The 68,797-nt window shown below is 49.5% G+C and overlaps 5 protein-coding genes and 1 long non-coding RNA gene across 7 annotated transcripts; 2 read left to right on the top strand and 4 right to left on the bottom strand.

The window, feature by feature from the left end:
- Positions 1 to 26,266: 26,266 nt before the first annotated feature.
- LOC150049503 (neutrophil defensin 3-like) lies at positions 26,267 to 29,419 on the bottom strand. The gene is made up of 3 exons (XM_090353828.1): positions 29,358 to 29,419; positions 27,984 to 28,195; positions 26,267 to 26,474 (listed from the first exon to the last, which is right to left on the bottom strand). Exons 2-3 carry the CDS (start codon positions 28,159 to 28,161, stop codon positions 26,365 to 26,367), a joined length of 288 nt encoding a protein of 95 aa, XP_090209954.1. The 5' UTR covers positions 28,162 to 28,195; positions 29,358 to 29,419; the 3' UTR covers positions 26,267 to 26,364.
- Positions 29,420 to 38,020: 8,601 nt separating this feature from the next.
- LOC150049502 (alpha-defensin 23-like) lies at positions 38,021 to 39,038 on the top strand. Its single transcript, XM_090353827.1, has 2 exons — positions 38,021 to 38,300; positions 38,819 to 39,038. Exons 1-2 carry the CDS (start codon positions 38,132 to 38,134, stop codon positions 38,929 to 38,931), a joined length of 282 nt encoding a protein of 93 aa, XP_090209953.1. The 5' UTR covers positions 38,021 to 38,131; the 3' UTR covers positions 38,932 to 39,038.
- A 3,868-nt stretch (positions 39,039 to 42,906) lies between these two features.
- Positions 42,907 to 44,573, top strand: LOC150049501 (uncharacterized). Its single transcript, XR_016539003.1, has 3 exons — positions 42,907 to 42,939; positions 43,970 to 44,038; positions 44,352 to 44,573. It is a non-coding gene; the product is annotated as an uncharacterized LOC150049501 (long non-coding RNA).
- A 5,473-nt stretch (positions 44,574 to 50,046) lies between these two features.
- On the bottom strand, positions 50,047 to 55,195 carry LOC150049500 (beta-defensin 33-like). 2 transcript variants are annotated; one of them, XM_090353826.1, is made up of 4 exons: positions 55,166 to 55,195; positions 54,787 to 54,853; positions 52,403 to 52,550; positions 50,047 to 50,231 (listed from the first exon to the last, which is right to left on the bottom strand). In XM_090353826.1, exons 3-4 carry the CDS (start codon positions 52,461 to 52,463, stop codon positions 50,092 to 50,094), a joined length of 201 nt encoding a protein of 66 aa, XP_090209952.1. In that variant the 5' UTR covers positions 52,464 to 52,550; positions 54,787 to 54,853; positions 55,166 to 55,195; the 3' UTR covers positions 50,047 to 50,091. The 2 variants fall into 2 exon arrangements, with proteins under 2 accessions (XP_090209952.1, XP_090209951.1); XM_090353825.1 differs by lacking the exon at positions 54,787 to 54,853.
- A 1,996-nt stretch (positions 55,196 to 57,191) lies between these two features.
- On the bottom strand, positions 57,192 to 59,332 carry LOC150049499 (beta-defensin 3-like). The gene is made up of 2 exons (XM_090353738.1): positions 59,275 to 59,332; positions 57,192 to 57,331 (listed from the first exon to the last, which is right to left on the bottom strand). The coding sequence occupies exons 1-2, from the start codon at positions 59,330 to 59,332 to the stop codon at positions 57,192 to 57,194; spliced, it is 198 nt and encodes a 65-aa protein (XP_090209864.1).
- Positions 59,333 to 64,897: 5,565 nt separating this feature from the next.
- LOC150049498 (beta-defensin 103A-like) lies at positions 64,898 to 65,890 on the bottom strand. Its single transcript, XM_090353824.1, has 2 exons — positions 65,833 to 65,890; positions 64,898 to 65,043 (listed from the first exon to the last, which is right to left on the bottom strand). Exons 1-2 carry the CDS (start codon positions 65,888 to 65,890, stop codon positions 64,898 to 64,900), a joined length of 204 nt encoding a protein of 67 aa, XP_090209950.1.
- Between the last annotated feature and the right edge of the window lie 2,907 nt (positions 65,891 to 68,797).

Here is a 68,797-nt window from a genome sequence, read left to right as displayed (position 1 = left end):
AGTCTGGCCTATTAACCCAGGCTTCTCAGCCCACTCTATTTTACTGCAGATGGCGTCATCTCACTTGTCATGGTGCATGTATTCAATTCGTTTCTAACTCCACTCTGGAGGTGATGGGCTGAGCCCAGGGTGTGGCCATTGAGGATGGTGCTTTTTTATATTGTGTGTCCAAGTTCAGTTCAATGATCTTTTTCCACCCCAAAGTCTAGTTCTCATTTTCAGATTCTACTGGTCCATGCCTGCTGGGTCCTTGCCCTGGAGGACTGGATAGTCACTGGAGGAAGGACATTTCCCACCCTGAGCTCAGCCTCCCTGGAGGCTGACCAATGACCTGGTCACGCAAGGCCGCATTCTTATGGATAAGCTGGATTGACCTAAAGGAAAGTTCTGGAAATTGATGGTCTTTCTGAACTACAGTCTTTGTCTGCTCTTAAAGCCAGAGACACTAACCAGGACCATTTGATGGCCACTGAAAAATACGTGGACAGAGGGAAAATGGGGACAGGCCAGGCTTCTCATTTGACCTGAGGAGTGACACATGGCTTCTCATGGCAGCTCATAAGCCCTCAAGGGGAGATCTCCAGTCAACAGACAAACGAGGACACACACGTTAGATCAGCAGAGCATCAAGGCTGGGAGGAGATGAGGTCCAGCCGTGTGCTTCCCATTCCTGTCCTCCATCTCTGTCCTTCTGTCACTCACATACCTACAAACACCAACGTCCAAACCCTGACCCTGTCCACCAAGCAGAGCCACGCCATGCTCCAGCTCCTCTCAATGCCAGCACACTCCTGCTGCCCCAGGAACGCTCAGGACCCCAGGATCCAATTCCTTCTCATTGGTCCTTCCTTTCCAGGTCTTTGCGATGCAGCAGTGTTGCCTTTGATGTGACAGAAATCTCTGCTGTCCATTCCTGTTCCTAAAGAATGCAATGCACCGCCCCTTACTCTGACAGTTTTGTAGTGCCCAAAGTTCTAGGACTCCACAGCAAATTTTTCTTCTTCTTTTTCCTTTTTTTTTTGTACTCGTGGGGCTTGAACTCAGGGTCTGAGCACTGTCCTTGGGCTTTCTCAAGGCTAGAACTCTATCTCTTGAATCACGGCACCACTTGTGGATTTTCCATGTATGTGGTACTGAGGAATCCAGCCTGAGTCTTGTCCATGGTTGCAAGCACTCTAACACGAGGCCAAACTCCTAGCCCTAAATTTTCCATTTACTACTTCACACCCAGTGACACACACTAGAATAGAATGTGTTTGCCATTCTGTTACATGCAGGAGTCAGCCCCAGAATGGAGAGGGACTGAAGCACACAGCTTGGCCCTTCTTCCCCAGGCACTTGTCCTGGGCTACCTGCTGGACTAAGAAGTGCAGGTTGTCAGAAGGCAAATGCAGTGCCCGGTGTTCTAAACCAAGCTTCCATGGGCATGTAAATGCCAGAACAAAGACACCTCTCCATACTTCCCTTTCATGTATCCAACTATGTAAATATTACATCTGTAACCATCCATGTGTCTGTCTGTCATCTATTGATGTTAAATTATTATCTCTTTCTACAATCTATTTACCTATTCATCTATACCTTTATTATCTATCTTATCAAGCGCATTATTTATTCAGCCTTCTTTATTATCTATCTATATGTTTATCTGTATGTCTCTATTATCTGTATCTGTCTCTATCATCTATTGATTTCTGTTCTCTCTCTGTCTCTGTCTCTGTCTCTCTGTCTCTGTCTCTGTCTCTGTCTCTGTCTCTGTCTCTCTCTCTCTCTCTCTCTCTCTCTCTCTCTCTCTCTCTCTCTCTCTCTCTCTCTCTCTCTCCTATCCTTATAAACATATTTTATGAAAGCATGGCTTCTACTTCTGCTCTGCCCATCATGGAACCCCTCTACCAGCAGGGAGGGCCTCCCCACTGTCTGCTTAGCAGGATTTCAGGGTTGCAATTGGAACAGTCACTGCTGTGTACAACTAATTTTCTCTCCTTTCCACAGAGGCCTTCTACTGACTCTGCATTGGGAGTCATCCTAGGATGTTTCCACTCCTGACTTCTGGCCTTTGGGAGAGGGTGTGTGAATTCCCTGCCTCTTTGTTCCTGCTCTGCAGACCACCTACAGAAAATGGAAATAAGCAGGCAGCAGCTAGATGCAATGGCAGAAGGAGTTTACACTAAGGATTTTCTCCGTGGAGGAAGAGACAAGCATATTCTATGTGAGGGAGGCAGGTAATAGGAGTCTGGGGATCATAGATTGACAGTACTGTCAATAACTTGCTTCTCATTCTTAAGCGCAGAGCTAAGCTTCGTTTCCATCTTGGAGATGGCCACGCAGTTAATACCAGTGGACTCCATATATGTCTTTCAAACAAAGTCTGTTGAGGTGAACCTGGGCTCTGTCCCAGCCCTAGGCTGCTGGCTGGGTGACATGGGCACAAGCTTGAAGCATCACACTGAGAATTAAGTTGGTGAAAGTGGTAGAAGGAGCTGGCATCCTGCACCACACTGTAATCTACAATGGAGAAGGACGCTGTTTGGGTAGGGTATGTTCCAGCTGCCAGAGGTGGCCGGCCTGTTCCATATTCCAAGGATGTTTCTGTTAATCTAGTCTTTTCTCTAACCTCTCCTTCTGTGCTATAAGTGGTGACTGTCCATAGCCTAAGTGCAGCAATAAAGAAGTTAAAATAGCTTGACTGCCCTGAGTTTGCAAAGGAGATGAGAGATCATTGGAAATAGTAACGTGGGGGACAGTTTGGCTGTGGAAACAGGAAATGAGTGAGATAAAGAAGAAACAAAGGAAAGCAGAGACTGCATCCAGATTGTCCTCCACTTCGGAAGTACTGAAACCAGACCTAGGCATTGACCCTAAAGGCCAAACCCATCTTCTCAACCAGCCGTCATGAACTTAGAAAAACAGTCACCCCAGCTCCATGCGGTTTTCTTCATCTCCATGTTCCAGGTGCCTGTGTGCCAGATCAAATGATCACTGACCTGGACATAGAAAGCCACATGCAGAGGTGCCTGGGACACAGAGGCTCTTAGGGAAGACAGTGTGTAAGTAAGCATGGGTGAGATGCAGCATACGGTAAAATAACAAATTGAATGAAAGCCACTTTTACTATTACCCAGTAATAAAAACTAATTTTTACTAATCAAGCAGCAGGCACAGGTGCAGCTGGGGGCACCTGGACCAATATGGAAGATGGAGAACTGCTCCATTAACTCCAGAACAAGTTGGAGCTCTGTCCCAGCCACCTCCTGCTGCCGGGACACCCTGCACCCCTTGGTGCAGGGGACAGCCAAGGACCCCGCCCAGACTCGTGCACGGTCAAAGCGAGCTGTGGTTCCATAGGACCCCGGGACACCTGCAGGTGGTGGGGACAGCCAAGGACCCCACCCAGACTCGTGCGCGGTCAAAGCGAGCTGCGGTTCCATAGGACCCCACAGGGTCTGCTGGAGTTGAGGGGACGCCTCTGTGTGGCCTCTGCAGGTTCCATGCCCCTTTCAATGTGTCATTAGTGTGCCTGACCTGAGGTGGTGTGTTCACCCCCTCCAGGGTCCCCTCAGACACTCCCTCCACATTCACTTTTCCCATGGCCCTCCTGGGTTACACTTGTGCACCCCGCCTGCTGTGGACACCTGGGGGTGAGACTGTGACATCAGTCCAGGACACCATGCCCCTGACGGGACTCAAAACCCTGATGCTTCCCAGCAGTCGTTGTCTGTGTGGATCTATTAGGCCAGACCTGGAGGCAAGCTCTGGAGTCACCCTGGAAACCAGGAAGTCTTTCCACTCCACTTCAACAAGATCACAGTAGAACACACATGAGTTCACACAGCCACTGGGCGCTTATGGCTCATGCCGCTAATCCTAGATACACAGGAGGCTGAGAGCTCAGGATCTGGGTTCAAAGGCAGCTCCAGTACTAAAGTCTGTAAGTCTCTTATCTCTAATTAATCAAGCAAAAACTGGATGTGGTGCTGTGGCTCAAGCTGTAGAGTGTTAGCCTTGAGCTGAAGAGTTCAGAGACAGTACCCAGGCCCAGAGTTCAAGCCCCATGACAACTAAAAAATAGAATTCACACAAGATGTGAACATTTGTGCAGATAGGGAGCAAGGAAGCTCATCAGGATTTGTATGAACTCACACAGGCACGCGGTAAACGGATGCACCATAATCTGTGAGTGAGACTCCCAAACCAACAAAAGCAAGGAGGAAAGGGGAATCCCAGAGTGCCCTCTCCCCTTCCCTGCCCTCCTCCAATGCCCGGATACGCCAGCACTGACCGGGAGGCCCTGTCTCCTGAATGGTCAGGACCCTCGCATTAGTCTTCAGCTGATGAGTGAGAACAGAGCTGCCACACAGGGCTCTTCCTCAGCCTTCAGGGCTCCCAGGGCCTCTGAAGACCCCAGGCATTCGCACTGCTCCCTGTCCCTGTGGTTCTCCATCCAAGTCCTCATGTTGCCCAGCCATAGCCAAGTACCTAGCAGTGCCACTGAAATGAAGTTTGTCCTGCCAAAGATGCTGGCTGTATTGTCAGGAGCTTTGCGGTGTGTCCACAGTGAAGATGCCTAAGCCCTGCCATGCTGATCGAGTGTCCCCACTGCAGTCCCTGTCACGTGGGACCTGCTCCTGCTAGCTGGCACCTTGGTGGCCGTCCCAGACCGGCAGGGGGCACTGTGGTCCTGAGGGATCCCGGATGCTACCCCATGGGGTTAGGGTCAGTGCAGTGTGTGGACTGGGCAGAGGAGAAGCATGGGGCCTAAACTCCCTGGTGCACTCTGCACCTGCCATCTTCCTGTCACTGCGAGTCCACTCCACAAATACCCAGAAGTGACAACATGTGTGGTGGGTTGTGGGTCAGATGGGGAAACAGAATGGGGGAGCAAGGGGAGTAAATGTAGACATCATAGTGCATGTGTTTTGTGTAAAAAGTGACTTACACAGCTTGAGGGTAGACACAAGAAAGGGAAGAATAAGAGAGGAGGCCACCCAGGAAGAGCCCTCATGAAATGACCTGACAGGTTCTTTACCCTGATGGCCATGGACTCCTCCCCTGGAGGTACCCCACGGGCACCCAGAATGGGCAGGGAGGGCCTCGAGCTGGCCATCTTCCTCTGCACGTTCTCATGGCACTGCAGGGCCTGCCTGACAAGAGCTCAAGGTCTCTGGGCATTTGGGGAAGGGGGAGAGGTTCCAGAAGGGAAGTCACTTCTTCCCCCATCAAGGTGCCAGGTGGGCCCCCAGAGACCAGAGTGTGGGCATGCATGTGCCCTGCGCAGGCTGCAGGAAGTGAGGCTGGGGGAGGAAGTCTGCAGGGCTGACCTGGAGAGGGGCATGTGGTCCCTAGGGCAGCTGGGGGGTCCTCCCCCCCCCCGCCAGCCCATCTCCACACACTCATCCGGCCCCCATTCGCTAACCCACGAGATTGTTTGGGTTCCAGACTCAGCAGTCTGCACCACCTTACAGCTTCTGTACCCCTTCCTGTGCGGAGTCCACGTTTACCCTAGACTCTCCAGTCGTGGAGCAGGAGTGTGTCTCCCAGGTCTCCCTGAACACACCACACACAGCCAAGAGACACAGCAGAGAGATCTTGCTGCTGGGAGTTTATTGGAGATAGTTAGAGAAGAAAATGGGAGAGCAGGAGACAGGGGTACAGATGTTCTCTTCCAGCCCTGAAGTAAATGGTGATGTCTTCACGCTTCTGATCTTCCGAATTTGCGGCAGCAGAGTTTGAATCTTATAGGTGGTATTCCACAGTACCCCATTTGCGTTTCAGTGATTTTGTTGCAGTTGCCAGTTGTGCAGCGACACTGACTGCGCCCGGCTATACCTGGAGACATGAAAGGCACCCAACAATCAAGCACAGGGACCCACACGTGAGAGGAGTGCCTGCAAGGCTCGGTGCTTGTAGTCTTGGGGGCTGTGTTACAACCACCAGGACCACAACCAGCCTCTGTCCACAGCCACATGTCCACACTGCATGAGTGGCTCACTGGAAAGAGGTTCTCAGCTGCCTTGACTCTCTGTGCCCTGCCCATCCTTGGTGTGAGAGCAAACCTGCCCTGACCATCTTCCCCGGTAGCCCAAGTAACTTTCCTCTCTAGAAATGTGCTCTGTGGGTCTTGGACCAGAAAGAAATGGTCTGTTTCCCACACCAGAATGTACCGGAATGGAGACATTCCTTAGCCTGGAGCCTTCAGAGGGAATAAAATTGTCCAGGTGAATTTACTTTTGAATTTCCCATTTGTGGATGAGAGAGTGAACATAGCCATGCAAGGCATGCAGACTTTCCGACCATTCTGGCGTCTGCCCCACATCCTGGCTCCCCAGGCTCTGAGCCCCTAACAGGCTGGCGACACCTCTCACCTGCACGTTGCAGAGCAGAGCTTCCATCCCCCCAAAAGGTGACAGCCATTTCCTCCTTTGCTTCCTCTGGCTGCATCTGGTTTTGGGCGTCCTCAGCTGCTTCTGGTGGCCCTTCACTGAGGGCCTGGGTGCCCAGCAGGAGAAGGGCAGCGAGCAGAGCCAGTGTCCTCATGGTGGGGAGATACTGGTGCAGGACAGCAGGAGCTGAGGAGGGAGGAGGAGAGCTGCATTTATAGGTCTGAGGGGAGCAGCTCAGCCCGGCCTGCTGGCCTGGCTCTGGTGCGGCACCTTTCATGGGGAGGAAGAGAGAGCCAGGCCCTCAGATCCCCTCATGTTCTCCTGAGCTCCTGCCCCCACTCCACGTCCCTGTCCTGTTTGTTTCCTGCCGCTGTCTGTGCTCCTTTGAAGCTGCCTCTGATGATAAGAATACCTCTGTCTTCTCCTGCTGACCATCTGCTTCCACAATATTCCAAAAGATACATATACGTTTTACACACATTGCACAGGTGAAGAAACTGAGAAGGTCCCGTGTGGTTAGTATTGTAGAACAGTTGAAAAGCTCTGGTGTTAGGTCTGGACTTAGTGATGATAGAATTTGCAGGGAACCCTCCTGGCCTGGACTTGTCTCTCTTTGTGATAACTGACAGACTAGATTTTCCTGGGTGGAATTGTGAAAGACGAGCAGCAGATGCTGCTGCAGAAATGTGCTCGAGCTCTCCTGGAATACCAGGAAGTAGAAAGGTGACTGTTGGGATGGAGGGTCAGGTGGAGGGCTCAGGAATGGAGGGTGGACGGGGGAGCAAAACGTGCTTACAGTGAGAATTACTATGTAATGTGAGCTGAGGGACCGGAGGGCGACATGAGGAGAGAAAAAGTGTGGGGAGCCGGAGCGGCGGCCATTACAAGACGGCGCCTCTTCCCTGCCTCGCTCCTTGTAAACAACTTCTTAGTTCTCCTTATTTGGTATGTGAGTGCGGAGCCTTTGCTCGTTCCACTGAGTCTGCGCGTATGACGTCAGAGGCCTGACCAATCCCGAGTTTTAAAATGGCCCTGGCAACAGAGCAGCCAATGGCAAAAGCCCCGCGTTCCTTGATTGTATATAAGCAGCTGCATTTCCCTGCCCCGGGCCCCTCTGCTTCAGCTCTCCCTTCAATCAAGTGGCTCTTCAATAAAGCGTGATACGAGAAGGATCCTCGGGTGGTGTCCGTTCTTCCCTGCTGGTCAGGGGTGCCGGGCGCCGCAAAAAAGGAAGGCGTGCTATTGGCAAAAGCATTTTATTGATTGTCTAATTTATGGAATTGCAACACCTTTGCACAACCACATAACAAGCAAAAGAAAAACAAGGAGGAGGAGAAGAAGAAGAAGTTGAAAAATGACAAGGAGGTACTGGCACACAGGTAGCCATTCATGGCAATATAATAAAATAATAGTCCTGAAACTTAGGTAAAGTAATATGGCTCAGTGAGCATAACATAACAGCACTGCTTATATCCCCCAGCATAAGTCCCTATCATTTAATACATATGTATGTATGTATACATGTATGTTTATATGTATGTACCTAAGTCTGCCTATCTATCTATCTATCTATCTATCTATCTATCTATCTATCTATCTATCTGTGCATCTGTGTATCTGTATATCTGTCAGTAATGTCTCTATCCATCTGTCTATCTATCCAGCTATTTATCTCTATCTACCTATGTATTTGACTGTAATGTCTTTCTCTATCAATCTCTCTGTTATCAATGTATGTATGGATGGATGTATGGATGTATGGATGGATGTATCATTCTATCTATGAATCCCTTTGCTTGTTTTCCTGACTCAATCATCTCTACCGAATTGTCATGATCTATCATTTTTCTGTGTACCTCTTAGTCTCTACTTATCTATCTTATCAATATCTATTATTAACTCAATTGTCTTTCTTTTATTTTACTACTTATGGGTCAGGTGGCTTAAACTCTGCATCTGGGTTCTGCCTCTGAGCTCTTCAGCTCCAGGATGCCACCCTACCCCTGGAGACACAGCCCCCTTCCCATATTCTAGTGCTTAATTAGAGAGAAGAGTCTCAGGATGGATTAGAACCTCCATCCTCAGATCTGAGACTCCTGAGTAGCTAGGATTACAGGCTTGTGCCAGCTGGCCTGGCTCAATTGGCATTATTGTCTCTCTGTCTCTCTGTATGTCTGTGTGTCTGTCTATCCATGTGTCTGACAAAGTCTCTAGCAATGTCTCACTCTATCTGTCATGGACAAATGTTTCAACTGTCTTTGTAAAGATCCTCCACGGAAAAGTTGCTGCTACTCCAGGTCTGTCTTTCACAGGACTCTTCTTCCCAGTAGGGAGGGCTTCCAGAGGCTGCTTAGCAGGATTTTCAGGGTTGCAATTGCAGCAGTGACTGCTGTGTGCAACGACTTCTCCCTGTCTCCCACAGAGTCCTTCCAGCTAGTGTTCACTTGAGTCGACCTGCGATGTTTCCACTCCCGACTCTTGAGGGTTGGGAGAGAGGTGTGGAGGTGTGTGAGTTCCCTGCCTCTTTTTCCTGCTCCCTGGACCACCTGGAGAAGGATGGAAGTGAGCGGGCAGCAGCTAGATGCAGCACTATAACCCCTTTTCAAAAGCAAGCATGTTGTATGTGAGGAAGGAAGATCACAGGAATCAGAGGCTCCTCCATCAACAGGACTCTCACTGCCTGCTTCTCATTCGAAAGCACAGAGCTAGTGTGTTTCCATCTTGGAAACAGAGGGACCTTGTGTAGTTCTCTCAAGTGGACATCACTCATGGAACCCAAAGACAAGTGTGCTAAGGTGAATGTGGGGCCTGGGGCCTGCCCCAGAGTGCTGGGTGGGTGACCTGGGGACGCCCTGAAGCCTCACACGGAGATGTAATTTGGTTAAGTTGGTAGAAGGATCTGGAGTCCTGCACTGCACTGTGATCTGCAATGGAGGAGGAAGCTGTGTGGATGGGGTGTGTTCCAGCTCCAGAGATGGCCGGCCTGTTCCACAGAGGACATCACATTGATCTAGTCCCCCCAACCTGTCCTCCTACACAGAAGGGGTGGCGCTCCATTCCCCAGATGCAGCAGCAACGAAGCCTCAAATAGCTTCTTATCCTGAGGTTACAGAGGGGATGAGACCTCACCGTAAACAGTCACCTGAGGGAAAGTCTGTGAGCAGGATGGCAGCTTTGGAGGCAGGAAAAGAGTGGGATAAAGGGCAGAGCAGAGAGACTTCATCCCGATGCTCCTCCTCCTCAGAAGTACTGAGAGGGGGTAAGAGCCACACCAAAATGCAAACTCATTTTCTGGGCTTCCTATCGACTAACGTAGCATGAAGAGTCGCCCACCTTCCATTCTATGGATCTTCCTCCCTGGGTGGCAGGCAGCTGTGTGTCGGTTACAATGGTCTCTGGTCTGGATATGGAAAGCCACACACACAGATGTGCCTAGGGCCCAGGGGCCCTTCAGGAATACAGTTGACAGAATGGGTAGTTGAGATGCATCTTCCAATAAAGTGACAGGTTGAACGAAAACCACTGAAAACAACAAAGAGTAAATTGAGAGCAGAGGTAGGGGTAGCTGGAGGCACAAGCTTCCTGGGAACACAGGGACCAATATGGGAGAGGGGTTGGAGCTCTGTGGTCACCAGAGCTTGCCTGAGCTCTGTGCTGCCCCAACAGCCTGTGGGGAGGGGAGCATCAAATGCCATCCCTGAGACTCAGTGTCAAAGCCTCCTGCCATTACGCGACCCCATGGCTTACTCTGGAGTCGAGGGAACCGGTCAGTGTGGCCTTTACAGCCTTCATGTCGACTACAATTTGGTATTAATGTGCCTAACATCTGGGTTTCTCATCCAATGTTCCTCGACATTCACTCTTCCCATGGCCCTCCTAGGCTATAACTGTGCACCCCGCTGCCCACACGTCCTGTGCGTGAGACTAGGACACCACTCCACGGACACGCTGCCCCTGATAGGGCTCCAAACCCCAGTCTGTCCCATGGTGGTCAAAACTCCGTGGATCAACTACACCTGACCTACCGGTCTGCTCTGGAGTTACCCCGTAAACCAGGAGGATTTCCTGTCCACTCTGAAAGGAACAGATTGGCACACAAGGAATTTCCATGACCTTGGTGACGATGTGTAAAGGTGGAGAAGACGGAGGCTCATCAAGATTTCTAAGAAGGATCATAGGCCCTAAAAAATGGATGCACCATGAGCTGTGAGTGAGACTCCCGTATGAGCAAAAGCAAGGAGGAAAGGGGAATCCCAGAGTGCCCTCTCCCCTTCCCTGCCCTCCTCCAATGCCCGGATACGCCAGCACTGACCGGGAGCCCCTCTCTCCTGAATGGTCAGGACCCTCGCATTAGTCTTCAGCTGATGAGTGAGAACAGAGCTGCCACACAGGGCTCTTCCTCAGCCTTCAGGGCTCCCAGGGCCTCTGAAGACCCCAGGCATTCGCACTGCTCCCTGTCCCTGTGGTTCTCCATCCTTGCCCCTGTGCCCGCCCAGCCCTAGCCAAGTACCTAGCAGTGCCACTGAAATGAAGCCTGTCCTGCCAAAGGCGCTGGCTGTATTGCCACGAGCTTCGCGGTGTGTCCACAGTGAAGCTGCCTAAGCCCTGCCATACTGATCGAGTGTCCCCACTGCAGTCCCTGTCACGTGGGACCTGCTCCTGCTAGCTGGCATCACAGTGGCCAGCCCAGGCCAGCAGGGGTCACTGTGGTCCTGAAGGATCCTGGGTCCTTCCCCATGGGGTCAGGGTGAGTGCAGTGTGTGGCCTGGGCAGAGGAGAAGCATGGGGCCTAATCTCCCATGGTGCACTCTGCACCTGCCATCTTCCTGTCACTCTAGTGACGGAGGCCACCCTGGAAGAGCCCTCATGAAATGACCTGACAGGTTCTTTACCCTGATGGCCATGGACTCCTCCCCTGGAGATACCCACGGTCACCCAGAATGGGCAGGGAGGCCCTCGAGCTGGCCATCTTCCTCTGCACGTTCTCATGGCACTGCAGGGCCTGCCTCACAAGAGCTCAAGGTCACTGCACATTTGGGGAAGGGGGGAGGTTACACAGAAGATGCCAGGTGGACCTCGAGAGTGTGGGCATGCTGTGCCCTGTGCAGGCTGCCGGAAGTGAGGCTGGGGAGGAAGGCTGCAGGGCTGAGCTGGGGCGGGGCGTGCTGTCCCCAGGGCAGCTGGAGGGTCCTGCCCCCCACCAGCCCATCTTCACACACTCATCCTCCCTCCAGTGGCTAATATAGGAGATGTTTGTGGTTCCAGAGACTCAGCATACTGCACTACACTTGCAGCTTCTGTACCCCTTCCTGTGTGGAGTCCAGGTTTACCCTTAGACTCTCCAGTCGTGGAGCAGGAGTGTGTCTCCCAGGTCTCCTAGAGGATTCTCCCTGAACAAAACACACACAGCCAAGAGACACAGCAGAGAGATCTTGCTGCTGGGTTTTATGGGCGATAAAGAAGGAAACCTGAGATCACATAACTGGGGTACAGAAGTTCTCTTCAGTTTAGAAGTTAATGGTGATGCCTTCTAGTCTCTGTTCTCCAGTGTTTTCCACAACAGAGGTTGAAAGAATGAGGTGGAACTGAGCATCTCCCAGAGTAGTTTTCATCTCGGTAACAGAGGCCAGTTGTGCAGCGGCAGTTCCTGGGAATACTGAGCAGACCTTGAGAGACAGAAATCATCCAATGTTCAGGTGGTTGGTAAGACACAAACAGATGAAAACAATTTTCTCAAAGTTTGGTTTATAGACATTGCCAGCCTCTGTCCATGAGTGGCTCACTGGAAGGATGTTTTCAGCTGCCTTGACTCTCTGTGCCCTGCCCATCCTTGGTGTGAGAGCAAACCTGCCCTGACCATCTTCCCCGGTAGCCCAAGTAACTTTCCTCTCTAGAAATGTGCTCTGTGGGTCTTGGACCAGGAAGAAATGGTCTGTTTCCCATAGCAGAATGTACCAGAATGGAGACATTCCTTAGCCTGGAGCCTTCAGAGGGAATAAAGTTGTCCAGGTGAATTTACTTTTGAATTTCCCATTTGTGGATGAGAGAGTGAACATAGCCATGCAAGGCATGCAGACTTTCCGAACATTCTGGCGTCTGCCCCACATCCTGGCTCCCCAGGCTCTGAGCCCCTAACAGGCTGGCGACACCTCTCACCTGCACGTTGCAGAGCAGAGCTTCCATCCCCCCAAAAGGTGACAGCCATTTCCTCCTTTGCTTCCTCTGGCTGCATCTGGTTTTGGGCGTCCTCAGCTGCTTCTGGTGGCCCTTCACTGAGGGCCTGGGTGCCCAGCAGGAGAAGGGCAGCGAGCAGAGCCAGTGTCCTCATGGTGGGGAGATACTGGTGCAGGACGGCAGGAGCTGAGGAGGGAGGAGGAGAGCTGCATTTATAGGTCTGAGGGGAGCAGCTCAGCCCGGCCCGCTGGCCTGGCTCTGGTGCGGCACCTTTCATGGGGAGGAAGACAGAGCCAGGCCCTCAGATCCCTTCATGTTCTCCTGAGCTCCTGCCCCCACTCCACGTCCCTGTCCTGTTTGTTTCCTGCCGCTGTCTGTGCTCCTTTGAAGCTGCCTCTGATGATAAGAATACCGCTGTCTTCTCCTGCTGACCATCTGCTTCCACAATATTCCAAAAGATACATATACGTTTTACACACATTGCACAGGTGAAGAAACTGAGAAGGTCCCGTGTGGTTAGTATTGTAGAATAGTTGAAAAACTTTGGTGTTAGGTCTGGACTTAGTGATGATAGAATTTGCAGGGAACCCTCCTGGCCTGGACTTGTCTCTCTTTGTGATAACTGACAGACTAGATTTTCCTGGGTGGAATTGTGAAAGACGAGCAGCAGATGCTGCTGCAGAAATGTGCTCGAGCTCTCCTGGAATACCAGGAAGTAGAAAGGTGACTGTTGGGATGGAGGGTCAGGTGGAGGGCTCAGGAATGGAGGGTGGACGGGGGAGCAAAACGTGCTTACAGTGAGAATTACTGTGTAATGTGAGCTGAGGGACTGGAGGGCGACATGAGGAGAGAAAAAGGAAGGCGTGCTATTGGCAAAGGCATTTATTAATTGTCTAATTTATGGAATTGCAACACCTTTGCACAACCACATAACAAGCAAAAGAAAAAGAAGGAGGAGGAGAAGAATAAGAAGTTGAAAAATGACAAGGAGGTACTGGCACACAGGTAGCCATTCATGGCAATATAATAAAATAATAGTCCTGAAACTTAGGTAAAGTAATATGGCTCAGTGAGCATAACATAACAGCACTGCTTATATCCCCCAGCATAAGTCCCTATCATTTAATACATATGTAAGTATGTATACATGTATGTTTATATGTATGTACCTAAGTCTGCCTATCTATCTATCTATCTATCTATCTATCTATCTATCTATCTATCTATCTATCTATGTATCTGTGCATCTGTGTATCTGTGCATCTGTGTATCTGTATATCTGTCAGTAATGTCTCCATCCATCTGTCTATCTATCCAGCTATTTATCTCTATCTACCTATGTATTTGACTGTAATGTCTTTATCTCTCAATCTCTCTGTTATCAATGTATGTAAGGATGGATGTATGGATGTATGGATGGATCTATCATTCTATCTATGAATCCCTTTGCTTGTTTTCCTGACTCAATCATCTCTATCTAGTTGTCATGATCTATCATTTTTCTGTGTACCTCTTAGTCTCTACTTAACTATCTTATCAATATCTATTATTAACTCAATTGTCTTTCTTTTATTTTACTACTTATGGGTCAGTTGGCTTAAACTCTGCATCTGGGTTCTGCCTCTGAGCTCTTCAGCTCCAGGATGCCACCCTACCCCTGGAGACACAGCCCCCTTCCCATATTTTAGTGCTTAATTAGAGATAAGAGTCTCAGGATGGATTAGAACCTCCATCCTCAGATCTGAGACTCCTGAGTAGCTAGGATTACAGGATTGTGCCAGCTGGCCTGGCTCAATTGACATTATTGTCTCTCTGTCTCTCTGTATGTCTGTGTGTCTGTCTATCCATGTGTCTGACAAAGTCTCTAGCAATGTCTCACTCTATCTGTCATGGACAAATGTTTCAACTGTCTTTGTAAAGATCCTCCATGGAAAAGTTGCTGCTACTCCGGGTCCGTCTTTCACAGGACTCTTCTTCCCAGTAGGGAGGGCTTCCAGAGGCTGCTTAGCAGGATTTTCAGGGTTGCAATTGCAGCAGTGACTGCTGTGTGCAACGACTTCTCCCTGTCTCCCACAGAGTCCTTCCAGCTAGTGTTCACTTGAGTCGACCTGCGATGTTTCCACTCCCGACTCTTGAGGGTTGGGAGAGAGGTGTGGAGGTGTGTGAGTTCCCTGCCTCTTTTTCCTGCTCCCTGGACCACCTGGAGAAGGATGGAAGTGAGCGGGCAGCAGCTAGATGCAGCACTATAACCCCTTTTCAAAAGCAAGCATGTTGTATGTGAGGAAGGAAGATCACAGGAATCAGAGGCTCTCCATCAACCAGGACTCTCACTGCCGGCTTCTCATTCGAAAGCACAGAGCTAGCGTGTTTCCATCTTGGAAACAGAGGGACCTTGTGTAGTTCTCTCAAGTGGACATCACTCATGGAACCCAAAGACAAGTGTGCTAAGGTGAATGTGGGGCCTGGGGCCTGCCCCAGGGTGCTGGGTGGGTGACCTGGGGATGCCCTGAAGCCTCACACGGAGAATTAATTTGGTTAAGTTGGTAGAAGGATCTGGAGTCCTGCACTGCACTGTGATCTGCAATGGAGGAGGAAGCTGTGTGGATGGGGTGTGTTCCAGCTCCAGAGATGGCCGGCCTGTTCCACAGAGGACATCACATTGATCTAGTCCCCCCAACCTGTCCTCCTGCACAGAAGGGGTGGCGCTCCATTCCCCAGATGCAGCAGCAACGAAGCCTCAAATAGCTTCTTATCCTGAGGTTACAGAGGGGATGAGACCTCACCGTAAACAGTCACCTGAGGGAAAGTCTGTGAGCAGGATGGCAGCTTTGGAGGCAGGAAAAGAGTGGGATAAAGGGCAGAGCAGAGAGACTTCATCCCGATGCTCCTCCTCCTCAGAAGTACTGAGAGGGGGTAAGAGCCACACCAAAATGCAAACTCATTTTCTGGGCTTCCTATCGACTAACGTAGCATGAAGAGTCGCCCACCTTCCATTCTATGGATCTTCCTCCCTGGGAGGCAGGCAGCTGTGTGTCGGTTACAATGGTCTCTGGTCTGGATATGGAAAGCCACACACACAGATGTACCTAGGGCCCAGGGGCCCTTCAGGAATACAGTTGACAGAATGGGTAGTTGAGATGCATCTTCCAATAAAGTGACAGGTTGAACGAAAACCACTGAAAACAATGAAGAGTAAATTGAAAGCAGAAGTAGGGGTGGCTGGAGGCACAAGCTTCCTGGGAACACAGGAACCAATATGGGAGAGGGGTTGGAGCTCTGTGGTCACCAGAGCTTGCCTGAGCTCTGTGCTGCCCCAACAGCCTGTGGGGAGGGGAGCATCAAATGCCATCCCTGAGACTCAGTGTCAAAGCCTCCTGCCATTACGCGACCCCATGGCTTACTCTGGAGTCAAGGGAACCGGTCAGTGTGGCCTTTAAAGCCTTCATGTCGACTACAATTTGGTATTAATGTGCCTAACGTATGGGTTTCTCATCCAATGTTCCTCGACATTCACTCTTCCCATGGCCCTCCTAGGCTATAACTGTGCACCCCGCTGCCCACACGTCCTGTGCGTGAGACTATGACACCACCCCACGGACACGCTGCCCCTGACAGGATTCCAAACCCCAGTCTGTCCCATGGTGGTCAAAACTCCATGGATCAACTATACCTGACCTACCGGTCTGCTCTGGAGTTACCCCGTAAACCAGGAGGATTTCCTGTCCACTCTGAAAGGAACAGATTGGCACACAAGGAATTTCCATGACCTTGGTGACGATGTGTAAAGGTGGAGAAGACGGAGGCTCATCAAGATTTCTAAGAAGGATCATAGGCCCTAAAAAATGGATGCACCATGAGCTGTGAGTGAGACTCCCGTATGAGCAAAAGCAAGAAGGAAAGGGGAATCCCAGAGTGCCCTCTCCCCTTCCCTGCCCTCCTCCAATGCCCGGATACGCCAGCACTGACCGGGAGGCCCTCTCTCCTGAATGGTCGGGACCCTCGCATTAGTCTTCAGCTGATGAGTGAGAACAGAGCTGCCACACAGGGCTCTTCCTCAGCCTTCAGGGCTCCCAGGGCCTCTGAAGACCCCAGGCATTCGCACTGCTCCCTGTCCCTGTGGTTCTACATCCAAGTCCTCATGTTGCCCAGCCCTAGCCAAGTACCTAGCAGTGCCACTGAAATGAAGTTTGTCCTGCCAAAGGTGCTGGCTGTATTGCCAAGAGCTTCGCGGTGTGTCCACAGTGAAGCTGCCTAAGCCCTGCCATACTGATCGAGTGTCCCCACTGCAGTCCCTGTCACGTGGGACCTGCTCCTGCTAGCTGGCATCACAGTGGCCAGCCCGGGACAGCAGGGGGCACTGTGGTCCTGAAGGATCCTGGGTGCTTCCCCATGGGGTCAGGGTGAGTGCAGTGTGTGGCCTGGGCAGAGGAGAAGCATGGGGCCTAATCTCTCCTGGTGCACTCTGCACCTGCCATCTTCCTGTCACTCTGGTGATGGAGGCCACCCTGGAAGAGCCCTCATGAAATGACTTGACAGGTTCTTTACCCTGATGGCCATGGACTCCTCCCCTGGAGGTACCCCACGGGCACCCAGAATGGGCAGGGAGGGCCTCGAGCTGGCCATCTTCCTCTGCACGTTCTCATGGCACTGCAGGGCCTGCCTGACAAGAGCTCAAGGTCTCTGGGCATTTGGGGAAGGGGGAGAGGTTCCAGAAGGGAAGTCACTTCTTCCCCCATCAAAGTGCCAGGTGGGCCTCCAGAGACCAGAGTGTGGGATGCGTGTGCCCTGTGCAGGCTGCAGGAAGTGAGGCTGGGGTGGAAGGCTGCAAGGCTGAGCTGGGGCGGGGCGTGCTGTCCCCAGGGCAGCTGGAGGGTCCTCCCCCACCGCCAGCCCATCTCCACACACTCATCCTGCCCCCAATCGCTAACCCTCAAGATGCTCTGGGTTCCAGACCCAGGAGTCTGCATCACCTTACAGCTTCTGTACCCCTTCCTGTGCGGAGTCCAGGTTTACCCTAGACTCTCCAGTCGTGGAGCAGGAGTGTGTCTCCCAGATCTCCCGGAGGATTCTCCCTGAACACACCACACACAGCCAAGAGACACAGCAGAGAAATCTTGCTGCTGGGAGTTTATTAGAGATAGTTAGAGAAGAAAATGGGAGAGCAGGAGACAGGGGTACAGATGTTCTCTTCCAGCCCTGAAGTAAATGGTGATGCCTTTACGCTTCTGATCTTCAGAATCTGCGGCAGCAGAGTTTGAATTTTATAGGTGGTATTCCACAGTGCCCCATTCGCTTTTCGAATATGTTGCAGTTGCCAGTTGTGCAGCGACACTGACTGCGCCCGGCTATACCTGCAGACACGAAAGGCACCCAACAATCAAGCACAGAGACAGACACGTGAGAGGAGTGCCTGCAAGGCTCGGTGCTTGTAGTCTTGTGGGCTGTGTTACAACCACCAGGACCACAACCAGCCTCTGTCTACAGCCCCGTGTCCACACTGCATGAGTGGCTCACTGGAAAGAGGTTCTCAGCCCTCTTGACTCTCTGTGCCCTGCCCATCCTTGGTGTGAGAGCAAACCTGCCCTGACCATCTTCCCCGGTAGCCCAAGTAACTTTCCTCTCTAGAAGTGTGCTCTGTGGGTCTTGGACCAGGAAGAAATGATCTGTTTCCCACACCAGAATGTACCGGAATTTAGACATTCCTTAGCCTGGAGCCTTCAGAGGGAATAAAGTTGTCCAGGTGAATTTACTTTTGAATTTCCCATTTGTGGATGAGAGAGTGAACATAGCCATGCAAGGCATGCAGACTTTCTGACCATTCTGGGGTCTGCTCCACATCCTGGCTCCTTAGGCTCTGAGCCCCTCCAGGCTGGCGACACCTCTCACCTGCACGTTGCAGAGCGGAGTTTCCATCCCCCCAAAAGGTGACAGCCATTTCCTCCTTTGCTTCCTCTGGCTGCATCTGGTTTTGGGCATCCTCAGCTGGTTCTGGCGGCCCTTCACTGAGGGCCTGGGTGCCCAGCAGGAGAAGGGCAGCGAGCAGAGCCAGTGTCCTCATGGTGGGGAGATACTGGTGCAGGACGGGAGGAGCTGAGGAGGGAGGAGGAGAGCTGCATTTATAGGTCTGAGGGGAGCAGCTCAGCCCGGCCCGCTGTCCTGGCTCTGGTGCGGCACCTTTCATGGGGAGGAAGACAGAGCCAGGCCCTCAGATCCCCTCATGTTCTCCTGAGCTCCTGCCCCCACTCCACGTCCCTGTCCTGTTTGTTTCCTGCCGCTGTCTGTGCTCCTTTGAAGCTGCCTCTGATGATAAGAATACCGCTGTCTCCTCCTGCTGACCATCTGCTTCCACAATATTCCAAAAGATACATATACGTTTTACACACATTGCACAGGTGAAGAAACTGAGAAGGTCCCATGTGGTTAGTATTGTAGAACAGTTGAAAAGCTCTGGTGTTAGGTCTGGACTTAGTGATGATAGAATTTGCAGGGAACCCTCCTGGCCTGGACTTGTCTCTCTTTGTGATAATTGACAGACTAGATTTTCCTGGGTGGAATTGTGAAAGACGAGCAGCAGATGCTGCTGCAGAAATGTGCTCGAGCTCTCCTGGAATACCAGGAAGTAGAAAGGTGACTGTTGGGATGGAGGGTCAGGTGGAGGGCTCAGGAATGGAGGGTGGACGGGGGAGCAAAACGTGCTTACAGTGAGAATTACTGTGTAATGTGAGCTGAGGGACTGGAGGGCGACATGAGGAGAGAAAAAGGAAGGCGTGCTATTGGCAAAGGCATTTTATTAATTGTCTAATTTATGGAATTGCAACACCTTTGCACAACCACATAACAAGCAAAAGAAAAAGAAGGAGGAAGAGAAGAAGAAGAAGTTGAAAAATGACAAGGAGGTACTGGCACACAGGTAGCCATTTATGACAATATAATAAAATAATAGTCCTGAAACTTAGGTAAAGTTATATGGCTCAGTGAGCATAACATAACAGCACTGCTTATATCCCCCAGCATAAGTCCCTATCATTTAATACATATGTATGTTTGTATACATATATGTTTATATGTATGTATCTAAGTCTGCCTATCTATCTATCTATCTATCTATCTATCTATCTATCTATCTATCTATGTATCTGTGCATCTGTGTATCTGTATATCTGTCAGTAATGTCTCTATCCATCTGTCTATCTATCCAGCTATTTATCTCTATCTACCTATGTATTTGACTGTAATGTCTTTCTCTATCAATCTCTCTGTTATCAATGTATGTATGTATGTATGGATGGATGGATGGATGGATGTATCATTCTATCTATGAATCCCTTTGCTTGTTTTCCTGACTCAATCATCTCTATCTAGTTGTCATGATCTATCATTTTTCTGTGTACCTCTTAGTCTCTACTTATCTATCTTATCAATATCTATTATTAACTCAATTGTCTTTCTTTTATTTTACTACTTATGGGTGAGGTGGCTTAAACTCTGCATCTGGGTTCTGCCTCTGAGCTCTTCAGCTCCAGGATGCCACCCTACCCCTGGAGACACAGCCCCCTTCCCATATTTTAGTGCTTAATTAGAGAGAAGAGTCTCAGGATGGATTAGAACCTCCATCCTCAGACCTGAGACTCCTGAGTAGCTAGGATTACAGGCTTGTGCCAGCTGGCCTGGCTCAATTGACATTATTGTCTCTCTGTCTCTCTGTATGTCTGTGTGTCTGTCTATCCATGTGTCTGACAAAGTCTCTAGCAATGTCTCCCTCTATCTGTCATGGACAAATGTTTCAACTGTCTTTGTAAAGATCCTCCATGGAAAAGTTGCTGCTACTCCGGGTCTGTCTTTCACAGGACCCTTCTTCCCAGTAGGGAGGGCTTCCAGAGGCTGCCTAGCAGGATTTTCAGGGTTGCAATTGCAGCAGTGACTGCTGTGTGCAACGACTTCTCCCTGTCTCCCACAGAGTCCTTCCAGCTAGTGTTCACTTGAGTTGACCTGCGATGTTTCCACTCCCGACTCTTGAGGGTTGGGAGAGAGGTGTGGAGGTGTGTGAGTTCCCTGCCTCTTTTTCCTGCTCCCTGGACCACCTGGAGAAGGATGGAAGTGAGCGGGCAGCAGCTAGATGCAGCACTAGAACCCCTTTTCAAAAGCAAGCATGTTGTATGTGAGGAAGGAAGATCACAGGAATCAGCGGCTCCTCCATCAACAGGACTCTCACTGCCGGCTTCTCATTCGAAAGCACAGAGCTAGCGTGTTTCCATCTTGGAAACAGAGGGACCTTGTGTAGTTCTCTCAAGTGGACATCACTCATGGAACCCAAAGACAAGTGTGCTAAGGTGAATGTGGGGCCTGGGGCCTGCCCCAGGGTGCTGGGTGGGTGACCTGGGGATGCCCTGAAGCCTCACACGGAGAATTAATTTGGTTAAGTTGGTAGAAGGATCTGGAGTCCTGCACTGCACTGTGATCTGCAATGGAGGAGGAAGCTGTGTGGATGGGGTGTGTTCCAGCTCCAGAGATGGCCGGCCTGTTCCACAGAGGACATCACATTGATCTAGTCCCCCCAACCTGTCCTCCTGCACAGAAGGGGTGGCGCTCCATTCCCCAGATGCAGCAGCAACGAAGCCTCAAATAGCTTCTTATCCTGAGGTTACAGAGGGGATGAGACCTCACCGTAAACAGTCACCTGAGGGAAAGTCTGTGAGCAGGATGGCAGCTTTGGAGGCAGGAAAAGAGTGGGATAAAGGGCAGAGCAGAGAGACTTCATCCCGATGCTCCTCCTCCTCAGAAGTACTGAGAGGGGGTAAGAGCCGCACCAAAATGCAAACTCATTTTCTGGGCTTCCTATCGACTAACGTAGCATGAAGAGTCGCCCACCTTCCATTCTATGGATCTTCCTCCCTGGGAGGCAGGCAGCTGTGTGTCGGTTACAATGGTCTCTGGTCTGGATATGGAAATCCACACACACAGATGTGCCTAGGGCCCAGGGGCCCTTCAGGAATACAGTTGACAGAATGCGTAGTTGAGATGCATCTTCCAATAAAGTGACAGGTGGAACGAAAACCACTGAAAACAACGAAGAGTAAATTGAAAGCAGAGGTAGGGGTAGCTGGAGGCACAAGCTTCCTGGGAACACAGGGACCAATATGGGAGAGGGGTTGGAGCTCTGTGGTCACCAGAGCTTGCCTGAGCTCTGTGCTGCCCCAACAGCTTGTGGGAGGGGAGCATCAAATGCCCTCCCTGAGACTCAGTGTCAAAGCCTCCTGCCATTACGCGACCCCATGGCTTACTCTGGAGTCAAGGGAACCAATCAGTGTGGCCTTTACAGCCTTCATGTCGACTACAATTTGGTATTAATGTGCCTAACATATGGGTTTCTCATCCAATGTTCCTCGACATTCACTCTTCCCATGGCCCTCGTAGGCTATAACTGTGCACCCCGCTGCCCACACGTCCTGTGCGTGAGACTATGACACCACCCCACGGACACGCTGCCCCTGACAGGATTCCAAACCCCAGTCTGTCCCATGGTGGTCAAAACTCCATGGATCAACTATACCTGACCTACCGGTCTGCTCTGGAGTTACCCCGTAAACCAGGAGGATTTCCTGTCCACTCTGAAAGGAACAGATTGGCACACAAGGAATTTCCATGACCTTGGTGACGATGTGTAAAGGTGGAGAAGACGGAGGCTCATCAAGATTTCTAAGAAGGATCATAGGCCCTAAAAAATGGATGCACCATGAGCTGTGAGTGAGACTCCCGTATGAGCAAAAGCAAGGAGGAAAGGGGAATCCCAGAGTGCCCTCTCCCCTTCCCTGCCCTCCTCCAATGCCCGGATACGCCAGCACTGACCGGGAGCCCCTCTCTCCTGAATGGTCAGGACCCTCGCATTAGTCTTCAGCTGATGAGTGAGAACAGAGCTGCCACACAGGGCTCTTCCTCAGCCTTCAGGGCTCCCAGGGCCTCTGAAGACCCCAGGCATTCGCACTGCTCCCTGTCCCTGTGGTTCTCCATCCTTGCCCCTGTGCCCGCCCAGCCCTAGCCAAGTACCTGGCAGTGCCACTGAAATGAAGCCTGTCCTGCCAAAGGTGCTGGCTGTATTGCCACGAGCTTCGCGGTGTGTCCACAGTGAAGCTGCCTAAGCCCTGCCATGCTGATCGAGGGTCCCCACTGCAGTCCCTGTCACGTGGGACCTGCTCCTGCTAGCTGGCATCACAGTGGCCATCCCGGGCCAGCAGGGGACACTGTGGTCCTGAAGGATCCTGGGTGCTTCCCCATGGGGTCAGGGTGAGTGCAGTGTGTGGCCTGGGCAGAGGAGAAGCATGGGGCCTAATCTCTCCTGGTGCACTCTGCACCTGCCATCTTCCTGTCACTCTAGTGACAGAGGCCACCCAGGAAGAGCCCTCATGAGGTGATCTGACATGTTCTTTACCCTGATGGCCATGGACTCCTCCCCTGGAGGTACCCCACAGGCACCCAGAATGGGCAGGGAGGGCCTCGAGCTGGCCATCTTCCTCTGCACGTTCTCATGGCACTGCAGGGCCTGCCTGACAAGAGCTCAAGGTCTCTGGGCATTTGGGGAAGGGGGAGAGGTTCCAGAAGGGAAGTCACTTCTTCCCCCATCAAGGTGCCAGGTGGGCCTCCAGAGACCAGAGTGTGGCATGCGTGTGCCCTGCGCAGGCTGCAGGAAGTGAGGCTGGGGGAGGAAGTTGGCAGGGCTGACCTGGAGCGGGGCATGTGGTCCCTAGGGCAGCTGGGGGGTCCGCCCCCCCCCTGCCAGCCCATCTCCACACACTCATCCTGCCCATTCTCTAACCCATGAGATTGTTTGGGTTCCAGAGACTCAGCAGTCTGCACCACCTTACAGCTTCTGTACCCCTTCCTGTGTAGAGTCCAGGTTACCCTAGACTCTCCAGTCGTGGAGCAGGAGTGTGTCTCCCAGGTCTCCCTGAACACCCCACACAGCCAAGAGACACAGCAGAGAGATCTTGCTGCTGGGAGTTTATTGGAGATAGTTAGAGAAGAAAATGGGAGAGCAGGAGACAGGGGTACAGATGTTCTCTTCCAGCCCTGAAGTAAATGGTGATGCCTTCACGCTTCTGATCTTCCGAATTTGCGGCAGCAGAGTTTGAATCTTATAGGTGGTATTCCACAGTGCCCCATTTCCGTTTCAGTGATTTTGTTGCAGTTGCCAGTTGTGCAGCGACACTGACTGCGCCCGGCTATACCTGGAGACATGAAAGGCACCCAACAATCAAGCACAGGGACCGACACGTGAGAGGAGTGCCTGCAAGGCTCGGTGCTTGTAGTCTTGGGGGCTGTGTTACAACCACCAGGACCACAACCAGCCTCTGTCCACAGCCACGTGTCCACACTGCATGAGTGGCTCATGGAAAGAGGTTCTCAGCTGCCTTGACTCTCTGTGCCCTGCCCATCCTTGGTGTGAGAGCAAACCTGCCCTGACCATCTTCCCCGGTAGCCCAAGTAACTTTCCTCTCTAGAAATGTGCTCTGTGGGTCCCTTGGTTATCTCATATTATTACAGTATTTCACCTTGTTATTTGATATACTGCATATATGCTTATTTGGTTATCTGAAATAAGATACGGAAAGGGGGAAACAAGATGAGGGGCAGGAGTTGAGGAGGGAAATGGGGACCAAGACATGAGAAAGGCTACCAACATTTGTGAAGGAATGCCCCATCTATCCGCTGATTATAATGTAACCCTTCCATTAATTACAAGAAAACATATATGAAAAGGAAAAGAAATGTGCTCTGTGGGTCTTGGACCAGGAAGGAATAGTCTGTTTTCCACACCAGAATGTACCAGAATGGAGACATTCCTTAGCCTGGAGCCTTCAGAGGGAATAAAATTGTCCAGGTGAATTTACTTTTGAATTTCCCATTTGTGGATGAGAGAGTGAACATAGCCATGCAAGGCATGCAGACTTTCCGACCATTCTGGCGTCTGCCCCACATCCTGGCTCCCCAGGCTCTGAGCCCCTCCAGGCTGGCGACACCTCTCACCTGCACGTTGCAGAGCAGAGCTTCCATCCCCCCAAAAGGTGACAGCCATTTCCTCCTTTGCTTCCTCTGGCTGCATCTGGTTTTGGGTGTCCTCAGCTGGTTCTGGCGGCCCTTCACTGAGGGCCTGGGTGCCCAGCAGGAGAAGGGCAGCGAGCAGAGCCAGTGTCCTCATGGTGGGGAGATACTGGTGCAGGACAGCAGGAGCTGAGGAGGGAGGAGGAGAGCTGCATTTATAGGTCTGAGGGGAGCAGCTCAGCCCGGCCTGCTGGCCTGGCTCTGGTGCGGCACCTTTCATGGGGAGGAAGAGAGAGCCAGGCCCTCAGATCCCCTCATGTTCTCCTGAGCTCCTGCCCCCACTCCACGTCCCTGTCCTGTTTGTTTCCTGCCGCTGTCTGTGCTCCTTTGAAGCTGCCTCTGATGATAAGAATACCGCTGTCTTCTCCTGCTGACCATCTGCTTCAACAATATTCCAAAACAATGTAGTCTAGGTGTTTGTAGAATTTGGTAGGGCATCTATTCTCGACTGAGCTTTTCTGTTTGTGAAAATTGACAAAGTGATTTAATTTTTTGGTGGAATTGTAAAAGAAATTCAGCTTCAAATTTCCCTGAAAACACTGAGAGTCCTCTCCACAAATACCCAGAAGTGACAGCATGTGTGGTGGGTTGCGGGTTAGGTGTGGAAACAGAATGGAGGCGGAAGGGGAGAAAATGTAGACATCATATTGATTGTGTTTTGTGTAAAAAGTGACTTACACAGCTTGACGGTAGAGACAAGAGAGGGAAGAATAGGAGAGATCTAAAACCTGCCTAGTCCTTCCACAATGGGAGATAAAACCTGAACTTACCAATCATTGTATTTATCTTAAGAATAAAATGCTTGGCGATTTTGCAGTGCCAAAGCCACACATTTCCACGCGGAACTCCGGATGTAGACAGGACCGGAACTGTGTCTCTCCACATCAGGCCAGGCTCTGAGGACTGAGGTTTGTGCTGAGCCTGGGAATGAGGCCTGCCTTTCCCTGACCAAGCATTTGGCCTTCTGAGAACCGCAGCACAGGACAGCACGGATGGGACACCGGGTCACTGGAACCTTGCTGTCTGTTTCTCCGTGTCTCCCTGGTGCACATTTGCAGCTGTGTGTCACAGCACAGTCAGACTCTCAACAGCTAAAGCAGGCCAGAGTGGAGTTGGGGAGTTGTGCATATTAGATTTTTGTCTCTGAAAAGGGACTCCACAGCAAAGCCAACTTCAGAAGAGGTGGGAAGATGGGACTCCAAGCCTCTCTTCTTTTTACATCTTTGCTCATTTCCTAATTTGACCTAGATATGCCTCTGCAGGCCGCATGTCATCTCTGCTTTTCAGTTTTGCTCCCAAGATTTGTCTAAGGGGGTGTGATTTCCTAAGGGAAGTGACAGCTTTGTAATGGTTTGAATTGAGGTTGATGACGATTTACATTGCAAAGGCAACAGCCGGAGACCCTCGTGTGTAAATGAGGGCAGAGTTCAGAGCAGGATGTGGAGCACCCCCAAGTCATTCTGCTTCCTCGCCCCTGTGTGGGAAAGGCTGTCCTGCCTTGCATAGGTCAGCTTGGCAGCCAGCGTGTGCCTGCAGCAGTTTCATGGTGATTCTGGCGCTTCGCTCCTTCAGAGCTGTGGTGGAGAGGAGTTCCAGGTATGAAAGAGCACGTACACTGCCTTTTCTGCAGTGGCTTTATTTAGGTTGGGGAAAGGAAGGGAACAGGGCAGGGAGACGGCGCGTCGCAGAGGGAGTTAGGATAAACTCAGGAGGCTCAGCAGCAGAATCTGAAGACGATGTTGCGGTAAATGCAGGTGCCCAGCGTGCGCTCCCCACCCTGGCAGGGGCCTCTTCGGCAGTAACAGTTCCGTCCAGCCTTGACTCCTTTGGGCAGAGAGAAAGCGTTAGGCACCTAAACCAGTGCCCACAGTAGGTGGCAGGAGTCCTGAGAAGGCCTGCTGGGCAGGGGGTCTTCCTGTGTCCATTCCTCACAGAGAACAGCACCAATGCCCACAGCAATAGGAGTAAACGCATGAGAATGAGTGACATGCTGGGCCTGGAGTCTGGCCTAGTGGTAGAGTGCTTGCCTAGCATGCATGAAGACCCAGGTTTGATTCCTCAGTACCACATACATAGAAAAAAGCCAAAAGTGGTACTGTGGCTCAAGTGGTAGAGCTCTAGCCTTGAGAAAGCTCAGGGGCAGTGCTCACATCCTGAGTTCAAACCCCAATATTGGCAATTACAAAAAAGGAAAAAAGAGTGAGTGACACACATTCAAACTGTTTCTCATTTATTTTCACTTTTTTTCCCCCGGTGTGTTGCTAGGATGTGAACTCAGGGCCTAGTTTTCTTACCTGGCTTTTTCAATTAAGGCTAGTCATCTACTGTTTGAGATATACCTCCACTTATTTCTTAGATAATTGGAAATAAGAGTCTCATAGACTTTTGTACCCTAGCTGGCTTTAAACCATGATCCTCAGATCTCTGAGGAGCTAGGATTATAGCTGTGAGCACCAATGCCCAGCTGCCTTCACTTCCACGTCTACACACCCCACACGCCACCATTTGAGACACAATCCTCCCCACCAAGGTGTGGAGAGAGACCCAGGCCAGCCTCCTCTGTACTTCAGGAAGCCGAGAGCCAGAAAATAGTGGTTTGAGACCACGCTGGGTAAAATAACCAGCAAGACACCTATCTCCATTAACAAGCTGAAGAGATAGCTGGATAGAGGCCATAGGAATGAGGATCGTGTTCCAAAGCCAGGCTCAGCCAAAAACATGAGTATGTGAAGTGTAACTAAAACAAAAAGAAGCCATGGATGTGGTGCAAGAGACAGAGCTCCTGCCCAGCAAACCCAAGGGTCTGAATTCAAACTCCACTGCCAGCACGAAATTCAATGTTCTCCTGGTGACTGGGATGAGACAGTTTGTCTGAGAGTCCTTCTCCACCCAGAGGTGCGAAGTGGTGTTCATGTTGAACATAGTAATCTTTTTTTTTTTTTTGCCAGTCCTGGGCTTGAGCTCAGGGCCTGAGCACTGTCCTTGGGCTTTCTCAAGGCTAGAGCTCTACCACTTGAGCCACAGCACACTTCTGACTTTTTTCTATGTGTGTGGTGCAGAGGAATCGACCCCAGGTCTGCGTGCATGCTCGGCAAGCACTCTACTACCAGGCCAGACTCCCAGTCCAAACATAGCGATCTTGACAAACCTGTGTTGGAGTCAAGCCTTGCAGAAAGGACTCCCTTGGAGTTACTTGGGTCTCACGATTCGCTATGAAGAGGAAGGGACAGGAAGTGACCGTGGCTGCTGAGGAATTGCTGCGGACTCATTCCACAGGGAGCCTCCAGCTTCCTTCTCAGCCCTGTGCCTCCAGGTCTTGTTGACCTCACTCACCTGAATCTTGTAGTGCAGAACTTTCATCCTCAAACATGGAGATGGAGATGGCTGGGACTTGGTCCCCTTCCTCCACTTGTTCCTGGGCTACAGCTTCCTTGAAAGGGGCTCGGACAGGCTCACTCTGGGCCTGGACAGCCAGGTAGAAAAGGACGGCAAGGAGAGCCAGTGTCTTCATGGCTGGGAGTCTTCTCGGAATGGGACAGCAAGACCTGAGTGTGAGAGACACAGGGTTGGCTGTGAGAGAACGATGCGGAGGTTCTCCCAGAATTCATTTACCATGGTTCCTCAAGTCGCCTAAATGCTCCTTAGCTGTCCCGATGCCATCAGGACATGGCTCCGTGCACTTAGGGACTGCTCAAGCCATCTGCTCATCTTCCTCAAGGTTCCCAATTACTACTCTATTGTTTACAATTTTAGTACTATGCACATCAACTCAGGGGAAGAGGTGTGTTTCTCTCTGCTGGGTGGAGGAGCAGTCTGGGCTCAGTCCTGTGTCCAAATGAGCAGGCAATCACCCTTATGCACCTGAGGAAGGCCTGGAGTCCATTCAGGTTCTGGCGGAGGCTGTGTGAGACCACAGGCGTACAGTCACTGGCCAGAGGTGACTAAGCTCTGTTGGATGTTATAGAAAGAGTTGGAATAATGCTCAGAATGTTCAATTATTCAACTTCCATGGAAGAAGGAGTTGCACTAAAAATTTTACATATCTATCTCAAACAACTAGAAATTTTACTTCTGTATCTTGATTTCAAATGAAATGTAGTAAAGACTGAGACAAGACTTGAATTCCTAACATTGTTAGAAGAAACATCAAGAGTTTCTTAACATGGGACCTGGGAAGTGATTTCTTGCACCTAAAACCTAAAGCAATGACCAGAAAGCAAAAGCAAAACATGGATTGGATCAGTCTATAAAACTTCTGCACAACAGAGGAAAGGAAGGAACCAAATAAGCAGGCAAACTAGGATAGGGAAGAAAATGTTTGCAAAGCATTCTTCTGATGAGGGATTATTATTCAAATATATATATATGAACAAGTAGCATACTCCAACAGGAAAAAAAGTCAGAAAGATTTTTAACATGGTTGAAAATTGTGGAAAGTTATTTCTCTAAAATAGGAGAATGTTAGACAAATCAACTGCTATATCAAGAGTACACAGCAGTTAGGATTCTGGGTTTTAAGCAAACTTTTTGAACCTCTTCATACCTGCATCTGCTCTTTGAAGCCCCCGGAGACCCACACAAGCTCCCAAAGGAGGTCTGCAAGTGTGACCTCTTCCAGGGTGGCCTCCCTTTTAGCGGAAAGCTGCAGCTGCAGCTTCAATGACACAATCACAGTGTGAAGTTCAAAAGGAGGTTCTCGTTACTTACGGATACCGGAGCTGGGTGGAGAGGACAGAGATGAGCAGGCAGACGCTCTGTGTCCCGGGCTCAGGATGCAACCCCAGCGGCACACTCCGTGGACAAAGACTTGACCTATATATAGGACACCAGCGATGTCTTCGTTTCTGGAGGCCACCTTCTATTGCACGCCTCCAAGAACTGTGGTGCAAGAACATTTGCGCAATGTGGCTTGACGTTGGTATCACAGCGCTCCCCTCAGGGCTCCTTTGCTTGCTCAGGAGTCTTGGCCAGGTCTAGAAACCACCAGGAATTATTTCTCCATTACTCTTCACTCAGTGGGAGAATGATTTACCTGGACCAAGAATAGGGAAAGACAGCAGGAATTCTAGCCTTATTCATCACAGCTTCCACCCTGTTAGGTGACTAGAATGCACAGACTTTTGCATGCCCTCCTTCCTGTATGAAAACCACACACCCCAATCTCCTCATAATTCAAGAGTAGAATCATTGTAACTGGACACTAACTGGCGTCTAGGGCAATGAAGAAGAGGGATTGGCCAGTGTGTGTAACGTTCTACTTAGAGGGGAGCAGTGAGTTCTAGAGTTCTGTTACACAACTGCAGGACAGCACTCGATAATAGCAAAATGCATTTCAAAGGAGCAAGAAGATTTGATCCTGAATGTTTCACCACACAGAGCTGGTAGTGGACGTGACAGATGGATGATTCCGCTTAGCTGAATAACATCCACGTGCATCCGAACATCACATCGCACATCGTAAATTTGCACCGTAAGTTAGTATCGGGCCATTTGAAAAACAAGTCAAGTCACATTTTACAAGAAGATTTGCATTGAAATGTTCCAAAGTGGGAAGGAAGAATGGATGAGAGTATTGCAATGGGAGTGAAGACTGCGACAGGACGAGAGGCTGGGATAGGCTCTCTGGAAACTAAGGCAGGAGGTTTGTTAAGCACTGGGGTGAGATGGTTGGAAGCCGCTGAGGATGGGTAGGGAGGTTGGTCAACATAATTGTGCCACGTGTATTTGGCAATGGGTCCTTGTCGAAGTTAGGCCACTAATTTCCCACAAAATAAGAGCTATGTCCTTGACTAATTGCATTTGGAGAGATTAATCATCTCCTCGGAGGGCCTGGATTTCTCAGGAACCTCAGGGGGGACCTGAGGCCCGCACCCGAGTGTGAATGACCCAAACCTGGAGAGGTAAGAAAGAGCAACTACAGAGGTCTTGGAGCGGCTAGGCTCACAGCCATTGTTCCATGTCTGGGGACATCCACGACACTGCCTTCGTCCAGATGGCTGGGCAGTCTCCATTTCTGTGCTCGCTGTCATTCTCCTCATGGCCCCAGGATTGCTTGGGGCCCTAGGATTGCTTGGGACTTTCTGCCATCGTCCAGACCCCTGGGGGCAGAGCCAGAGCGACCTCACCTGCTCTACTTCCAGGTGTGCTGTGGAATCCCACGGGGAAAGGCCCCTGCCTACAGAAACAAGAGGGGGCTTAGGCTGTTTCTGGACTGGGCACTTCCTGTGATGGTTTTGGAGAGCGTGAAGAGGAGCCCCTAAGGAGTTTTGGGGCTCTAAGGGAGGGGAAACAGGCTACAGGGAGTCGTGTCCAGCCTGGCTCTGCAGAATCACAGGGGGAAGGCATGAGTGTAATCTCTTGGACAAAAGAAAGCAAGCTCAAGGAAGAGGAAAGGCCAGGCAAGTAGACATTAGCCGGGGCAACCTGTCACTTCCCCCAAGTGTGTACTCGTGAGAAGCCTCTGCCCTCGCCCCAGCCCTTCACACCTGTGGTGTGTGATGATTTGGTGTGGTAGCTCCAGTCCCATGGGCCACCACTGCCTACTCCAGGATGTGTGCAGAGAGGTAAGCACTTCATTGATCTCAGATGCTCCTTCCAACCTAGATTTCATTGCCACGGACACATCCGCAGCAGCTGGAGAGCTACTCAGTGGAGCGAGGTTGAAACGTGCACTTGAGTGTGCCTGCATTTCCTGTGTGAAGCACGATTTCCCCTCTGGGTTGCAATGCTTGTCTTGTACAAGCAAAGACAAAATGGCTGGATTCCAGTGTGCACGTGGTTCTCGGGGTTGAGAGAACAGCTTGGCTGCTGGGGACAGATGCAGTCTCCCTGCGGGGACCGTGTCCTGAGGGCAGGGGCAGAGCTGAGGTGTGCATCCTCCTCCCTGTTTGGGGACAGATGACAGCTCCCCTGAGAAGCCAGGGGAATGACCTTGCTCAGGAATCTAGTAAGGACTCCTTTCATTTTTCCCTGGGCAAAGGTCTGAGTGCGGGTGCAGTGTGGATGATGGCTCAATGAACATGAGAAGCTCACAGTGAGCTCTCAGCAGCATTACCAACAACCCTTTAAATCTAAACTCTGTGGCCTGGAGCCAAAATTTTGCCTTCAAGATGTTAATAAAACAACCAGCTACTTTAATCTGCAAAAGACTTGATAGAAAAACAGCAAACTCAAACAATCACAAGCCCAGATCACTTGGTCAACAATTTTATTTATTATAGAAAAGGACAATGGGCTTCAGGACAGGGTAAGGGCAGCGCTCACCAGGTCTCAGAGTACGTGGGGTGCTTGGCCTCCGCTCTGGGGCTCAGAGGCAGCAGAATAGGAAGTGCTTTTTTTTTCTTTGGTGGGTCACGGGGCTTGAACTGGGCCTGGGCACTGTCCCTGAGCTCTTCAGCTCAAGGCTACCACCCTACGCTTGAGTCAGGCCCCACCTCCTGTTTTCTAGAGGTTAATTGGAGATAAGAGTCTCAGGTCCTTTTGAACCCTGGATGGCTTTGACCCTGGATCCTCAGATCTCAGCCTCCCGAGCCACCGCACCAGTCTTGTGAAATGCTTTTATTGTTGGTGCAGATCCTAGACACTTGTTTCCCAAAATCACACCTTACACCGGCGTGTTCACACCTTCCTCACGCCTGCAGACACGGAGCAGACACAGAGGAGGTGCAGGGAGGGGGGAAGAGGGGCGTGGGGGGGGGAAGGGCGGCATGGAGGAGGCACAGAACACACCAGGGGGGGTTGTGCTGGGGGAGCCAGCAGCATGAAGGCCAGTGCTCAGGCCCAGGGCCCTGGAGACCCCCACCCCGCCTCCATGCACCTGCCCTGCTCGCACCCAGAACCTTCCCGCACCAGGCCGGAGGGCCCGGCAGCTTTTCTGTCAGCCCACACAGGGTGTTCTCCCTACTAATATGTCAGCCCATTTTGCTGTATAAACCCCCAGGTTCTCTCTATTCTGGTGACTTTCAAAGATGTATTCTGAAATCTATAGAGAACGGGTCTCAGGTGTGTGGTTCTCACCACCACTTCCACAAAGGAGAGTAGCAAAGCCCAGAGAGTCAGCTAGGTGAGCCCTGTGGCTCTGGACCAGGCCCCTCCTCTCTAGCCCCCGCCACGCTGGCTGTCTTCTCTCACCTGACTTCTGGACAGGAAAGCCCTTAGTTCCAGTAAGGGACACAGCTATGGTTTCCTCTTCCCTGGACTGCTCCAGAAAAGACTCCTCCTCCACTTCCTCAGAGAGGGTCTCTGCCTGGGCCTGCAGGGCCAGCAGGAGAAGGGCAGTGAGAAGGACCAGTGTCCTCATGGCTGGCACAGCAGGAGCTGAGTGTGAGGGAGAGCAGCTGGATGTTTTTATAGGTCAGCTCAGAGCTGGGGCCTGCATTTGATGGGGAGCCATGGGGTGCAGTCCTCAAGGTCCCCTGATGTTCCTCTGCTTGCACTGCAGCCACCAAGGACTGCTCTGTGGGTGCTGGGCCTGTCCTCTGTTCAAGCTGATAATGGGGAAGATAAAGTCATCACAGTCTCTCTCTGTCTCCCATCTGCCATTATTTACTTTTTGTTTTACAAAAGGGAAAAGAAACAATGCTTTATTCACTAAGCTCAGGGGACCCAGGCCTTTGTTTAGCTGAACATGGAGTCTCTGCTCACTGGAAGTCTGTGACCCTGAGTGGTGGAGTGACACAGGGTTCAGGGCTTCACCACCTTGGGGTGGAGGCCTGTGGGGGTCTCGTCCTCGGGTCGGACCTCACATGACCTGAGCTAAGGACACCAGCCTTGGGGTCCATTGGACGGAAGCCACAGCCAGGTATGGTCAGCCCCCACCTGGAGACCGTGAGCGGACCTGTCGTGAGCCTCTGCTTGCAGGATACTCTTTGTCTCCTCAGATCCAGCATGTGCCTTTGTGCACATGCTGATGTTCACTCTGTGACGCAGCAGGACTCCGGAATCTAAGTACAAGAATCCGAAGGAAAAAACTCCAGTCAGCAAAATCGTGTCTCCATGATGGCTCCCATCCTGGATCCACACAGGCCTGAGACAGAATGTGGAAAGAAAAGTGAAGGGTACTGGTCAGGTAGCCCTCCTCTTCCAGCTCTGTCTGTGGCTTCATTTAGATCAGACTCACAAAGACATCCATCAGGCCTAATGCAGTACGACTCATGCTCTCTCTCCCTGCAAATATATGAATATGTTTCCATGTATGTATACATATGTAGGTGAATGCACATACACATAAACATGTCAGAATGCTCATTGACCTTATGCCCGGTGGAGTCGGTTTTAATAAAAGGCACTGGTTTTAGAAGACAGAGGGTCCCATCAGCTGCCATGGAAGAGTTTCACTTAGTGAAGATGAAGAAACAGATGGACACACAGTTCTTTGGTGGTTGGGCAAGTGTTTGGACATTTCACCCACATCTGGATTTGTTGGTGCTTGACAAAACATTTCTTCATTTTCTGAAGCCACTTGTAGTTAAGCTCTCTTATTTTCCTTTTTTTCTGTGTGTTCTGAAGGTAAGGAAATTTCCTTCATCTTTTCCAGCCTGATAGGCAGAGATCAATAATCCAGTGTAATTTGGTTTGCATTTTTGTTTTGTTAAAAGCAAAGGCCTCCATTCCTAAATAGCATTTCTTACTTCATTTTTTATGAATGATATTTTTCCCAGTTGTCTTTTAGCCTGTTGATTTTTTTATTGATTTGCAAGAACTCTTTATAAATTCAGAGCATTAGTACTTCGTGACATATTTAACAACTTTTTTTTCCTAATGGATCATGAATTGAATTTCTTTGACAATAACCTCAGGAAAGAGCACTCTTAACTACTTTTTGTGGTTTCCAGAAGGAACTTGAGAGACTAATTGTCTTACTCAAAGTCATTAAATGTTAAGCAACTCTACTGTGACCAAATCCTTTATGCTTAACCACAGCCCTATAGTCTTGCTTACTTGTTCTAAAAAGTAGGGTCCTAAGTTCTATCCCTTGTCAGGATTATTACATCCAAGCCCAGAACCTGATATTTGCAAATGGTGCAAAAGACATTAGTGCACTGCTCACCTTAAATGTACCGATTTCCTGGTCTCTCTTTTATTTTTTATTTTTATTTTTATTTTTGTCGGTCGTGGAGCTTGAACTCTGGGCCTGGACACCGTCCCTGAGCTCTTCAGCTCAAGGCTAGCACTCTACCCCTCAATCCACAGCACCACTTCCGGTTTTCTCATGGTTAGTTGGATAGAAGTCTCATGGACTTTTGTGCCCTGGCTAGCTTTGAACTATAATGCTCACATTTTGGCCCCCTGAGTAGCTAGGATGACACTGGCTCCTGGCTTCTGGTCTCTTCTTAGCATAGGCCTTTGCAAACTTCCTCTTTTGGGACTTAATGGGAAGCCACTGGGACCTGCCTGTCACATGCATGCTACATAAAGTGAAGAACTTACCAGTTATCACTCACTTGTATAATGAGTGCTGAATAACAATACCTCATTATTCCAGGAAGTGAGGGCTAGAAGTTCTCTTGCCTTGGCCATACACTGGCCTATGGTGGAAAACAGGAGCAGGAACGTGGGCCCATGCTTGGCTCTAACTTCAGGAGCCAGGAGAAACAACTCCTGAAATCTGTGACACAAGTCAGTGTGCCTAAAAGGCAGTGGAGTCTGGTATACCTGAGCCGAGAACCCGGCCTTCTGGACACACACACCAGTGTGCAGCATCAGAGGTAGTAGATGCCTGGAGATGCACGTCTGCAGTCCCATCACAATGCCTGCATAGTTGCTTCTGCCTTCAGGGAGATTGGCATCGAGGTTAAAAGAGAAGCAGCAATCAATCATCAAAAGCTACTTTGTTCCCTGAGTCTAGTGGATGTCTCTCTGCAAAGCAGCTCCTTCCGCAGCCCGGTGTCTTATATCGATGTGCTGCTGTCTGCATGTCCCATGCCTCGATCATCCCCACAAGGATCCTGAGAAGCTTCCCTGGGGAGGGAGCGCCTGCTCTGAAGGGGTGCTCGTGGGTAAGAAAGTCAGAATCACTAGCACACACAAGACCAGGTTTTCAGATTTAAGTGGGGATGCTAGAGGAATCCGAAATCATTAAGGAGATTTTAAAAGTATATCAATCATTTTGCACATCAAAAAATAAAGACACAGGGAAACATGGCTTTGGCTGTTGGTGGTGGTGGTAGTGATGTTGGATTTTGGTATCGTCTTTTTAGGGAGGACCAAAGGGAGCACAGAAATAGAGGACAGGTAAGCAAATGCAGTCGTGGTCGTCGGTGGATGCTGCGTAATAAATGAGCTTCGGAACTCGTGGGGAGGGACAAGAGGGGAAACTGGGGGAAAGTGATGGAAGGGGTTACATTGTCTGAGAAGAACTGTACTCATTACCTGACCTGAGGAATTATAGCCCCTGTGTACAACTCCTTAATGATAACAATAAAATCACGTATTTTAAAAGCATTGATGAACTTCAGAAAGAATTGTGTATTACTAAGTGATGATTTTCTGCATTTGTTTGCACATGTTATGAGTCAATAAAATGGGCTCCCCCAAAAAAGCATTTGAAGAAATCCAAGTAAAAATGTTACTTGGAGGGGCTGGGAGTTTGGCCTAGTGGTAGAGTGCTTGCCTACCATGCACGAAGACCCGGGTTCGATTCCTCAGCACCACATACATAGAAAAAAAAAGCCAGAAGTGGTGCTGAAGCTCAAGTGGTAGAGCTCCAGCCTTGAGAAAGTCCAAGGACAGTACTCAGGCCCTGAGTTCAAGCCCAAGACCTGCAAAAAAAAAATGTTACTTGGAGATGGAGACTTTTGCCTTTAATTCATGAGGGAAATGAAAACCACCATTATACTCAGGTTCCAAACTATTACTATTAGATTGGGAAAAAGAAAAATTTTGTGACATTCATAGCAACTTGATCTCAGCTATGAAAAGCAGGAAAACTACCACACAAAGGAATCAGGAGAATATATATATATATATATATATATATATATATATATATATATATATTTATGTATGTATATCAAGACACAACAAATCCAGATGTAGGCAAGCAGGGCTCTGACTTATGAACAAATGCTTGTCTCAAGACCCAAAGAATGGTGTGTCTTCTGTGTATTCTTACACATGGAGTGATTGTTTCTTCCAGGGTAAAAGCAGCTGCTGCAGGGCCAAAGACGTTTATGATCAAGAGAAAATCAAGGAGGAAATATATGATTGCAAGACACAACTTTTTCCATTATAACCCATCCTTGGGTTATGTTTGGATGTCAGAACACTGTCAACTCTTCTGCCGGAAGCTCTTGAAAGTCCAGCATTTTGAGTGGAACCCAGGAGGGAGAAATGACAGTGGGGTGTTGGGAACACCAGGCCTTCTGAGAGACATTGGAAAGGCACAGGAGCAGTTAACTGTACTTGCTTCTGTACACACCACTGACTTCCAGTCTGTGAAGAGAGGGAGGCAGTAGGATCTAAAACAGAAGACATGTTCACTAACGCAGCAATTATACAGGAATGTGTTTAACCTGCCCGGCGAGTACTCAGCCTGGGCTATTTACTACTTATATAGATTTATATATATGCACATAAGTGATATCATAGCTGCATTACTAGTTAGTACAAAGTTTAGAAGAACATGTTCTAACACTTTAAGACCGTCGATATGTAAGCAGTCATGAGACAAGATGTACAAACCTTGGAATAGCACAGGCTGATTGCAAATGGGATAGGGCGCTGTGTATTCTGGTCTGCCATGGTGAAGAGCCAGCTGTAGTTGGGAACACGGTTGAAGCACAGGGTGCACGGCCCCTCGGTCCAGTGCAGGGATGGGTCCTGCAGCAAGGTCCTGCCTTGCAGGAAATGGTCTCCACACTTCAAATTTCAGTCCCTGAGCATGAGTCTAATAGCTGATGCGGTAATCTTTCTCCGCTTGGAGTTAACATGCACTGTGATGTTTCTGTACCTACACAATGCACCCTCCAACATTATCATCCCTCCACTCTCCTCATTACTTTCATACTTTTATAAACAGCATGTCCTTGTTTCATTATGCTATAGACACATGCACACACATTTACATTAATAATATAATGCTTTGTATGACACATAATGTATAAGCACAGTTACGTAATGTCATTTGTTCTTCATGTCTCAGTTTTCCCTCCCAGGGCCCAGAGGTCCAGCTAGCAGCAGGCTCCATGTTCAGCAAAATCAAAGTCTTTGTTCTCTGAGCTTAGTGAACAAAACATTGTTTCTTTTGGTAGAAGAAAAAGGGAGACTGTGATAACTTTATCTTCCCCATTATCAGCTTGAACAGAGGACAGGCCCAGCACCCACAGAGCAGTCCTTGGTGGCTGCAGTGCAAGCAGAGGAACATCAGGGGACCTTGAGGACTGCACCCCATGGCTCCCCATCAAATGCAGGCCCCAGCTCTGAGCTGACCTATAAAAACATCCAGCTGCTCTCCCTCACACTCAGCTCCTGCTGTGCCAGCCATGAGGACACTGGTCCTTCTCACTGCCCTTCTCCTGCTGGCCCTGCAGGCCCAGGCAGAGACCCTCTCTGAGGAAGTGGAGGAGGAGTCTTTTCTGGAGCAGTCCAGGGAAGAGGAAACCATAGCTGTGTCCCTTACTGGAACTAAGGGCTTTCCTGTCCAGAAGTCAGGTGAGAGAAGACAGCCAGCGTGGCGGGGGCTAGAGAGGAGGGGCCAGGTCCAGAGCCACAGGGCTCACCTAGCTGACTCTCTGGGCTTTGCTACTCTCGTTTGTGGAAGTGGTGGTGAGAACCACACACCTGAGACCCGTTCTCTATAGATTTCAGAATACATCTTTGAAAGTCACCAGAATAGAGAGAACCTGGGTGTTTATACAGCAAAATGGGCTGACATATTAGTAGGGAGAACACCCTGTGTGGGCTGACAGAAAAGCTGCCAGGCCTTCGGGCCTGGTGCGGGAAGGTTCTGGGTGCGAGCAGGGCAGGTGCATGGAGGTGGAGGGTGGGGGGTGGGGGGTCTCCAGGGCCCTGGGCCTGAGCACTGGCCTTGCATATTGGCTCCACTGACTGGAGTTGATCATGCTGCTGGCTTCCCCAGCACAAACCCACCTGGTGTGTCCTGTGCCTCCCCCGGGCCGCCCTCCGCCCCCCCCTTGGGCAGGGAGACAGGAGTGTGTCTCTGTCTGCAGGCATGAGGAAGGTGCTCAACTGCCGCTGCCGCCAGCGTGCCTGCAGCTCTCGGAGGCAGATGTTTGGGATCTGCAGGCAGGGCCATAAGAACTTCGTGTTCTGCTGCCGCTGAGCACCCAGAGAAGGCCGAGCACCCCACAGACGCTGAGGCCAGGCGGAGCTGCCCTCACCCTGTCCTTGACCCCCACTGTCTTTATGTATAGCAAATAAATTCCTTGAAGCAAGTGATCTGTGTTTGCATCTTTAAAATGACCTATATGGCTCTGCCAGGACTCTCTGGGACATCAGCACCAGAATCTTAAATGAAAGTCCTTTATTATTATTATTATTATTTATTATTATTATTATTATCTTTAAATGGTTCAGCAAAGGAGTTGCCATTTAATAAAGCAGTTTGGGACTACATCTTGATCAAAATCCCCTCTTTCAACTTTTTACTCCATCCTTTCCCCGCCCCTCCCTCGCTCTTCTTCATGTTGTGGGATCTGCACTGAATTCTTGGCTGCAATCTCCCCCTCTTCTCCCCTTCATTCCACAGAATCCTGGCTCCAGTGAGTGGAATCAGGAAAGGTGAACTCACAAAGTGGAAAGGAAGCTGGGTTACGGTGGCGCTCCCTCTGCCGGCCTCTTACCTCTGTCTCCGTGTAGACCCAGCTTCTCCCAAAGCCTGCCCATGGCCAGAGCACTCAGGAGCAGGCATGCCCCGCTGTGGCCGTGGCCAGTGGCGTGAGTGTCGGTGGCCCCGTAATGCCATCTCCCCTGCGTCCTTCCTTCCTGCCGTCCTTTGTTCAGCCAGCGCTGTGTCCTCACAGGGTGCTGTGTCCCTGACAGTCCTGCCCAGCGGGTGCAGTCGTGCATTCTGACCAGTGAAACGTCACTCCTGAGAAGGCAGCTAATTCCCACTTCCACCCTGTTTCCGTAAAACTTCGTCACAGAAGACACAAGCGCTCTATGGGGATTTGCTTTATAAATTCCCTGTCTGGCCAGGAGCGGTGGCTCACACCTATAATCCTAGCTACTCTGGAGGCTGAGATCTGAGGATCAAAGTTCAAAGCCAGCCCGGACACAAAAGGACCTGAGACTCTTATCTCCAATTTACCTCTAGACAATGGAAGTGGGGCTTGGCACAAGGGGTAGGGTGGTTTCTTTGAGCTGAAGAGGTCAGGGACAGCGCCCTAGCTGAGTTCAAGACCCATGACTCCCCACCCCCAAAAGAAAAAATAAAAATAAATAAATCCCCTGTCTGCTAAGGTTTTTTGTTTGTTTTGTTTTTATTTTTGCCAGTCCTGGGGCTTGAATTCAGGGCCTGAGCACTGCCTTGGCTTTCTTAATGCTAGAGCTCTACCACTTGAGCCACCACTTCTGGCTTTTTCTATGTATGTGGTACCAAGGAATCCAACTCAGGTCTTTGTGCATGCTAGGCAAGCACTCTACCACTAGGCCACGCTCCCAGACCAGTGTGCTAAGTTTTGAGGTCTTTTGGGCTGATTTATTTCAGATATGCTGATCAAAGGACTGTTTTCATATTATCTAATGTAGTATATAAAAGCTGATAAAGCCTGGACCGTGCTGGCTGGCAGCCAGTAGACACAGAGTGGCATCAGGGAGCGAGGGGATGGGCAAAAAAAAACACTAAAACGACCTGGAAGCAAGCAAAGACACTGTCTGGTGTTTATTTCTGCCTCCTTGTATCCACCTGTGTCAATGTCTTTCTTAAAGGATAAGCAATGCATAGCTCTTTCTGTGGGAACCTGGACTTTCTCCTCCTGTCCTCTCTGTCCTGTGATTTCACAGCTGTCTCACATGGGGACACGCAAGGCCTTGGTCTCTCTTCCCTCTTCCCAGACATTTACACCCAGATGCTCCACAGGGCTGCTGAACCCCAAGAGGGTCCCATCCCTGAAGACATGTTGCCCCTACAACTCCCTGCATACTGGTGGCTGGATAGTCAGATCCTTCCCAGAGCTGGGCTGTGCTATAGGCCGGCGTGGGGGCGGTCAGGATTTCCTACACTCAGTTTTCATAGTGCATCGGGGTATGAGTGGTGACATAGTGGATTTGACTTTATTTTTAGAGTATGTAAAACAGTCATGTTCCCAGGACTCACGAAGGAAGAGGCTGTGGAATGCACGTGAACTTACCACCCAGAAAATGTCAGTTCACCTCCAGCAGATGCCAAACCTATGCTCAAACCGTGAATAATTCCAGGAAGAGACAGAAGTTAATAATTGAAAATAGAGAACAAGTTAAAGAGAACGTGGGGTAGTGGTTAAACCACGGATTTGGTCACCAGTTGTTGCTTAACTGAGTAAGACAATTAACCTTCCTTCTCAAAACCCACAACAAAAATTGGTTAATGAAAACTGCTCCCTTGTAGGGCTATTGTGAAATTTATTACATTGAATGAAAAGATCTTAGTGATCACAATATATTAAATAATTTTAGGTAGTAGATTATATAATATATATATATGTATTCTGAGACTACTACCTGGCTAATGGTAATTTTCTTTTTTTCTCCTCTTCATAATTTCTTTTTATTTTTCTCATGCATTTTTATTGTAATTAATAGAAGGGTTACAGTTATATTTGCCAGATAGAAGGTGCATTACTTCACACACATTGATACCCCTTCTCATGTTTTTGTCCCCATTTCCCTTCCCCTACCCCCTCCCCTCATCTTGGTTTTCCCCCTTCCCTTTCCTATTTCATAGAAACAAATAAATGAATCCACAGTATGCTAATGGTAGTTTTCTAACTAACAGGACTTGTGGTAGTTACTCAATTCTTTTTTTATTCCACAGTACGTGAAATAAAGCATGAACATTCCTACTTTACCTAAGAAGATATTGAAGTCAGTTGTTTTCAGCGTTGTAGCCATAATAAGCGGCTCTGCGTTGTCAGTGCTGTGGGTAACCTAACCCATGTGCTATTTTCTAGAACCTCAGCTTTTGTCCTTGATAAGTTCAACATTGAGGAAAGCTCACAATAGATGAGATTTTCTAGTTCAGTGCACAGCTGTGTCTCGTGGTAGTTCGGCAGTATTCTGTGAAGAATGAGTAGGATATGGAATGTGGAGGGTTAAAGCAAATTCCAAGTTGTGGTTACGGTGGGAGAAAGGCAAGTGGGGAAATGAACCCACAGTGCAGTGCGTGACCCATGCTCACTGTAATGGCGGGCGGTCAGGGTGGGGGAGCGAGGTGGGGGGGGTGGATGTGGGAAGATGGAGAACCGACACAGAACAGAACTCACATTTCACAGTAAAACGCCAGTTTGTCCAGTGTGGAGTGAAGATCGGGCTAAGGATTTTCACGTCCCTTTCACACAGTCTGGAAGGCTCTGTAGGGTGCTGGATCGGGGTGGGGGGGACGGCTCAGGAGGGTGGCAGGCGCCCCAGCCATGGGGTCAGCATCGGGAGGAGGGTGGACTCCGGAATGATCTTCCATCCGGGCAGGTGGATGCCAGCCTCCAGTCTATACTGTGGAGACAGTGAGGAAACACAGACGGTCTCCGGTTGTAACCTTGGAAAGAAGCCTCTGCAGGTTGCCAGGGGAGTAAGAAAAAATAAGTAAACTATTATGGTTTCTGACATTTTTAGGAAAGCAAACTAGGAGGGATTAGTAGTAGTTTTTGGCTACGACTAGCTAAGATTCAAAGCAGATTGTCTCTGACTTTACTAAACAGAAATCTTGCCCTGAACAACCTCCTCTGAATCTGGACCCTGGAAGCAGGAAGGCTGAGGTCAAGTCCTGGACTCCCTGAGTTTTGGATGCTGCCCTTAAAATTCTCCCCATTCCTTCACCATACACAAACTCCCTTCTGATCACTCAGAAGATCTGAGCAGAAACTACAACCTGTACTTAATGCATCAGTTGAAATTCTTCATCAAGTTCTGGAAGAAAAATCAAAGGCTTTTATGGAAAATATCACCCTTATGGTCAAACTACTGAAACATCTATTTTAAAATTCTAATGATCTTTCTCAGCGTCTAGGTATGAACAAGAAATTGATACGAGAAGAAAATAGGAGAAATGATGAAGAAGAAAATGAAGTAAGGCCATTTTTTTACTGGTCTAGAGAACGTTCTGCAACAGGAAGGGACCCAGCCCCAGCCTCACATGGTAACGTTTACTTTGACTTTTCTCATTTGGCCACGGCATCTAGGAGGTTTCTGAAGGTTTTAGTAAGTATTAGTCAGTGTTTTTAGGTGAAGGCGGAAATGTAAATGATCTACAGATGTATGTGTTTTATTTTATGTTTGTGCAACTGTGATATAATTTGTATAAAAGATAATGGCTTTCTCTGGGTTAAAAAAATGACTATTATGTAATATAATGAAAGAATCTGACTTAACTAAAAGAGAAACTACAAGGTACCATAACTAGAAATGACCAACAACCGAGTTCTATAAAGAAACGTAGGCAAGGCTACCTAAATGATATATTAAAATAAGACAACCATGGAGGAGCTAAAATCTGGTTCTTTAGAAAGCCCAACAGTTGACTTGCTGCTCCTTTCTTATGGGAACTAGGACCACAATTTAGTCTGTCATCAAACAGTAGCATTGTTTTCACCCTGATAAAGAGTTTGGAAGTTATTTCGTGAGCGTGTGCAGAACCTTGCTGGGTCCTTGAGTTAGTTCTGCATTGTCCTGGCACAGGAAGAGATGGGCTGGAGGGCCGGACAAGGCCGCCCACTCTAGTCCGGGGGACTGGCGGCTCCCAGTACCTGGCAAGGTGGCAGTCACCGCGCTGGGCAGAAAGGCTGCCCTTCCTGTTCTGTGTAGAATGCCCTGGTGCACCCCCACACATCTGGGGAGCCCTCCAGAATCCTCTACTCTTTGTTTCTCCAAGTACTCATTTTCTAAGACAGCAGGGACCTGAGCCTCTATCTACATCTTTACATGCCACGCCACGTCCAGAGCACAAGCCTACCGATTCTCAGGCCCTGGCCCATCTTACCAGCATCTGCGGTGAGGAGGAAGAGTCTCCAACCACCCGTGGAGAGAAGGAGATGGTAGCCGTGTGTAGGAAGGACCAGAGGACTGCAGGGCCTCAGGCAGCGGAAGCTGAATTGTCACCGCTGCGTGGCCGCCTGCCTTCCTGTGAAGGCCAGCCAGCCTCTAATGCTGACCCTCGCTTCTTACCTCAGGTCTGGGGACCCCGACCCTGTAGGATGAGACTGCACCTGCTCCTCCTCCTGCTCCTCGCCGTCTTCCAGGTACTCACGGTAAATCTCCACCACCGCTGTCTTCCCTCTGGAGCCAGAGTGTAGAGTTACCCCGAAATCACCACTGCCCCCCAACAGCCGCACAGGGAGTGTGGAGGTCAACGCGACAGCGGGGACGCAGTCCTAAAACGCGTGTCGCATTCCCTTAACATCTGCTTAGCACGTCAGTGTGATATTCCAAAGTCCGTGAGGAGACTGACTTTGAACTCCCGGAGACCGGGCAGCGAGTCCAGGGATCACATGGCCACAGGCATGCGTCGGCGCCACTCGCCAGGCTTTCCATAAACATGTCCTCCTTTTCCAGGTGCCACTCAACTTTAAAAGACCCTGCTACCTTCGGGGTGGAATCTGCCTGAAGCAAGGAACCCCAAACTGTGAGCCCTTCCGAGGCCCCTGCCGAGCTTTCACCGTGTGCTGTAAGATCAGAGGCTGACCTGGGGACGCCAGCCAAGGATGCGGCAAAGACGTGACTGACATGTGGCTCCTCTTGTTGGCGTGGAAGGGAACTTCAAGCCTCGGTGACCGCTCACTGCCATTAGGGATGATTAAAGTCCTAAGGTGTCTACTGCAGAGTTCATTTTTACTTTTTGCTTTACTTGTCCACAATTTAGCCTCAGAACCAATTGCTTTAAATAATGTACTACAGGCCCGGCTGAGGGGTTGACAAAACCCCTAGATTCTGGAACACTCTGGGACACACACAGGAAGCTCTGCACGTACCTCTCCACACAGCAAGGCTGACACTGGGGTCCTTCCACTGGGAGGGAGACTCCGGGATAGATACACACATGCAAATTCCAGCTTTCTCTTCCAAGGGGACAGAAGCCCCATGGTCTACGCTCTAACAGTAAGAAAAATCTCCATGAAGACAGAAGGCAGCGTATCTGCCCCCGGGCTTGTGTTTGCCCATCATTTTAATTATGCTGCCACCTTGTATATGGAATGGACTAACTAGAACCCTGAACATGGCCCCAGATGTCTTGACCGTGGAGAAGGGCAAAGGCAGGCCCAGAGCAGCACGGAAGCCTGGCTTTTGGTATTGGATTGTCAACTGCTCCCATCCAGTTCCCTTCGCACCGCGGGCGGAGGCACGGGGTTAGATTCTCGGGGATTTCTGTGCCCCCAGCAGGGATTGTAAGCGTGGCTAAGAACTAAGACCCGCCATCCAGTGCATGTTTAACCCGAGGCCACCTTGCTCTGTTATGTCCTGTTTTCCACAGCTGCCTGGCTCCTTCCTTCCTGTTCTCCAGATGGAAGGGTCAGTGGATCTCGTGGCCATCTGGGAGGATGCAGAGCTGGGAGTAGGAGCTGGCAGGGGACTCCATATCCCTGGCTGTGCGCAGGGTTCATGCAGCTCCTTCCGGCTCAGGGCTGTCCCTTCTGCTCAGGGCTGAGGGGCTCCTGGAACTCTGCCTCCCCGTCACTAAGAGGAGACATAGGACATTGACAGGAGCCGGGAAAGGAACCCTAGGTTCAGAGAGCGACTGAGAAAAGTGTGTCTGAAATGGGCCCCAGTCATGGTTTGTCTAGTCGTCCCCTCACCCCCAGTTGGGAAGGGGGATCAGAAGGGGAGGCGGGATGCTATTCAGAAGTAAAAGGAACTTTTCTCCACTATTCTGCCTTAAGAGACAGAATGAAAAGAATCCAGGTTTTCTTACCGTGTTCAGCTCATTGTCACCACTCTGCCTTTCTCTTTCTTCTCTTTTTTTCTTTTCGCCAGTCCTGGGCTTGAGCTCAGGGCCTGAGCACTGTTCTTGGACTTTCTCAAGGCTACAGCTCTACCACTTGAGCCTCAGCACCACTTCTGGCTTTTTTTCTATGTATGTGGTACCGAGGAATCGAACCCGGGTCTTCATGCATGCTAGGCAAGCACTCTACCACTAGGCCAAACTTCCGGCCTCCAATCTCTGCCTTTCTTGACACTGAGAGAATCTACCAACCATACTGTAAAATTAAATAAGTCAGATATTCATGCAGGCAGAGCCTTCTTTCCTTGCTATATCTGTTTAGGAAGTACAGGGAACCTGTGACCCGCTCTGCACAGCACAGGAGAGTGGGGGGGGATCACGCCACCTACCGGGGGTTGCATGACTCACATTCATGTGGTGGTAGAGGGGGAAAAAAGTCTCCAAGATCAGGACAAACTTATAAGCTAAGAATTCATTGTTCATCTGAAAAGTGGTTTAACTGGGTATGAGCATTTTATTTGGCAACCTTACCTAAGGCCATATTTCCTGGATGAAGATCAAATCCAAAGAGGTAAAGGAATTACCAAAGAAAGGGAAAATGTTAAAGGGTGGGGGGAGACAAAATAAAATGTTAGCCATTATGAAATTGTAATGCAAAGGAACAAATGACTCCTAAGAAGTTACAACCATTTTTAAATCTTGTATTGATGAATGAAGGAAAGGATAGAAGAGAGAGAAGCATTAGAAGCTTCTGAACAGAAGACACTCACTGAGTCATGTCCCCTGCCTTTGTGCTGGTGTCAAGAGGCCCAGACTTGGAGATGTTTTGAGTCACGATGCTGGAAAATGCCAAGATTTTTTCTTCAGAACAAAAATCAGTCACAACAGTTCAAAGATCTCAAGTTCCATCTGCCCCGTACGACTCTGCTGTTCCTTGGGGATTGTCTTTGTCTTTAACATCGAGATGTTCTAGACAAGTCCTGTCTTTCGGAAACCCCCGGTGAGGTCCCATGACAGTCGAGAGAGGGGCTTAGAACAATGACAAACACAAATGCCAGGCTCTTCTGCTCTGTGAATTCATGGCAGCAAAAAGACCTTATAAATTCACTTTGAAAAGACTGAGTCTGGGCTACCTCGAGGATGAGAACGGCTGTACTAGCCTTCAGGATTGGGTGATTTCGGACGTTAGCTGTGTGAAAGTCCTGAACCCAGGTTATCCTCCACAGAGCTGCAGTTATCTGGGGGCTGGAAATTTAATTGCACTGTACATTGCTTTTGCATGTTCTCATTCCTCATGGCTAATGGCTACCCACCAGTACTGTGTAGAGTTTTCCCCTGAGCAATCTTTATATTATTTCTATCACCTGGTGCCACCATTAAAGCACAGTGTATCCACGTCCTCACAAACTTTCTTTTAATAATAGCTTTCTGAGTAAGGCTGAAGTAGTAGCTCATTTTCGTGCCTAATTATATATGTATGTATGTGTGCATATGTATTTTTGCTGCCTAATTTTATATAGGTGATGTGTGTGTGTGTGTGTGCAAATTCATATCAGTGCATACACCTGTGTGCCACGGTCCCCCTCCTAGAGGGTGTGCAGCTGGAGGGTGGAGGTGACACTGTGGTCTTTGCTGACCCCCTGTGTCATGCAGTCTTGTGGTTTTACGTCCCTGGATCAACTTCCCCACCTCAGTCCCGGGTGCTGCTTGCATAAGTCAGGGGTGGAAAAACGTTTTTTGCTGATTGCATAAGAGGCTGGTAGTTATTACAGAACTATAGCAGATACAGCTCAGTGCATCCCAAAGCTATCTGGGTAAATATTAAGAATTCTTTCAGAGCCCGGTTGTTGTGGTTTTGAAAGTGTCTCACTTTGTCACTCAGGTTGTCTTTGAACTCCTAACTCGGGATCCTGACTCTTGTGCTATGGTTAGAGGTGTGTTCTTTTTTTTTTTTTTTGTGCCAGTCCTGGGCTTGGGCTCAGGGCCTGAGCACTGTCCTTGGACTTTCTCAAGGCTAGAGTTCTACCACTTGAGCCTCAGCACCACTTCTGGCTTTTTTCTATGTATGTGGTACCGAGGAATTGAACCCGGGTCTTCATGCATGCTAGGCAAGCACTTTAACCACTAGGCCAAACTCCCGGCCACAGGTGTGTTCTTTCACCATCTGCTCTGCTCTTCTTTGTCAAAACGTGTTTGGGGTGTTTTGGTTTTCTCTTCAGTGCAGGAGGTCCTTTTCTGAACATCAGATTCGGTATTTACCCGGTGTAATTGCAGTGTCCCTGGGTCATCACAGAGGACACCTTAGCCCCAACAAGCGATGGGTGATGTCTTAGAAAAGCTGCTCTTTCAACAGAACTTTGTTGCCTCAACAATGAAATGGCCACCACTTTAGAATTCTGTGAGTTCCCTATCAATATATGTACAACCTTCCTACGGCACCAAAGCATATTGTGCAGGTAGACATGATTAGGAGGAAGTCTAATGGTTCGAGGCTAGGATGAACAGGCAGTGGAAGACCCCGCTGAGACTGCACTCGCGTGGATGGCCCCTGTCTCCTGGAGTGAGTCCCTGAGTACAAACCCCAGTGCTGCCAAAATAACCAATACAAAATAAGCAGAGCACAGGGATGTGGTTTCAAGGGGGTGCAGTGCTTGCTTGATGTATTTGATACCCCAGATTGAATTCTCCGTACTGGGGGTTAAGGAGTAGAAGATACCTCAATTAAATATTCCCCCAGGAAAAACAACGAAATGAAACTGCATGCTTAACAAGTTCGTACAACTTGACTTGAGTACTATTTATAAGCTTGATTATTGCTGAGAGCCTGTTGTCAGCATGAACTATAAGGCAGACACTTGATGTTTTAATAAGTGTAAGGGGTTGGAGGTGTGGCTCCATTCACAAAGGGCTAGCCAGTAAGCAAAAGAAGCAGTTACCAAGCTTGAGTCCTGGTCTAGGAAGGAAAGGAAAGGAAAAAAGGGAAAGAAGGAAGGAAGGAAGGAAGAAAGAAGGAAGGAAGGGAGGGAGGGAGGGAGGGAGGGAGGGAGGGAGGGAGGGAGGGAGGAAAGGAAAGGAAAAGAAAGGAAAGGAAAGGGAAGGGAAGGGAAGGGAAGGCAGGCAGGCTGCTTAAAAACACCTTCTATAGAGTGCTTGCTTAGCATGAACGAAGACCTGGGTTCGATTCCGTGGTACCACATACATAGAAAAAAGCCAGAAATGGCGCTGAGGCTCAAGTGGTAGAGCTCTAGCCTTGAGAAAGTCCAAGGACAGTGCTCAGGCCCTGAGCTCATGCCCAGGACTGGCAAAAAAAAAAAGCACCTTCTTGAATTGCTTGAAGCCACCATGTCCTAGTAAGTTCAGTCAGATACAGAGCATTTACTACTCGTCTTGCTAGCCGTCTGCTCAGCACTCCACTGACCTTCTTCAGCTTCCCACAGTGGCAGGTGTTCTGATCTCTCCCGGGTTCTCCTCTCACCCAGCGACGCTGCCTTTCCCGTTGACCTTTGATTCTGCTCCCATTTCCTCTCCCACAGTAAGCATTCAGGCCGGCCCAAATTTCAGGATGGGCCCGAGTTCCAGTCCTCCAAGGAGCAGACTGTGCCGTCTCCAGCTGTGCTCCACCCGCACCTCGACGCGCTGCCCACTGGCACGCAGCCATTTGTGGCTCATGGGAGCTGAGAGAGTCATCGTGGATGAGGTCTTCGCAGTGGGCCAAAACGGCCATGTACCATAAAAGTAGTGCGTGTGTGTGTGTGTGTGTGTGTGTGTGTGTGTGTGTGTGTGTTACTGAATCCAGGACCGCATGCATGCTAGCACTTTGTCTACCACTTGAGGGACACGCCCACCCTTTCCGTTTCTATTTTGTTTTTGAGATGGAGTTTCACTGTCATTGTTAGATGGACCCTGAACTCAAGTTCCTCCTGCCTCTGCCTCCTGCCAAGCAGTTGTTCTCACAGATTTGTGCTCCCACGCCCAGGGGGAAGAGGGTTTTAGAGAGAAGAAAGTAGTCTCCTTCCAAACCTTGGCCTCACCTAAGTCGATGGGTTGGTCTCAGTCGGCGTTGAGTGGAGCTGTGGTTCTTCAGGTGAATGCCTAATGCTTCTGCTCCAGCCGTGATGGGCAGGGATATAGTAAAGCAAGAATTTCCCCACTCAGTGTCACACACACGCACGGACACGCACACACACACACACACACGCGCGCGCGCACACGCACACACGCACCTTGAAGATAGGCTGGATCCTGGGAGACTCCGAAGCCTCCCCAGCTCGGTGCTCTGCCCTCCAGCTCTCCCGGGAAGGTCACGCAGCATTCAGGCAGGAGTGGAAGCTTTATTGAGCTGGGGTGGCCCCGCTCCTACACTCTGCAGCAGTGCTTGTAGCGGCTCTTGCACTCGGCAGGCAGGATGGAGCAGCCCCGCGTTCGCTGGTATTTGCATTCACCGCCCATTTTTGCACATTCCATGAACCTTTTCCTCTTTCTATACCCTGGTACGCCTGAGGACACAAAGAAATAACATCTCAACAAACCAAAGTTACTGGATCCTGTGGTGTGTAGCACAGGAGGGAAAAGTCCGCCGGTTTGGAATGATCTGGATGCTCAGAGTGGCTTTGACAGTGAGAAATTCCCGAAAATCTTCCAAAAGAGCAATAGTCAATAAAGTATGGAAATTGTATGGAATTCACATTTCGGTGTCCTTATGGAAACTCCAATAGCCAGCCAGCCAGCCTCACTCACGACTTTAACTTGCTTAGCGTCTGTAGTTGCATAAGGCGTAGGTGAGTGGTAATGCAAAGGCCGATGGCTCTTGGGGTGAATGTCTCCGTTCCCTGAGAGAAGGCTCGGGGTGGGCTGGGGGTGCTGGAGTATGGCTTCTTTCCTTTTCTGATGGAAACACATCGTGTCAGAGAGAGCACGAACTTGACCGTGCCACGAGACTGTGAGGGTGCCTCACTTCCGTTCACGGCAGCTTCCCCAGACGCCGGCCTTCTTGACCAGGCTGTGCTGCACCAGTGCTCAAGAAACTTGGGGGCTTAGGTGCTTAGCACGCAGTGAATGAATAACCAAGGGAAAGCGGCGGGCTGAGCATGGAGTAGAGGGGTCTTGTCAGTTCTGCCATGTGGACTGCTTCAGAAACCGTGGTGCTCGGGGCTAACGCCTTGGTGCTAAGTTCGCCTAATGCAGCACGAGACGACGAAGGGTGACCATGGCAGTTTACAGAGCCGGGGACATCAGAGAGGACAGCAGCCAGCCCTGGGCAGGGGCGAGGGCACCAATCCGTCAGAGTCTGTGGGCTGCGTTGAGCTGGCAGAAAGCTGACTGGTCTAGGGACTGGGGGACTTGGACTTGGGCTCTGGAGTCTGCTCCACCTAAGTGCAGTCGCGGGCCAGCAGGTTTGCCCATCAGAAGAGAAGGATCGGTATAAGGAGATCGGTATATGTTCACACGAAGTCGGTACTGTGTCTCCAGATACCTGTGTGTGTATTCATCGTCTGTCTGTCTGTCTGTCTGTCTATCTATAGTCTAGCTCTTTCTCTCTCTCTATCATCTATTGATCCATCCATCTATCATCTATCTATATAACTATCGCCATTTCTCTGTTCACTAAATAGCCCTGACTTCCTGTTTTCTTACCACACAGTAGGAATGTCTACGTTATTTTCCTTCACTAGACCCAGCCATGAGATTTTGAATTCACAAATGTATCTTTCCAGACGTGGCCCTGCATTGCTGATGTGAGATTCCTTGTCATTCTCGCCTTGCAGTGACCAGCAGAACCTGTGGCAATGGCAAAGCCAACTGCATCTGATGAGCTACCATGAGTAGAGGCCCCAATGGCCTAAAGATCTGTACTGTGAGCAAGAGCTAAGACATGGCATCTTATTTTTTTTTTTTTTTTTGCCAGTCCTAGGCTTGAGCTTAGGGCCTGAGCACTGTCCTTGGACTTTCTCAAGGCTAGAGCTCTACCACTTGAGCCTCAGCACCATTTCCGGCTTTTTCTATGTATGTGGTTCTGAGAAATCGAACCCAGGTCTTTGTGCATGCTAGGTGAACACCCTACCACTAAGCCACACTCCCCACCTGACATGGTATCTTTTAATACGCTAAGCTACAAACAGTCCTTTCCCTGTGTCACAGTTATCAGGAAAACTTTGAGAACAAAATCCAAATTTCAAACAAATGCAGAATAATCTCTTAGATTGTGTATAGATATATATTTGTCAAGTAAATTTATTTTATGAAATTGTTGAGTATATAATAAGCATTGTTTTGGAATTAAATCACACTGTGGACTGTCTGGGCTTTACTATGCATAGCCTGTACTGCTTCAAACACCTTCGGTGAGTCCTAAGGCCTTCCTGTAGGTTAGAGGGACACTGGCTGCTATGTCACTGCTGCTGGCATCTGTATTCACAAGTGGTTTGTCAGCTGAGAAACCCTCTGTGAACATTATCTATCACAGTAGTGTCTGTGTATTTTCACAGCAGCTACTTAAAGGTGGCCTTGGGGGAGCCCTTGTTTGTAAAGTGGAGCGTGTTTATCCACCGGGAGTCTTCAGCTGGGGAGGGCCTGCGATTGCCTGCCCTCGTGCCTGCCTGGACCCCGAGGCGGGCCTTCCCGGGCACCGCCGGCGAGCCGCCCTCCCTCACCGTGTGTGGAGGCGTACCTGCCGCAGTCTCATTTACACACACGAGCAGGATGAGCAGGAGCAGAAAGAGCAGCCTCATGGTGGGCAGCGTCTCGAGGCCGTGGAAGGGGCAGTCGCTGTCTGAGGGCAGCTCTTTCCTCAGGGCTCATCTGTGGCAGCAGCAAATCTGGAAAAGTGTGACATTTCAGCTAGAGATGAGAAGCCATATTATCCATATATCCATATATTAGCCATATATCCTGGGTAGAATTTGAGAATTAGAGGTCTGGGTTTCTGCCTGACCACGCTCTCCTGCTGCCCCCCACTCTGCAAAAGGAGGAAGGGTTTTAAAGCAATTGGAATTTTCTAATTGATTTTCATATTTACTATGACTCTGATAGTATTTTTTTTTTGCCAGTCCTGGGCCTTTAGCTCAGGGCCTGAGCACTGTCCTTGGACTTTCTCAAGGCTAGAGCTCTACCACTTGAGCCTCAGCACCACTACCAGCTTTTTCTATGTATGTGGTACTGGGGAAGCGAACCTGGGTCTCCGTGCGTGCTAGGCAAGCACTCTACCATTAGGTCAAACTCCCAGCCCACTGACAGTATTTTTTTTTAAAGAAACCATACATAAGGATGATTTGGGAAGGAAACCTTGCATTTACTTGTCCACCCTTACTGCCTGACCTGAGAGCATGTGTGCAGGGATACAAAACTCTCCCTTCTCAGAAGCTAGAAAGAGATGAGGGACTTGTAAAATGGAAATTACCTCCTCTTCTTATCCAATCCTTACATTTTTTTGTTCCTACCCATTAGCATGGACTATACATGCTAGGCAAACTCAAATCATGCAGGCTCTTATATGGACTTTAACTGGTGAAATGAAAGGGATCAGAAACTGGCTTAATACATGTGTTGTATCAGTGCCTGGCCAGGGGTGGGAAAGGCAAAGGAGTTAAATACCACAAAGAAAGTAAACTATACCCATTCCTCTATCTATTTTTGATTCATATCTTCCATTTTACTGCTCTTTGAAATTTCAGAAAGGAAGGAGAAAGAGGAAAAGAAGGAAGGAAGGAAGGAAGGAAGGAAGGAAGGAAGGAAGGAAGGAAGGAAGGAAGGAAGGATGGGAGGGAGGGAGGGAGGGAAGAAAGCAGGTCGTATAGGTAGTGCTTGAGCATGAATTTAAATATTATCCATTGTCAAAATGTCTCTTGGGTTTTTTTTTACTTTTGCTCTTGTTTAGAAAAAACAATAGTATTTGAAGAATGAAATAACACAGCTAAGCTACAGGATGAAAAGCTAGAATGTGCATGTAAGCACACACCTGTCTGAGGATAGAATGAAATGTGTTGAGAATGAGTAGGGATGTGCACTGAAGTTTTCCTGCTTTACCCTTTCCTACCGAAGGGGGAACAAATGGACAGAGTGCAGAAGGTGGCAGAGGAGTTACGAGCTGGAGCTCCTTAAACAAGCCACCAAGTGATCTATCTCGCAACGACGAATGCTTTCTACACCACAAGGGCTTGTGTTGGTAGTTACCACGAAGCAAGACACACCAGCTGCGACTCTTCCAGGAAACTAAGATACTTTGCTACATTTCCCCTAAGGAGCCTTCCCTCCCCAGCAGTAGTAAGCACGTTTCTACACTGCAGGTTAGGCCAAACTTTGGGATAGATTATCGTCTCTCCACTTCTAGCCACTCCGTTCTCAGTAACGTCGGTCAAATGGCCAAGAACACAAGGGAGTCCCCAGTCCCCCGTGAGCCAGGCAATGATGCTGTTTTCCTTCCATCCTCATCCTCTGCCCATTTTTCTTCTTGGTCCAACAAGAATGGGAGGAGGAGATTGGAGAATGTCCATAGTATCTTGCTCCAGTTGAAGCCATAGCTTCCATTTAGAATGCACCTCTGATGGTATATGAGGTGAAACATGTATTCGTTTTAAGTACAGGACATTTAAACTATCACCCTAATCCACCAGTGATCCAGATTCCCCAGCCCTCACCTCTTCCTCTTCCTCTTGCATCCCGAGACCAAGTCCTTATGCTCAGGACATAAACTGAGCATGTTTGTGAAATTGTTTCCTTGATCCAAAAGCAACTTTTGAGTCTTTCAACGAGCCCTTGAATATTTTACACCATCAGAGTTCTATTTTGGCTTTGTGATAATGATATCAGGGAAATTTTTTGTGTGTGAAACATGTAAAAAGTCACATGAAGTCAATATAGGAGCTTGAGTGGATTACCTGAGCATCTAAACATGATAAACATGACAATAATGATTACAATAATTCCTTGAGTCCATTCAGGTAGCTATTAAAATCCCTTCGACTTTATAATTCATAAAGGTGATTTATAGACCACAAAAATTGATTACAGACAGTTCTGAAAGTTAGAAAGATCAAGATCAAGGCACAAGCAAACCTGGCGCGTGGTAAGCAGTTGTTTTCATGGTCAGTGGCTTCTGGCTTTGTCCAAGGGACACGCAAGCCTGTTTTATAAGGGAACAAAGCCCAGTCATGAGGCCTGCACTCACTGCAGAGATATCCAGGCCCCACCTCTTAAGACTGAGGCTTTGGGAATGAATGTCAACCTATAAATATGGGGTGGGGACGTACATTCAGACAATAAGTAGCAAAAGGTGATTGGTGATGATGAACAGAAAAGAAAAACTGAAAACTGTTGCGCACAATTGTATCTCCTGTGTGTGTGTTGGGGGGGGGGGCTTCGTGATGGTTGGGGGAGGGGTGGGGAGGTCTTTTGTGGTCTCCTGCCCATTCTGAATATAGCTCCCACATCTTACCCTGCAGCTGGGGCCTCCGCTGTCCATGGGCTGTCTGCTGCCTGTCCTATGGGCAGAGGCAACTAAAAGCAAGTGTCCATTATGACACGACTAACAGTCAGCAACAACAGGCACAGGAGACTTCGCAGGAACCACTATGGACAGGAGTCAGGCACATGTGGCCCAAGAGAGAGGGAAGGAGATGAGGAGAAGCTGATGGAGCACCTGTTCCCAAGGGTTTCATTGAACCCCAGGCAAAGACAATAAACACAATGCTGTGTTGAAGAAGTCCTTGTCTTTAATTCAGTGTGGTAGAGGGCATTCGAGGAGGAAGACCTGAGACAAAGGACGGCTGGAGTCCTGCATGACCACGGGCGAGCTAGAGAAACAGGTTCCAGAGCCAGCAGAAGGGTGGCTTGAGATAGGTGGCGTGTTCCTGGTGACACATGAGCTTCCTGAAACATAAAAAGTAACTCTCTGTGCTCTGAGTTACTTGGATCTTGGAAAAGATCACCCATGTGGGAGTCATTTTTTAAAAATGCATGCAGGAACGCTATGATAATTCAACAGGAATAGATTTTACAAGGTATGGTTTAGAAGTTAAGAAAATGTAAAACTTTAATGTGAAAATATTACAATATACTTCTAAGTGGAAAAACAAAAGCATGCTTAATATCAAAAAAGACTAATGGATAATGAAATAAGTGAACTCAGCAGAGAATATCCAGCATCATAGCTCAGATTAATACCACATGATACAAGGAGATGACAAGCTAGACGCGTACAAAGAAGGGTTTATTGTTAGGCATTAACAGGGATTCAGAATGGGAAAGAAAAGTGAAAACTGAGAAATATAAGTAAAATAAAGATTTCAGAATTCCCTGGAAAGCTTGAATGTGAAGAAACAGATTTTTAAAAGCAGAGGCAGGGAAGGAGTCAAAACCCCTAACTGGAGAAGCTCAAGGCCGCAGGCTGTCTTCCCGATGTCCCCCAAGACTGGGGCTAGCCTGGAACTGGGCAGGAGAGCTGCGCACCAGCAGAACTGCCTGTCATGGCTGCTATGAGCGGGTCCTGGCGCTGGAACGCAGGGCCTGGGCCCTGCCTTTGTGGGGTTTGTTGTGGTCTGGGTGTCTGGTTGTTTTGCTCAAGGCTAGCTTTCCACCCTTGAGCGCAGCTGGCTTGCTGATGGAGATACCCAGGACCTCCTGGATTACAGGCATGAGCCGCGGCTGTGAGATGAAGAGAGACCCGCGCAGAGAGCGAGAGTAAAAAGTCCCCAAGTAATGGGAGGAAGCCTGGTGCCTAGGGGACAGGGGAAGCCAGCGCGGCGCCACTGCGGGGCCTCTGCGCGTGCCCGGGAAGAGACCCCCGGCACCTGCCTGGGAAGGGACCCCTACGCCTGCCTGGGAAGGGACCCCTACATCTGCTTGGGAAGGAACCCTTACGCCTGCCCGGGAAGAGACCCCCTGCGCCTGCCTGGAAAGAGACCCCTGCATGTGCCCGGGAAGAGACCCCTGCACCTGCCTGGGAAGGGACCCCTGCGCCTGCCTGGGAAGGGACCCCTGCGCCTGCCTGGGAAGAGACCCCTGCATGTACCGGGGAAGAGACCCAGTGCGCGCGTGCCCGGGAAGAGACCACCTGCGCCTGCCTGGGAAGAGACCCCTGCATGTGCCCGGGAAGAGACCCCTGCGCCTGCCTGGGAAGGGACCACTGCTCCTGCCTGGGAAGAGACCCCTGCATGTACCGGGGAAGAGACCCCCTGCGCACGTGCCCGGGAAGGGACCCCTGCGTGTGCCCGGGAAGAGACCCCCTGCGCACGTGCCCGGGAAGGGACCCCTGCGTGTGCCCGGGAAGGGACCCCCCTGCGCGTGCCGGGGAAGGGGGGAAGGTACCCCAGGGCCCCTGCACGATTTCAGGCCTCAGCCCGTGTGAGCCGCGGCGAGGGCAGCACACACCCCGGTGAAGGCAGGCAGGCAGGCAGGCAGGAGTGGGGCAAAGGTTTAATGTGGTTCGGGGCGCGTGCGTCCTGCCGGGGGCGCTGCCCGGCTCAGTTCCTCCTCCTCCGGCAGCACTTGAGGCCCGGAATGCCGCAGGAGCCGATCGGCTGCATTCTGCCCCGGCACGTCCTCCAGCAGATCCCCCGGTTCCACAGGCAGGTGAACGGGTTGCGTATACTTTGGCTAAAGGCTAAGAGCGAGAAGGAGAGACTAACAGAGACGGTGCGCGAGGGCGCGGCCCGACGCCGGTCCCGAGCGGGGCTGGCCAGTCCGGACAGTCCCTGGCCCAGCCCCTGGTGAGACTTCCCTCCCCAGCCCTCCCAGGACCAGAGCCCACGATCTGTGCCGAGACCAGGGGCTCAGGAGGGGCGCACGCCACCCTGCTTCTCCCTCCACGCACGCGCCTGTCCTCGCTCTTGTGTCCTGGGGCGTTTGGTCCTTTAATATCTCAATTGAGGCACCGGGGAGCAACTCAAAGGAATTGTTCAGTAAACATTTGGTGCCCTAGCCCAAAAAGCAACTGTAAAAGTCAGCTTTTCAAACGTTGTTTTAGTATGTAATTATGTAAAAATTAGGTCTTTTTTCCCCTCCCTCCCTCTTTCCCTTCTTCTGCTCTTTCCCTCTGCTCTTTCTTTCACCCCCTCTTCCTCCCTCCCTCCCTTCCTTCCTTTTTCCCTTCCTTCCTTCTTCCCTTCCTTCCTTCCTTTTTCCCTTCCTTCCTTCTTCCCTTCCTTCCTTCCTTCCTTTTTCCCTTCCTTCCTTCCTTTTTCCCTTCCTTCCTTCCTTTTTCCCTTCCTTCCTTCTTCCCTCCCTTCCTTCCTTTTTCCCTTCCTTCCTTTCTTCCTTCCTTCCTTCCTCCTTCCTTCTTTCTTTCCTTCATTCCTTTCTTCCTCTTTTACATCCTGATTCTTCTCAGAACATAAGGAAGTCTCTGGCATCTCTCAGAATGTTTCTCTGTAACACAACACAAACAAAATTGATAAACTGATTCTTTTTCAGTGTAATTTTTTCCAACCCATCCTCTCAGTTTTTAGACTAATATTGGGTTTCTAACCCACCATCCTGCTCTACAGTCTTCTTCCCTTCATTTTCTCATTCCTTTTATGTGTTTTTTTTTTTTTCATGAAGCATAAAACAAAGCCTAGACACACATTTGGAAAGAGGCTCTCAGTGCCGGTGCCTGGGCTGAGAACCACAGGGTGCCCTGTGGAGTCGGTGGCACTCAGCCACCCTCCATCTGAAAAGGATAAGGAAGGGGACAGTCAGAAGTATCCTTTGTGCTAGTTGGTCTCGGAGGTTCTCTAGGGCACCCTAAACTTCCGTCCTTTAAACACAGCAATTTGCAACATGGCTTTCTGCTCTCTTGTCCTGGGTAGTCACCGAGTGGAGGATCCCCACAGGCTCTGCAGGTGGCCATGAGGAGGTAGCCGTGACGGGCTGTAGACTGGCTTAGAAATACTTGGAGTTTCACACTGGGGTTCTTAAATTTGTCTTAACTTGTTCTGTTAATTAAGTCATACAAAGTACTTGGCCTAAAAAATGGGCCTCTAAGAAAGGGAATGGGGAGGAAAGGTGGACAAGAGATGAAAAAAGAGGAGAGGGGAGGAGGGGAGAGGGGAGGAGTGGTAGGAAGGGAAAAAAGAGGAGGGAAGGGGAGAGGAGAGAATTGGAGAGGAGAGGAAGGGAGAGGAGAGCAGGGAAAGGGAGGGGTGAAGAAGAGAGAAAGAGAAGAGGCATAAGAAGAAGAAAGGAGGAAGGAAGAGGGGAAAACTCAAAGAATAAAACAGAACTACTAAAGAAAATTTAGAGCCCATTGCAGGTGACTTGTGCCTGTAATCCTAGCTACTCCAGAGGCTGAAATCTGAGCATCACAGTTTGAAGCCAGCTTGGGCAGGAAACTCCACGAGACTCCTATCTCCAATTAACTACCAAAGAAGCTGAAAGGGGAGCTATAGCCCAAGTGCAAGCAGAACAGCTCAGGGGCAGTGTCCAGGCCCTGACTTTAAGCCCTTGGCCTGGCACAAAACCAAACAAATAGAAGAACTAGAGAAGCAATAGTTAAGAGAGAAGGGGCGGGGTGGGGGGGGGTCTCACCTCTAGTCCTGACCTATCCTGCTCCTCTACAGTGCTTACCTGCAGGAGGCAGCAGAAGCACCAGGAAGAAGGCGAAGAAGAGATACTGGAGCCTCATGGCGGTGGCCAGCGGAGCCCTCAAGCACACTGGAGAAGGAGTTGAGCCCTCCACCTTATATACGTCCAGGCAACCTGGCTCCGGGGATGCGTTTGTCACTGGCTGCATTTCTCATAATTACGGAGATGAGAAACTGAGCGTGTCGCCCAATGTGTCAGAGGAATGGCCCTTAGAGAGCTAAGCACACCCAGCAGACATATGTGAATTAAAATGTGGCAACACCAGAGCCTTCCTCCTTACCCTTGAGACCAGTAACTCCTTCCTGCTCTGCTCCTTTAGGTCCTGGGAAGCAAGGGGACTGCCTGAGTTTCCTTGGAGAGTCAAAGTTGGGCCATGTGTCCCAGAACTCACTTTCCTGCTCTGCTTTCCCTGAGGTTCTGGGAGCTGTCTCAGGCCATATTAATGAGGGACTGAGAAGTCAGGGACTCCAACAACAAGGCCAGAGGGACCCGAGGGCTGTCTGCGCTGACTCTGGGAGAGGGAACATGTTCATGCTTCACCGATAAGCCTTCCAGCTGCACTGAGATATACGGGATCAGGACATTCTGACAACGAAACATGTTTATGTTTTGCAGATAAGCTATATGAAAATTCAAGGCTAACCACACACATTCTGCTTCTGCAACTGGCTGCTTGCTTGCTTGTTTAAGCAGAATCTGCCTGGCAACCTGTGTGTGTTCGTTTGCCTTTATAAACCCCACCCCTCAGAAGCTCGGGGCCGTTCCTCACTGTACAGATAGTGGGGGTGGGAAACAGTCGCCGCTGGGGGCGTAAAGATTCACAGCCTGACTGAGTGCTAGTGACTTCATTGTCATGGGTTCGAGTCCCACGTGGGTGGCCTGGAAGCCACACCATCTCTTCCATACCTGGCTTGCTCCTTTCAACATGGCTTGATCAATCCCAGAATTCCTAAGAGATCCGCATTTTTTCCAGCTCTGGTATAGGTGTCAGCGACTGAAGGGAGCTTTCGTTGTGAGCCATTGCTCTTTTTTTATGTTGCATGTTTTGAAGACCTGTTTTCTCCTGGGCAATATATATGATTTTTTTCATTTTGTTTTGGGATTTTTTTTTTTTGCCAGTCCTGGGTTTGAGCTCAGGGTCTGAGCACTGTCCTTGGACTTTCTCTGAGCTCTACCACTTGAGCCTCAGCACCACTTCCGGCTTTTTTCTATGTATGTGATAGGGAGGAATTGAACCAGGGTCTTCGTGCATGCTAGGCAAGCACTCTACCATTAGGCTAAACTCCCAGCCCAATATATATGTTTTTTAACAGCCACATAGTTGATGTGCATATTTATGAGGGACTGTATGATATTTCAATACACGCATACGATGATAATAACCAGATCAGGGTTATGGGTGTATCAGAGCACCTCAGATTTGCATAAGTTCTTTGTACTGTTAACACACAAAAATCTTCTCTAGTACCTATTTGGAAACCCACAATAAGCTATTGTTTCTTGCAGTGAGCCTCCATGGCACTGGAACCCCGGGACCTAATCCTGTCTCCCTGTCCTTGTTCCTGAACCCCGGGACCTAATCCTGTCCCCCTGTCCTTGTTCCTGCTAGCCCACCATGCTGGACCCATCCGTTCCTTCCCAGTCACCATGGCATTATCTGTATCTAGGTAGGTCCTCAGGGGGGGACTTCCCACCCAAAGAGGAACCAGAGGGCCAGGGCAGGGTGCTGTAGCACCCAAAAATGAACACACCCACCAGGATGAGTGCCGCAGCCTTCAGGACATCCCAGGTCAGGACTCTGTGTCCCGATGTGGGGAGCGGGCCCTTGTAAAAAAGCATTCTCACTCATTCCAAACACTCAAAGTGTGTCTTCCAGACCAAGGAAGACATGGAGAACACAGAAGGTGCTATGCCCCTGTATTTACATCAGCTTTGATCACAGAGGACATCAGGGGCTAGCCAGCCCTCTGTCATGGGTCACTATGACAGTGTCTGAGATAATTGGTTTAGGAGGAGGAAAGGATTATCGGGGCTCACAGTCTCAGAGGTCCGTCGGTTGGCTCCATTGTTTTGGAGTAGGGAGGATATGGGAGAGGAAAGATGTTCATCTAGAGCAACCAGGAAGCAAAGGGGCAGGAGCAGAGTTTCAGCATTCCCTGGAAGGCCTAACTCCCTCCCACGAGGAAGCTCTAAAGCTGTAAAAAGGCTAGGAAGGGCTTTCCACGCCCAGTAGTGTGTGAATAAGCCTGTAGCACTGGGCTCTGGGAAACACTTGAGATCCAAACCATAACACAGACAGAACTTCACGCTATCTTAGCATCCATGCCTACATCAATTATAAATGCCGTACACACTGAGACTAATAATCGCTTAATGCCATTTAGTATCTAGTCAATAATCTCATTTATCTTTTATCCAGTAGACCCCTGATTGATTTTTTTTCCCTGCCTATTTTTAAAGTGAATTCATTCATGCCCAGGTCCTTGTGGGCATATCTGCTTTGCTAATAAGAAAACCCTGAATGTTTTCTGTCTTTATAATTGAAGATAATAATAGTCAAATGCACCAAGAAAAGTTCTGAATTAACCACAAATTCTCAAGCCATTTTCTCTCTCATGGGTCTGCACAATATTCAGAAAAAAGGCAGTAAAAATATCAAATTCTCATTGCATAAATTTACACTTAGCGTTAAATTCAAATTTACAGGAAGCTGATATGTTTAAAGGATGTAATCGTGTAATAACTTCATTGTAAGAATTGCCAGCTCTAAACATACCAAGATTCATTTTTTTCAGAATAATCTGTCTCTATATTGACACACTGGTCTTTTCCCCCAAGCAGTTACATCAATTGATTCTCCCCCAAAAAAGTTAAAAATAAAAAGATGCTCAGTGAAAAAAATTGATGACCAAGCAAACAAATTTGCAAAGAAAAGTTGCCCCCCAAAATTCTTTTACTCACGAAGTTATTCCATTCCATTTGTAGGTTATTTAAGATTCTGACACCAAAAATTTTTTTTCATAATTTTTGAGATTATGTGTTGAGTCTTCTCTACAACCCTTAATATATTTGATAAATTATAAATATGTTGAAAGTAAAAAGGCTTTGTATTTTTCCATCTCACTGTATTTAACTTCACCTCTCTTATTCTGCTCCTTACAATGGCCTCTTCATTTCCTTTTGCATCCAGCTGCCCTCTTGTGGCACGTTTTAAAGAATGAGGGCTATGTTTTGAATCCTCAGTTACAAACTTGCCAAGTAGCTATGACTCAACACTGCAGACACTCGGCTCCTGTAATCATTGCCCTGCTCTCCTCTCAGACAATCTCTTTTATTACCGTTTCTTACACAAGAGTCTTAGAGGGTCAGTCTGGGAATTTTTCTCCTTTCTACCAATACGGTAAAAGTTTCTGCGCACTGCTTTAGCTGTGTATCTACCAATTTAGATGTCGTTTTTCTTTTTGATCTGTTTGAAATATTTTCTAATTTTCCTTAGATGTCTACTTGAAGAACTGGGAGAACAATGTCCAGTTTCTAAATATTTTGGGTTGTCTCTTCAGATAGCTCACTGTTATTAGTAACACGATAAATTCCACTGTGTCTAGATATCCTATTCTGTAAGATTTAATTATTTTTCAGTTTTTGGAGATCTTATGGTTTAGTATGGGTTCCAGGGACACTTTACTTTTTAATGAACTTATTTCTGAAGATCCTGGAGGCAGAGCCATCTGTGAGGTAGGCAAGCGATGTCCCCCCTAAGCCCTGTAGTTAATCGGAGGTCAGGGTCACCTGTGCTTTCCTGCTGGGCTGGCTTCACACTGAGGTCCTCGGATCTCAGCCCCAGCTTCCTGCATAGCTAGGATTACAGGTTTGATCCACAGGCACCTAGTTTCAAGCCTTGCTTTTGTTACTGAACTGACAATCCTACCTTTCCTGAATGTCTGCAAAGTGGACAGACCTCATTCTGTCTTACAGACCTGACACCCATTCCAACACTGCTTTCTTTCTCCTGCATTTTATAGTCTAGGTTTGCTGATAAAGAATCCCTTTAGATTCTCTGTTTTGAAATATACTTTTGTGGCTATGGAATCCTTTCTCCTCCTCTACATCTAATGTGGTTGAATATTTTATTGTCACTTCTAGAGCCACGCCCCAGCCTTGACCGCTGCGGGTTATTGTGGCGATGGCATCTCGCACACCTTTCCGCTTGGACTGTCCTTGCTGTAACCTGGGTTCTAATGAACTCTGTGCTTGCAGCACTCGCAGTTCTGCACTGGTGGTTGTCCAGTACCTGAAAACCTCATTTTATCCTTTATCTGGGTCTTTGCTGCATAGGTGAGAACAATTCAGTGAAATCTTTTTGATGGAAGATGAGCAACCTGAAATTTGGGTTTGGGGGGGAAGAGGGGGTCTCTTCCTTCTCCTCCTCACAGTCCTTTGGGTCCCTCCTCCTCCTCCTCCTCACAGCCCAGTGGATCACTCCTCCTCCTCCTCTTCCTCCTCTTTCTCACAGCCCAGTGAACTCCTCCTCTTCCTCCTCACAGCCCAGTGGGTCTGGCTTTGCTACTCTTTGACCCCGTACTGTTATCAGGAAGGACAGGCCATTCTGTCCACTTGCTGTAATCCTTGCATACATTCCAGAAAACTAGAGTACCCAAAGTGTATGCTCACCCTTCAGTTTGGCAGATACCTGGTGAGCAGCTGGCCAGCTTGAGACACAGTGCTAAGCAGTCCACCAATAACTAAGTCCTTGCTCGTAGGCATTGTGCAGCCCAACCTGGAGAAGCCCAGTGTGCGCCTCTGTACAGGGTAGACTGGCGGGGGCGGGGGGGGGGGGAGAGGCAGGCCTCAGAGTCCTGTGGCATGAAGTCTGCCTGGGAGCTCTGCTAAGTCTCTAGAAGGAGGTAGACGCAGAGACTGCCTCTGAGTATTACGACGAGCTTGAGCTATGCAGTAGGTAGGAGGAGAGAGACAGGGAGACAGATGTGAGGCCTCCAGTCCAGAGGAAAACAAAGGAGATATCCAGGGAGGAGCTATGTCACCCTGCCCGTGAGGAGTGAAGGGTCCAGACAGACCTGGGCTGGCTTCTCTGGGATGCCTGACAGCTTTAGAGATAAACCTGGAGAGCTGGAGACCTGGTAGAAACACTGGAAAGCTCAAAGGCATAAATGGCAAGACAGCAAAAAATAGCAATGATAATTCCAGAAAGTATTTTAGATAGAAAGATAGAGATCGAGACAGAGACCTAAGTAGATTTCTATTTCGATATATGTTATATCTATATAATATATCTATATATGCTATGTATATAGATATCTATGTGTTATGTTTTATACACATATATACATACATACATGCACATATTCTTAGAAAAGAAGTCTAGCTCCTTGTAGAGGTTCTACTTTATTTAAATGAAGAGGATTCATCAGACATCCTCAGTTGTCTATTTAGTAACAACTGCCCTGATATTAAGCAGAGTATTTGAAAACACCACGCTGCTCATTGTACCAAAAAAAAAAAGCAACAACAATTTTAATTGGCTCTTGCTTTTCCAGAGGAGGAGATGGTGTCTCCCTTCCTGCACCATAACTGTATGCCTGGGCCTTCATTTCTTTCTTCTGCAGCATTTCCGCCCTTTCAGGGAACAGCGGCCTATCTGCTCCTCCTTTGCAAGACAGCCGAGGACAGCACACCGGCCATTTCTTACTTTGCAATAGTATCTTCTCAAAGTGTTTATGATCCATCCATCACCTGAGAGGATGAGAGAGAACATACAGTGCTCAGGAGATCCCTCAGAAAATCCATCTCTTTATACCTCTTTTCATTTAAAATAATTTCCTCCTTTCCCATACAATCAAGAGTAAAGTTAAAGCCAGACATGGTGACTCACGCCTGTAATCCTAGCTACTCAGGAGGCTGAGATCTGAGGATCACGATTCAAAGCCAACCCGGGCACAAAAGGACCTGAGACTCTTATCTCCAATTAACCATAGAAACTATGAAGTGTGGCTTGGCTCCAGGGTAGGGTGGTAGCCTTGAGCTGAAGAGCTCAGGGACAGTGCGCAGGCCAAGTTCAAGCCCCAGACCAGACCAAGAATAAAAAAGCTGGAGGGGTGGCCCGGTGGCCGCCAGGGACCTCAGCAGCCCATGGCTCTGACCACCTGTGAGCAGTGACCACCTGTAGGCATGATGCTTTGGGAAACTCAAGTCTGGACTTCTGCTGTCAGACTGAAGCAATCTGTCCTGTTCAAATTAAAATATTTACATCGCTTCTTCCTGTCTTATTTATAGTTCTCCACGGAGAGAAGGGGAAGAGATACTGAGGAATGTTATTTGGTCTTCTCAGAGTGAAACAGAAAAGGCTGGCAAGCCTGAATAATTACCGTCAGAATTAATAACTAACAGTAATGGTGGCCATCCTTGCTTCCCTTTCCACCACAAGTCCACAGGGCGGACAGCTCCCCGAGGAAGGAAAGGGCTTGGCTGACTCATCTCTTCACTGATCCTCCAACCCGAGATTGATTTCCCACCCTGTCTTACCTGGAACCGGCACCAAGAACAAGAAGAACAACGCAATTAGGAGATAATAGATCCTCATTGCTGACAGCTCGGCCACAGGCTCAGACTGGACTAGAGGGTGTGGAAGCTCACCTTTATACAGGGGGAGCATGGCTGCCGTTCTCGTAATGTCACTGGCATGACAATATCACATCATTCCTCGTGTGTCATTCCAGTGTCTCTCACCTCACAGCCACGCCCATTCCTGGAAGCTCCCTGCGAGCTCTGTGGGGATGTGTGGGTGGGGATGCTCCCGGGCTCCGGCTCGTGTCTGGCCGGGGTAGGGATAGGGCTGGAGGGGGCGAAGCCTGCCTCCTCTCCGGTGTCTGCCTGTGTCCTCTGGTGTGTGCTCCCTCTGTCTCTTCCTAAGCAGGCTGAGAGAATCGGAGTCTTCTGGAAACCAAATCCATTTGGGACATGTTTGGAAATGGAGACAGAATGGGTTTTCAGATCATGAAGGAAGAAAGGAAAACAGGTTTTATTGCCAAGCCCCTGCTTCCAGGCCAGGGGGGGCTGATAACCAAGGTTTGAGTGAAACTTCTTCCTCGGTGAGGTGTGAAAGCTGCCCACATTTATGAGGGAAGAGGCTGTTTTTTTCTGTGTCACCAGAGGAAGAGAAGGCTGTGACGATGTGTGGGGTGGGATGGTCTAGTTGACATTCTCCTCGGAGGTGGCATGCTCTGTCTAGGAGTGTCAGTTCTAGGAGAGTGCATTTCCAATGCCTGCACATCTGGAAGGTACAGGAGGCTGGCCCTGGGCCCCGGGTCAGAGGAAGAGGACCACAAGGGAGTGAGGTCTGAAGCAGTGACGCACCGAGAAGGATGAATCTCCATCAGCTCCTTCACTCTGGCAGCCCCAGCTAGGTTCCCAGCTCTGTCCCTTGATTGTTCTCAAGGCCGGTGCACAGCCTCGTAAGTGCAGCTCTACTTCCTGCTTTTTAGAGGTAACTAGAGCTCAGAGGCCCCCAGACATTCCTGCTCGGCCCATCTGTGAACGGAAATCCTCAGATCTCAGCCTCCTGAGTCACTCAGGATCTCGGATGCCACCAGCGTCAGCCTCTGCTCATCTCTGTCAAATCTCACTTTCCACCTACATTCAGGACTGGAGACGACAGGGATGGAAGGAGGCCGCACGTGCAGTGGGCTGTGGGTGGGCTTGGTTGTCTTTCCATGCCTTCCACGGTGTGGGAGAGGCCGGGTGGCTGTGAGCAGCCCCTCAGGGAGCTGGACCACAGTCACCAGCCATCCGTCCCCACAGGGTGACTCAGCAAGCTGCAGGAAGCACAGCCCTCCGCGGGAAGAGCCGGACTGAAAGACTGCAGCCGTTCAAGCCGGCATCACTGTTCCTCCTCGCTAGCGGCTTTGGAAGCTGCTGAGGGCACTGTTGGCTGTTTGTGCATTCCTCCGGCTGTGTGTCTCCCCATGGAACCTCAGCCATGAGCTGCGGGTCAGGGGTTGTGACCAGGGCAAGCAGAGGAAGCTTAGCTGCCTGCAGGCATGGGCTCCGATTCCACGACGGCTTCTCACAGCAAATGGTCAGCATTTTCACGTGTCATGGGAAGGAGCACCTACCAAGGCCCTCCTGCAGATCTGCAATATTCTATTTGTTCTGACGTTCCCTCTGTTGGGAGAAACGGGGGGGGGGGCCTAGGGAGAGAGAAAGAGGGGACGAGGGAGGGAGACTGGGGGAGGGGGAGGCTTGAAGACCAGTGGGAGAATGGACAAGACCTCAATGTAAGGAATCCCTGGATGGCGACTCGGAGGCCTGAGCTGAGGCAGAGCTGGTGGAGTGGGCAGTGAGGAACAAGTGTTATCCTCAGAAGAAAGAGGGCAGGTAGTCTAGTACAGGTCCAGTGGACAAGGCTGGAGATAAGGTTTCCATTTCACTTGGTAGACATGTGAGTAAAGAATTTATGAAAACTCCGATTTAAGATCTTGAAATCTAAGCTCTTACACGGTTTCAATTATTTTTAAATTGCACTTGTCAATTTCTTGAACATTGAGAAGATTTAGATGATTGATTCTATATATCTCCCTTGAAAATTAATAACTCACTGTTCAAAATAAGTAAACACAGGGGCACAAAAGAAATGGTTAGATAAAATTCAGTCATGGAGGTTGGTGTTATACTTTCAAGAATCTTTGTGTTTTAAAGAGTTCTGGGGCCAGGCGTGGTGGCTCACACCTGTAATCCTAGCTACTCAAGAGGCTGAGATCTGAGGATCACAGTTCAAAGCCAGCCCCAGCTGGCTCTTATCTCCAATTAACCACTAAAAAACCAGAAGTGGGGCTGTAGCTCCAGGGACAGCTCCAGTGGTAGCCTTGAGCTGAAGAGCTCAGGGACAATGCCGAGACCCAGAGTTCAAACCCCGTGACCACCCCCCCAAAAAAGACCCCTGGTGTATGTCACTGGGCCCCTGCCATTCTCCCTCCTGCTCTTCTGAGAGTGAGTCCATGGCTGTGGCTCTGCTATGGTTCCAAGACTGCTGGGGACAGCAAGGGGACATTTCCTCATTGGCCCCTCGCTGTGTCACTGAGGCTCATTACTGGCTAAATGCTACAGTCATTCTATGCTGCTATTTCTGGTTCTCTTTCTGTGAGAGGAAATGTGATGAACTTGAAGAGGAAGAAGAGGAGGAGGAGGAGGAGGAGGAGGAGGAGGAGGAGGAGGAGGAGGAGGAGGAGGAGGAGGAGGAGGCGGAGGCGGAGGCGGAGGCGGCACCCTTTATTTCCTTCTCAGGCTCCACAGATGGGCTTTCTTGTTTGTTCTCAGTTGGACTACTCTACCCTGCCTGGCCCGGGTCTCCCCTCCACTGGCATGGCTCTAGGCTTCTCTTCAGGATCCTGTTCCTCATCCAGCAAGCACAGAACACTGCTTCCTTTGGGGAAGGAGCTGAGACTGACAAAGTAACTCCGTGTGCAAATTCTGTACTATTATGCAGAAATCT

Source organism: Megascapheus bottae, chromosome 20, assembly GCF_031878675.1.
Source record: "Megascapheus bottae isolate mThoBot1 chromosome 20, mThoBot2.hap1, whole genome shotgun sequence".
NCBI classification, from domain to species: Eukaryota; Metazoa; Chordata; class Mammalia; order Rodentia; family Geomyidae; genus Megascapheus; species Megascapheus bottae.
Note: the sequence above shows the minus strand (reverse complement) of the source record. Positions and strands in the feature narration are given on the sequence as shown.

Excerpts from the sequence above, each read along its gene's own strand:
- LOC150049503 (XM_090353828.1), bottom strand. The coding sequence starts at position 28,161 with ATGAAGACACTGGCTCTCCTTGCCGTCCTTTTCTACCTGGCTGTCCAG. Across the intron at positions 26,475-27,983 it reads TTCTGCACTACAAGATTCAG|GAGTCAAGGCTGGACGGAAC; the intron begins GTGAGTGAGGTC and ends CTCTGCCCAAAG.
- LOC150049502 (XM_090353827.1), top strand. The coding sequence starts at position 38,132 with ATGAGGACACTGGTCCTTCTCACTGCCCTTCTCCTGCTGGCCCTGCAG. Across the intron at positions 38,301-38,818 it reads CTTTCCTGTCCAGAAGTCAG|GCATGAGGAAGGTGCTCAAC; the intron begins GTGAGAGAAGAC and ends CTCTGTCTGCAG.
- LOC150049500 (XM_090353826.1), bottom strand. The coding sequence starts at position 52,463 with ATGAGGCTGCTCTTTCTGCTCCTGCTCATCCTGCTCGTGTGTGTAAAT. Across the intron at positions 50,232-52,402 it reads TGTAAATGAGACTGCGGCAG|GCGTACCAGGGTATAGAAAG; the intron begins GTACGCCTCCAC and ends TTGTGTCCTCAG.
- LOC150049499 (XM_090353738.1), bottom strand. The coding sequence starts at position 59,332 with ATGAGGCTCCAGTATCTCTTCTTCGCCTTCTTCCTGGTGCTTCTGCTG. Across the intron at positions 57,332-59,274 it reads GCTTCTGCTGCCTCCTGCAG|CCTTTAGCCAAAGTATACGC; the intron begins GTAAGCACTGTA and ends TCTCGCTCTTAG.
- LOC150049498 (XM_090353824.1), bottom strand. The coding sequence starts at position 65,890 with ATGAGGATCTATTATCTCCTAATTGCGTTGTTCTTCTTGTTCTTGGTG. Across the intron at positions 65,044-65,832 it reads GTTCTTGGTGCCGGTTCCAG|GTGATGGATGGATCATAAAC; the intron begins GTAAGACAGGGT and ends TCATCCTCTCAG.